Raw genomic sequence first — 72089 nt, forward strand, 5'->3', positions numbered from 1 at the left:
ACACGGCCAATTATGTCTGCAGGGACGTCCGACCAAGTTAACACGGGGATTTGAACTGGCGATCCCCGTGTTGGTAGGCAACGGAATAGACCTCCATGCCACCCAGACACCGCTTTGTATATCTAATATTAATCTATTAATCTAAATCTATGAATTTTGTCTTTATTATTGTGGCACTTTGAGTTTTCCAAATACAAGATTGAGGGAGAATTGCTGGTTGCATCCCTCTGAACGTGGAAATATTGCTATGTTAACAATCCAGTGCAGACACAGGAGATGTAAGATCAGTGCTGATGCTGACAGTGCCTCACAGGAGTGTGTCTTTTGTTAAGTGTACTTTGCCAAGGAGAAAGGGCTTTGGTAAAGCATGGTATGACTACTTGCTGACTCACAGGGAAGTGAAGTATGGATGATAAACATCAGCAATTCAAGTCAAACAGCCGAAGGGCTTGGACAGGTTGGGGTGAGAGGTGGCAGGGGGTTGTCTTACGGAGAACTGGCAGGATAAGGCCCATTTCACAATAATATACATATGGTAAACACAGCCGTAAAATCTGATGAACCTATAGTATCTGCCAGTTCTCACTAAAATAAAAGGGAATTCTCATTCCTTTTCAGGAAAAGTGCTCTGAATTTTGCAGACACCGCAGCCTTTGTCTAAATGAATGTTTCATTGTTTGCTGTTGTCATAGCCTTTATCTGTAGAGTGGTACAAACGTGAGAGGTTTTAACTTGGTTTTTGTACTGTGAATATTTTTCACATATATAACATGCTGGGTGAGGTATGCAAAATGAGGTACTCATGACCTCCCTGTCCTTGAGCGTGATCTCAGTTGGTGGCTGTTGCCACCTTGCATTGCGCTACTATTCAACCAATTGAAGGAGTGTGTCATGGGTAGTCACAAAGCATTACATGTAAGCATGGTCATGGAAATAAATTTACTTTATTATTCTATTGTTTATGAGTTTAACTACTAAATTTTCTAGTCAATGGTGTCAGATTGATTTGCATAGCCCAAAATCACAAGGTAGTCCAGATCAGTGCAATATACAACAGCTCCCTATCCTTAGACCCTGGGCTCAACTAAGGAAAAACTCCACAGGAAAAAACTTATCAGAAATAAAAGGGAGAAGCCTAAGGAAGAGCAACAGAGAAGGGATCCCTCTTCCTGGACAGACAGACATGCAATATGTGTAGAGTAGACAAAAGTAACAGAATTATAATGTACTATCATAGATTGCACACAGAGTGAGGTAATGTAGACTATATAAAGTTAATAAATAGAATTTAGCAAATTAAATCTAAATGCAATGGGTAATAAAAATTGTAAGAGACTGTATGGCATATTTTGGGAATCTGTGACCATCCAAGACAACATCATGCAACCCCACAGATGCAGTCAAGAGCTGGACAGACCCCGCACCATAAAACCAGGTCAGCAGTGACCTGGAGAGAGAATAGACATCGCATGCACACAAGAGGCAGACTTCAATACAACTATCACAGAGAGAGAGAGAAAGAAGAAGAGAGAAGTGATGAGAGTGATGCAGATTAATCATAGCCAAAAGAAATGATGCAAAAGCAATTATGAACAAGAACAAAGCAAACGATAGCTTAAATCTCAAAGGGGAATGGGACTGTGGCTAAGGGAAGACAGGACGCAGCACAAACACGATCCTAGATCATGAAGTCATCAGGCAGTTGAGAGATGAGAGAGAGAGAGAGAGAGAGAGAGAGAGAGAGAGAGAGAGAGAGAGAGAGAGAGAGAGAGAGAGAGAGAGAGAGAGAGAGAGAGAGAGAGAGAGAGAGAGAGAGAGAGAGAGAGAGAGAGAGAGAGAGAGAGAGAAAGAAAAGCTGATCCCATGGTCATCAGTCCATAGAGGAAGAAACTTGGTCCTTAAAAGCGAGACAGACAGAGATAAAAAGAGCAAGAGACAGAGACGGGCACATAACATGGGCATTCGTGTTCTCAGAGATACAAGGTTAGAACGGTGTGATGCTTTCAGAAAATGGTTTAGGAACACTTTTGTCAGCAGGACAAGACCAAGAGATTACTACTAAGACCTAAATTATAAATACACTGAGACTGCAACTCTCCCAAAAGAGGATGTTTTTGACAAGGCTCAGAAGGAAGTCAAATTATTAGGCCGTAAAATGACTATTTGAAAGATATTAGAAAAGATAGGTTTTCAGTTTAGATTTCAAAGAAAAGGTTGGAAAAAAAGAACACTGCAGTAATCTAATCTGGATTAAACAAAAGCATCAGGGTGTCAGCATTAGCCATGGAAAGAATAGACTGAATCTTAGCAATATTTTGTAGGTGGGAAAAGGTGGTCTTGGTTGTTTCTCTAATGTGAAATTCAAAAAATAGGGATTGATCAGAAATAACACCAAGATTTATGGCTGTGGAACTTTGGTAGATTACAAATTTGTCAAGAGATACCATTATTTGATCATAAAGATGTCTTTTCTAGCAGGCCCGATTAACCAGCATCTTATTTTGTTTTGTTTTTTTCAGAAAGAAGTAATAAGACATTAGATGACATAGGATTTTTCACTGCAGACAAGCATGCCTCTAAATTTCTGATATGAGAGTGATTGTCTGACTTTACAGGTACACACAACAGAGTATCACCAGCACAGCAGTGGAGATTTATTCCATTGCTGCGTATAATTTGGCCAAGAGGTGAGATGTAAAGAGAGAAGAACAGAGGACCAAGAAATTAGCCCTGGGGTACGCCAAATTTCACTGCAGAGAATTTATGTCCCTGGGGTACACCAAATTTCACTGCAGAGAATTTATGTAATATTACCATGGAAGACACACTTTATTCTATCAGATAAGACCTGAAACACCTAGGTAATTCTTAAAGTGGTCTAAAAATATACCATGACCAGTGGTGTCAAAAGCTGCACTAAGATCACATAGCAGTGGCACTGATGTGGAATTGGAATTTACAGCAAGCAAATGATCATTCACCACTTTCGTGTGTATAGTTTGAGTGGAGTGACAGGTTCTTAACCCAGATTGAAATAGGTGAATGTGGTTGCTGAGAATGTTGCTGGAAATATAGGCCTAAAGTTGTTTAGCTACAACTCTTTCTAAATTTTTCTAAAAGAATGTTAGGTTGGAGATTGGTCTATATTTATTGAGAAACCCTGAATCAAGGTTTGGTTTCTTTAAGAGAGGTTTAATCATGGCAGTTTTAAAAGTTGTAAGTAGTAAGAAAAATGCCAGAGGTAAGAGAGGAATTAATAATATTTAGCATTAGGGGACCTTGTAAGAGCCAAAGTTCTTCTTGCAATGAATGTTACTGCACATAGCACGACAGCAATATTTTCTGTTTGATTGTGACATATTGTAGATGATAACACTGTAAATTTTATAGTGTAAAAGACAGCATATTATGTAACAATTTTACAGTTTTGCAACATTGTTGAAGGATTTCTGAGTCAGTAACATCTAATTGTATGGCCTTGATTCAGAGTTTTGCCCATTTGCAAATCTGTCCTTTTATGACAACAACCATCACAGACACAGTGTAGAGAATTGAAATTTCCTTACATGCTGTTTTTTTTTCACCATGAAAGAGGTAGATTAGAAACCAATATTTTACTGAATTTATTCAGAAGAAAAGTGAAAACATGTTCTACTTTCACAAAGGCTTTCATTGCGATGTGTTGATCTGATTCATTTCTGATAAAATGATAAGGCTTTATCAACACACCCAATGCTATCAAACTCCACCTGTGACTTTATTGTTGTACCTGTTCAAACTATGCTTATGTTGCCCACTTGGATCGGTCCCCTGAAATGTGTATTGACCGCTGTTTTTGACTGGGTCCACCTCGTTCCCAGCCTCTTATCAGCAAGGGACACCAGACATATATTTCAGTGTGATCAATAGCAATTCATGAAAGTCATCCATCTTATGACGAGAATCCTGGGCTAGATCTTGGCAGAGCAGACAAATCCAGGTTTCTGAGCTTTGATGTGTATGTTTTTATTTGTGTTTCTAAGAGTGAGTGTTGGTCTATATGTGAGTGTGCCAATGATTTATGCAGCGAGGCCCACGCGGGTGGTGTGGAGGTGTGACTGACATTAGAATGAAGGTACTTTTTGCATAATTCAGATGAACCTGTCTCCTTTACTCTCTTGCATTGCTCTCCTCTCTCCCTCTCACCCTCTTTACCATCTTCCTCTCTCACCTGTCTATCCATATTTTTCTTAGATGTGAATCAATTCATGGACCTGGGAGGGAAATCACTCACTCATAGACCTCTAAAGTGTCCGGATCCATTTATTTTTCACCTATGATGAAAATGAATAAAGTTTTCGGATCCTGTTCCCCAATAATTTTGCTTTTAAAAATATATTGAGTAATATAAATAAAAATGGCATATAACATGGTTTTTACATATTTCACCATATTAGTAATTGTTTAAGAATTATTTTCCTCTCGGTCCCTTACTTCATCATCACTCCCTGCTCTACTTTGCTCCTCCCTCCAGTTAAGTCCCTCTCGTTTCACCAATAATCCTATAGTACTCTCCACACCGAAGATTTGGTATCAATTTCACAGACACTTTAAATTTTTTTCTACATCCCTTCAAGGCCCTATCGATAGAAATCACCTATTTTCCCCATCCTTAATGGATGACACATTCTCTCTTTGAAAAAGGAAAGGTTTAAGGACATTCCAAGACCTATTTGTAAATGACACTTTTGCTAGCTTCCCCATCCTAGCCTCTAAGTTCTCCCTACCCCCCATCTCATCTTTTCCGTTATTTTCAGCTTAGGCACTACGTATTTCTCCTTCTGTTTTCCTAACTTTCCTGTTCTCCCTCCCAAACAACCCTGGGATGAGCTTATAATTCTACATCCCCAACAGAAGGCAGCTATTTCCAACATCTATTCAATTATCATGTCACTGTATATGTGTTCTTTGAACAAGACAAAGACTGCTTGGGCATAAGAAATGGGGGTTGAATTGGACAAAGAATGGTGGGATGAGGTGATTGATAGGGTGCGAACTACCACCCCCTGTGCCCATCTCGGGCTTATACAATTCAAAGTTTTGCACAGAGTACAATTCTCCAAATCCAGACTATCCAAAATATATCTGAATGTAAGTGACAATTGTGACAGGTGTCATGCCTCCCCATGTGACCTCTCTCATATGTTTGTTCACTGCCCCAAATTGCAACCCTACTGGCATTCAATCTTTAAAACTCTTTCTGATGTCCTTGAAATTGACCTGCAATAGCCGTCTTTGGCATCCCCATGGATTTGTTTTCTTTAAATCGTAAACAAGCTGACATTGTCACTTTCACAACCCTGTTAGCCCGTCCCAGAATTCTTCTTAACTTGAAGTCTACACTGTCTCCCTCCTTCTCCTCTTGACTTAAAGGTGTGATGTTCTTTCTTAAGTTGGAGAAAATTAAATACTCCTTTAGGGGTTCAAATGATAAATTCACCACGAAATGGCAATCCTTTATATCATTCTTTAATGCCCCGCAGAGGCTTCCTATGGATGAGGGGCCATAATGTGAGATGTTCCTAGGCAACTGAGTCATCTTACTGTCGCTGACTATATGCTGACAATGTGCAGTCCAAGCAATTTGCCAACTTGCCAGTTTTATTTTATTTTACTTATTTGTCTTTCGTCATCTCTTTGTATGAGGAAGTTGGGAGTTGCAGGGAAGTATGTAGGAGCGGTGCAGGATATGTATGAGGGAAGTGTGACAATGGTGAATTGTGCGGATGGAATGACAGATGGGTTCGAGGTAGAGGTGGGATTACATCAAGGATCAGCTCTGAGCCTTTTCTTGTTTGCAATGGTGATGGACAGGTTGATGGACGAGCTCAGGCAGGCGTCTCCGTGGACTATGATGTTCGTGGATGACATTGTAATCTGTAGCGAGAGTAAGGTGCAGGTTGGGGAGAGCCTGGAGAGGTGGAGGTATGCACTGGAGAGAAGAGGAATGAAAGTCAGTAGGAGCAAGGCGGAATACATATGCATGAACGAGAGGGAGGACAGAGGAATGGTGAGGATGCAAGGAGTAGAGGTGATGAAGGCATATGAGTTTGAATACTTGGGGTCAACTGTCCAAAGTAACAGGGAGTGCAGAAGAGAGTGCAGGCAGGGTGGAGTGGGTGGAGAAGAGTGTCAGGAGTCATTTGCGACAGAAGGGTACCAGCAAGAGTCAAAGGGAAGGTTTACAAGATGGTTGTGAGACCAGCTATGTTATATGGTTTGGAGACAGTGGCACTGACGAAAAGATAGGAGGCGGAGCTGGAGGTGGCAGAGTTGAAGATGCTAAGATTTTCACTGGGAGTGACGAAGAAGGACAGAATTAGGAATGATTATATTAGAGGGACTGCTCAAGTTGGATGGTTTGGAGACAAAGCAAGAGAGGCAAGATTAAGATGGCTTGGACATGTGTGGAGGAGAGATGCTGGGTATATTGGGAGAAGGATGCTGAATATGCAGCTGCCAGGGAAGAGGAAAAGAGGAAGGCCAAAGAGGAGGTTTGTGGAGGTGGTGAAGGAGGACATGCAGGTGGCTGGTGTGCCAGAGGAAGATGCAGAAGACAGAAAGAAATTGAAATGGATGATCGGCTGTGGAGACCCCTAAAGGGAGCAGCCGAAAGTAGTAGTAGTAGTAGTATTTATTTGTCTCTCATACTGTCAATGTACTGTTGTTTTGTTGTTGTGCTGTTGTCTTATTGTATTGTAAATCTTATGTTGTTGCTGTTACAGGTTGTGGGAGGGGGGGTGGGTGGGGTTATATTGGTAATGACCTGTAACTACTGCAAAATCTGAATAAAAATATATTCCAAAAAAATATATATATATATTTTCCTGGCAAACATAGTGCAGATGTTGCATCATTTGGCTACGAAAGGGCCTTGATTCAGGGGCTATGAGAGGGGTCACTAGAAGCGGTGTGCATTGCCCCTAGGGGAAATACAACTTATGCTAAGCTAATAATTGCTTGCAGTTTCTAAATGCAGCTTCAAAACAAACCAAAATCTATATCAATCAATCCAGAAATGCTTAAGACAGCAAGCCTAAAAAGTGAAAAGTATCAGTATTGGTGCTGGATATAGTTAAAGGCAATTATTTCACACCCCTGTGCATTTTTACATTGAACTGAAACACAGTTGGATCTGGAATCCTTTAATTGGACATGAAATTTATGTCACACTTTGGAGGTCTAGTCACATACTAATGAGCTAGCCCATCTCTACATGGGAGCAAAGAGACAAAAAAAGCATAACAGAGCGGAATGTGTTTAGTAAGATTAGATCTGAGAGGCTTGAAAATTAATACAAATAAATTATGAAAAACACTGAACTATTCCAAGTACAACTTTTAAATGAAGACCTCAGTCCCCTGGATCAAATCAAACATCGCTAGTGCTAGCACTGCAAGGACTTGCAATGAGATTAACTTCATGGCAAAAGAAAGATTTGCCCCACTTTTTCTCTATGCATATTGTGATTATACACATGTAAAATTTCAAATAAACTTTTAAAGTTAAGAAAATACATTTTCCACTGACGGTATTTGTCAGTTTATTTTTTGTTTGTCTCGCCGCTCTGTTTTGACCCTGGGGCCCGCCCCTTCTTCAATCTTATTGGTTGATGGAATAGAAGTGACACTGATGAGCTGTGAGCGTCAGTAAAAGCTGGAGCTGTTTCATTTTTGGAAAGACGGGGAACTTTTGTGGCCGTAGGCTTGAGAGTGTTGAAAGCTTAACCTTTCCGTAGAAAACAAAACAAAGACAAAGAAAGTGCTTTTTCATAGGTCTCCCAAAACATCAGACCAAGCAAGTTGTGCTTTGTCTGGATGACCCTGCGTGTCCTTTTTAATCTTAGATCCCCTTTCCTCCCTCCCTCCCTCCCCCTCCCTCTCTCTCTTTCTGTCTCTTGCTCTCTCTGTCTCACTACCTTGTTTTTTCTGTGTCTGGGTCTTTTGGAGCTTTGACCTACTGTGGGGAATGAAATAACATTCACCCTTCGAAGAGCCTTGATTGGGTTTTGGAGTAAGTAATCTCTGTTGTGGTCAGCGGATCTGTCCCACATCATGAAAACGCAGTAGCACACTCACACAAACTCAAATGCACACACATCAACTATGGAGGCGACCACTGGACTCTTTTAAATACTATGTGAAAGCAGCGACTATGGCACTAATTAAAAAAGAGCGGTCATTCCTTCATTGTAGTTCTTATCATGTTTTCACAGATTTATGCGTGGTTTATTTAGCCCCGAATGACCTCAATTTTTCATTCAGAATAGAATAGAGGTTAGAACAAATTAATTGGGTGTATTTATTTGAAGCCGTGGTGACTTCTTGGTGCACCCTGAAAAACCACGGCAAGTGCGCTGCCTATGAGGACAGCTCCTCCCGACTGATTAGTGAGCGCCCTCTCCAACCTTCATGCTACCCTGAGCATTCACTGAGCTGTCACTGTTCAACTCAGCGAACACACACACACACACACACACACACACACACACACACACACACACACACACACACACACACACACACACACACACACACACACACACACACACACACACACACACACACACACACACACACAAGATGAAGCTGTAATCCAATCAGTTCAGACCGAGACTTTTTCACATTTTCATTTCGGTCAAACTAAATGTACTTGTTAGCATTGTTTGGTGTGCTAAGTGAATTAATTTTCATTGTAAACAAAGTGAGCAAGTAATTGTATCAGGTTAATTAGGTATCTTTTTTTTTCCTCAATAAGGGAAAAGGGCAAAAGTAACATACTGAATTTCTAATGTTATGGTCTTCTACATCCCATTTTAAACCTATGGTGTGAAATGCATGGGGGGGTATATTTTTGGTTCAGGTTCACTTTCAGGATCTTTTCGAAACAGCGTCCTTGTATGTCCAGCTACACATAGTATCACAATGCCTCACACACATTCTGTATTGCTTTATGCCCCCAGGGTAATGCATTAGCTTGCTTCCTGGTGTTCCCCCAATCCTTAGATTATCACATTGCATCAGCAGAAAATCCCAAATAAACCTTTTAACAGGCTTCTCCTCTCGTAATGCAGCAAATAGGCTTCCAATCCAAGAGGCCAATGGGTATATCTTGGCCCATAAACGCACAATATTGAGACTTCTGAGACGCAAGGTGGAAGATAGAGGCAAATAAATGGCTTTTCTTTGGTGTGGTTGGTAAGATTTGCACCACAGCCATTAGAACAGGATTTGGGCATTGAGTACTGATACATGTACAGTAGGACAGGTGAGAGCACCCCCTCTATAAAGACACCCTTACTGCAAAGCTATATGTAGTTTAAAATCATCACATCCTTAATGTCATATAAACAAAAATATAATGGGTGGGCCTCTTGAACTATGGGGTGTTTTTGCGTCACCCACCCCGCATTAAACCCCAAATATAATTTATGATTAGTTTTTTGACACACAGCATAGTAAATTTCGATTTCCATGATTATGTACTTGGGAGTCATTTTTCTCTCAGTACCAATACATGGCTTTGACCTTTATACATACAGAATATTGTATTATTGTTCCAACTGATTATCGACAATCAACTGACCATGACATGGGGATTCTCAGTTGCTGCACATCACTGTCCTTGATAACAAACCAATTGTACTGTTTGACGCCCATGTGAATCTTGTGGAGGAGAGCCTTCCTTTCAGTGTGATGTACTCTTTTTATTTGCTGCAGGCCATGACTCATATTCTCTCCCACACACTTACACATTTTGCTCTTTTCTCTTTCTGTTGGTCAGTCTGTCTAACTGTCTGCCTTCCTTTGTCTTTCTATCACTCTGTCTGTCTGTCTGTCTGTCTGTCTGTCTGTCTATCTATCTATCTATCTATCTATCTATCTATCTATCTATCTATCTATCTATCTATCTATCTATCTATCTATCTATCTATCTATCTGTCTGTCTGTCTGTCTAGCTGTCATATTCATTTAGAATGATAATAATGTTCAACCACTATGATTTCTAGAGGCGATAAATGTTCACAGCCCGTGTCTGTACCCACTAATAGCTGTATAGCCACTGGCTGTGCTCAAGGACAGATAGAGGGTGGCAAGGGAAGGCCAAGGCCACTCTCAGTAAATACTTAGCCACTTCTGTTGCCACCCGCCATTACAAAAAAAAATATATGCTGGCTTTGTGTTGGTGGTCAGGTCACATGACAATAAATACGTCATGATAAACTTACTGGTCAGCATTCCTACCATTCTTACAAGTGACGTTAGCGTTAAAGGCCCATAGCTAATTTCTAGATGTCTTATTACTCCACCATAAAGCTGTCTGCAACTACCCTAACTGCTGTACAGATACAAGGAGTTCACAAAGATGTCTTGAGCCCCCTGCTTTCAATGTGCCAGGACTTCAGACAAGTTTCTTGTTCTAGCCATAAGATCATTTGCATTAATTTATCAGACTCTATCCTCTTGATTGCAAAACAATTTAATATGTACTTGTAATGCAAAAAGCATACTCAAATTTTAAGAACAATTTGGGTACCACCTCCCAATTAAGATCACTGGTCCCTCGTTGGATAGGGGTCCAACTGCAGACCCACTGGTTTGTGGAATAGAGGTTCCTCACAAAGGAAGTCTGCAGTTGGACCCTCTTGCCTCTTTGGCCAACGCAGTCATACTTTTCTACAGGTGCCACTGGCTGCACTTTTAGATTTGTGATACCAGACAAACTGGAAAAAAACATAATATTCAATACGCATGAAAGAAGCAATTTCAGGCTACAAGCAAAAAACCTTGATGTGCTGTTTTGACTCCGATTTAGTAATCCCTGAGAAAAAGTAAAATAATGAATAAAACCGGTACGTTATCAATACACTGGCATCAACTCTAATGGTCATCTACTCTAGTCACGGTAAAACCAACACGTATACAAATTTTGGCCCTTTGGCGTTTCCGTAGTTAGCATTCCGGAAGTTCGATAAGCTAAGAAAAGGAAAGTAACACATCAACAATGTAAGTAATCGCATTCTCCGTAGGCACGGATATGAACAAATGACAGTTTTCACAACGGACGGGCGATACATAACGCCTCTAATGTGCATGTTTCAGTGGCTGTATTATGACTGCTACGCCTTCATGTGTCAATTAAACTGACATTAGCTACTGAGTCCTAACCTAGGTAACGTTGACGTGAAATGGGCAGGCGAAAGGTAACCGAGCTAAAGTTAGCAGTGGGACTTCTGATGCCACATCGTCAGACTTTTAACAGGACCGCAGTCACGCTGTTGATGTTTGGATGTCTACACAGTGTTGTTTCAACTTTCTAACGATAACGTTTTAAATGTCGTTGTCTTCACTGATGAGCGAGCCCCTCTGATAAGAAAGCTGTGCACACAACGTCTGCACTGCTCATCAAACTGACACAAGCAAACGTCGAAGATAACTGGGTGACAGTTTTGGTAACAGACGAAATAGCTAACCTAGTGAGTGTAGTTTGCTGGCTAACTCAGTAACATTTGTTTGTGTGATGGATCACGCTACTGTAACTAACCTCACTTTTCTTTCAGTGATTTTGATTTCATTTTAACTTGTGTTGCAGGGGTTGATTTTTCGTCATGCCATCGAGAGGCATGTTCCTCGGTTTACAGTTCGTTTGCACAGGCTCACCAACAGACTTGCACAAGACTCCTGCTGCCTGCCATCCTCAAGAGAAGGAGAGTATAGCAAATTGACACTCAAGAGACTTGACTTGCTGTTGGAGCAACTGATTTGAAGGTTAAAGCCATGGCTTTGGAGGAGGAGAAAGAGGAGTTGACAGCTGATGGAACCAAAGAGGTGGACTTATTTACATCAGTGCGATGCCTGGGTTACCTTTCAAGTGTCAACCTGCTTGTTGCAGTTTGTGTGGGGATGTACGTACGCTGGGAGGTGACCGACGAACCTATGATTCTGGTCATCTTCATCTTGGGCCTCTTTGTCTTAGGAATAGCAAGCATCCTCCACTATTATTTTGCAATGGAAAAAGCCAGCCTAAGCTTGTTACATTTGTGGTTTGGTTTCCTGCTTGGCCTCCTGTGCTTCCTTAACAGCGCCACCCTTGATCTAAATGTCAAGGAACAGGTCACCAACTATCTCCTTCTGGCTAGTGTTGCAATGAAGACTGTGTGGGCTCTGACAGAGCGCATCTGTAGTTCTATGCGCTACAAACCAGCATTGCTCACCTCTTCTGAGATTCTAGAGCTATTAGGATTTGGTATTGCTAGCACTAGCATGCTTCTACACAAATCGGTTGCCATAATCGGCTTGGTGGTGGCTCTGGGGGCTCTCATCGTGGACTTGAGGGTGAAATCCCTCTTGGCTTTGCCCAACCTGGTCTGTTTCGCATTGGTTACCGCCTTAGTGTTCTTCAAGGCATTAGGCATCACAGCCAACCCCTATGCTCTGGGCTGCTACCTGGGCAGGCTGCTGTGCAACCCCTTGTTGGATGTGTACTTTAGTGGGCTGGGCCCCAGTGAGCGCTGGCTACCTGTGCTGTCCTCAGGGAGGGTATGGAGGAGGTTGTCCCTGCTGCCCCTGAGCCTGGCTGAACTGGCATTCTTCGTCCTGGCTGCCTTGAAGGTACACTCAGCAATTTGTGAAAATAATGGTTAAAAATAAGACATTTCCATTACCTGAGTCAGGATTTGTCTGTTTTTCTTGATGAAGAGTTAGCAGTAATTTCAGTCATCTCTCAAAAGCATTTGTAGCCATTGAGGGCAACATTTTCTTCTGCTAATGGTATATGGTTTTTGTATATTTTAGGTTGTTTTGAATAAAGCCATTACATTTCAATAAATTTTTCCCCCTAGCTCAGCCACCTAGAGCAATGGTACCTGGTGATTCCTGGTTTCTGTGTGTTTGGCCTTTTCTGGTCGATCTGCCACATGGTTTTGCTGATTACACTGTGGGGCTTCCATACCAAGCTGAATGAGTGCCAGGAGGCCTGGCGGGCCCAGAGGTCCAGTAGCAGGAGTCTGGAAAGGGTTATGGCTTCCAGGGGGATTCGACACTTCTGCCTTATCTCAGAACGCCTTGTTTTCTTCAGTCTACTGTCCACAGCCATACTGGGAGCTGTGTCCTGGCAGGTTAGAAAGATAATACTTGAAAACTGTTATTATTATTACTGATTCATCTTATTTTTTATCTTTATTATTACTATTAATAGTAATAATAATTAATATTACTATTAGTAGTAGTAATAGTAGTAGTAGTAGTTGTTGTAATGTATTTTTTATTTTCTATGTATAGCACTTTTACCACATGAAACCTAAATTATCCCCATTTGGAAATTGGGCCCACATGAAGCATCATGTATATGAGCTCAGTCAAGTATAAGGTGCTGTAGGTTATAATATAATCAAAAATGTCAACGCTATACGTTAATTGCTTTTAGATACGAAATAATTACAATTAAAAATTAGAAAATTAGACTAAAATTAAGGTACAACATCAAAATTAGGAGAAAAAAGTTATGGACTCTTCACAGTGACACATTAATGTGGATATGCTGAAATGATTGCTCATTACTTGTACTGATTGTTAATCTACTTTATGGAGAGGTATAACACTATATGTATTAAGTGAGTTATAAATTCTCAGAGTATCTGGTAGTTGCTCCCTAATATAATACATGTTTGTGTTTTGTATTATATACACTACCGTTCAAAAGTTTGGGATCACCCAAACAGTTTTGTGTTTTCCATGAAAAGTCACACTTATTCACTACCATATGTTGTGAAATGAATAGAAAATAGAGTCAAGACATTGACAAGGTTAGAAATAATGATTTGTATTTGAAATAAGATTTTTTTTACACCAAACTTTGCTTTCGTCAAAGAATCCTCCATTTGCAGCAATTACAGCATTGCAGACCTTTGGCATTCTAGCTGTTAATTTGTTGAGGTAATCTGGAGAAATTGCACCCCACGCTTCCAGAAGCAGCTCCCACAAGTTGGATTGGTTGGATGGGCACTTCTTGCGTACCATACGGTCAAGCTGCTCCCACAACAGCTCAATGGGGTTCAGATCTGGTGACTGCGCTGGCCACTCCATTACCGATAGAATACCAGCTGCCTGCTTCTGCTCTAAATAGTTCTTGCACAATTTGGAGGTGTGTTTAGGGTCATTGTCCTGTTGTAGGATGAAATTGGCTCCAATCAAGCGCTGTCCACTGGGTATGGCATGGCGTTGCAAAATGGAGTGATAGCCTTCCTTATTCAGAATCCCTTTTACCCTGTACAAATCTCCCACCTTACCAGCACCAAAGCAACCCCAGACCATCACATTACCTCCACCATGCTTAACAGATGGCGTCAGGCATTCTTCCAGCATCTTTTCATTTGTTCTGCGTCTCACAAACGTTCTTCTTTGTGATCCAAACACCTCAAACTTGGATTCATCCGTCCACAACACTTTTTTCCAGTCTTCCTCTGTCCAATGTCTGTGTTCTTTTGCCCATCTTAATCTTTTTCTTTTATTGGTCAGTCTCAGATATGGCTTTTTCTTTGCCACTCTGCCCTGAAGCCCAGAATCCCGCAGCCGCCTCTTCACTGTAGATGTTGACACTGGTGTTTTGCGGGTACTATTTAATGAAGATGCCAGTTGGGGACCTGTGAGGCGTCTGTTTCTCAAACTAGAGACTCTAATGTACTTATCTTCTTGCTCAGTTGTGCAACGCGGCCTCCCACTTCTTTTTCTACTCTGGTTAGAGCCTGTTTGTGCTGTCCTCTGAAGGGAGTAGTACACACCGGTGTAGGAAATCTTCAATTTCTTAGCAATTTCTCGCATGGAATAGCCTTCATTTCTAAGAACAAGAATAGACTGTCGAGTTTCAGATGAAAGTTCTCTTTTTCTGGCCAGTTTGAGCGTTTGATTGACCCCACAAATGTGATGCTCCAGAAACTCAATCTGCTCAAAGGAAGGTCAGTTTTGTAGCTTCTGTAACGAGCTAAACTGTTTTCAGATGTGTGAACATGATTGCACAAGGGTTTTCTAATCATCAATTAGCCTTCTGAGCCAATGAGCAAACACATTGTACCATTAGAACACTGGAGTGATAGTTGCTTGAAATGGGCCTCTATACACCTATGTAGATATTGCACCAAAAACCAGACATTTGCAGCTAGAATAGTCATTTACCACATTAGCAATGTATAGAGTGTATTTCCTTAAAGTTAAGACTAGTTTAAAGTTATCTTCATTGAAAAGTACAGTGCTTTTCCTTCAAAAATATGGACATTTCAATGTGATCCCAAACTTTTGAACGGTAGTGTATATGTTTTACTTAGTAAGTTAGTGCATCTAATTGGGGAATGTTTTGGATGTGTTCAGTGGTTCAGAATCCTTAGGTTTACTTAAAATGCATTTTAGACCAGTGCTTTAGCCTTGTGCTTTACAGCGTTAAGACGTCTTAGCACTTTGACTGTAATGATGAGGCTGTGCATAACCATGTCATGCACCCATAATATAAACCCTTGAGAGAGATTTTAGCATCACAGTATGGTTATTAGGTACTGCCTAAGATGAGACATTGCCACTCTCAAGCGTAACCAATTTAATTAGCACTTTAATATCCCTATTTACCTGCACAAAGAGCAGCGATAACTTATTCAGCCTTATTAGACGTTTACCTTGTAAGTCTCAGGGGCCCCGAGTCCTAATTTGAAATCCGCACATCGTCGGTGTCAATCACGTATTAGCTTGAGAAAATGGGTTGTCAGCGCTTGTCAGCAGACAGAAGGTTAGTATTCAGCTTTGGACACGCACGGTAGCTACGGCGTCCTTTTAGCCGTTTATCATGCTGTTGGGATTTGTTTAACTTATGGTCAGCTGCCTAAATTCACTTTACACAATACACCAAAATGAATAGGCTCGACCCTCTCTCTGTCTATATCACAATGTCACTGTTAAGTTTGTCCTCCCTGGGAGAGAACATGTTCAAAGTGACCACAGCAGAAAGCCGATTCTGTATTTTCTCTCCCTCTCTTTCTGGTTTATTTTCAATAACTTCCTTTGATATCAAGGCACGGTTAAATACAACTAAAACATGGAAAATAGGGGCTTGCCATTTTGTTGTCTTTGAAAGTTAAGATGGTGAATACAAAGATATTCTGCAAATGCAGTGCCATTTAACCAGTCGCTTATTCATTTACACACAAAACAGTAGGCTTGTTCAAATAACCCACTATCAAATTCCTATCAAAGTGACTGTTTACGGGGGCTAAATGGCACAGCATTATCATCACAGATCTAAAAAGGTTGCAAAAGCTACTAGAGAATTGGTCTGCTTTTCAAGTTTTGTTTGTATGTATTATCTGGGAAGTGTGTCCTGTGTATTATTAATTTATTTTTCCCAGTGTGTGTACTGCAATAGCATGTACCCTTTGTTAGTTGGTGTACAAGTATATGCAGTTGACCAGCAATTATTTCACCAATAGTATATTTTATTGTGTGTCTGCATGAATGCGTGTATATGTGCGTGTGTTTAATCTGCTATCACATTGAATGCCTTTTTATTACACGTGGTCTAATTGCATTTATCCTGCAGAAAGGATGCCCTGAATTATGCGACTGTCTTGTGAGGTGTCAGCACCAATTCTGCTTATGCCTCTGTTGTACTAGCAAGTGCAAGTGTCTCTTACTGGTCCTGTCATATTGTTTTCACAGCCCTCCAATGGTCTCTTCCTGGGTGCGCTGCTGCTGGTGCTGCCCCTGGAGTCCCTGACCCATGGCTTGTTCCACGAGCTGGGCAGCTGCCTGGGGGGAACTTGTGTTGGCTATGCACTAGTCATACCGACCTCTTATTGCAGGTGCTTTAGACACAGGCAGAAACACACACATGATTTATGCATACATCAGATACACTTCTCACCAGGTCAGGCACATTCTTTAGATGCAGATATTTAAGATGGTGTACATGTTTTGCCAACAATCTTAATTCGTTTTAAGGCACATAGACTGCCTCGCAACATACACACACGTTGTGCACTTTCTTGGCTTTATAGGCTCTGTTGCATACTGCCACACATTCCAGATCCCTCTCCAGTTAACACAGCCAACTGGATGAATAGGCCAATAATTATGCATAAACATCCTGCTAATGTTTGAGCCCTAAAGGGATCACTTCAGGGCTCCCTCAGTCATTAGCTGCAGCCATTGCCGCTTCCCCAGCCCCCGCTATTGGCCGAGTATTTTGAAAAAGCCAGTTAGATTGATGACATTGAACTATGACCTTAACTGTGCTCTATATTCCAGGGTTGCAGGTCAAGTATTTTATGCATAGGCCCCCAGCGCCCCTGTTTAAACTGAAGGAACTGCTAGCCTTTTACTGTTATGCCGTAAGACCCCTATCCCCATTGGTGTTTTTTGACTTCCAGCTGATGGTCCAGCAGCACCAAGAACATTAAGGATGTCTGCGTTTGCAACCGACCCCTGTGCATTGAAACTGTTAGCTGGCAGTTAGCTTTAACATTGAGACGGGATTCCATCTCCATCGCTGAGCACTCCAGGTGGTTTCTGATGCAGACACATTTCCTGTCAGGGCTGCAGGCACTCTGTATGCCAGGTCCGTATGCACAGGGCCCACTGGGAGGACTGAGGGCATGATGAGAATGCGGCATTGTATAATCGGTTGTTTGATGGCTGCACATCATGTTTTCACAATGACAAGAGCCCCACAGGAACATGAAAGCAGGGGAGAGAGAGTAAAGTAGAGGGGAAAGGAGGAGTGAGGGAGATAAGCAGTAGGGGGAGGATAGTGTTGGTAGGTAAGAGGGAGGGAAAAAGGCACAAGGAAAGAGGAGAGGTTGTAAACAGTGAGGGAGTGGTTGTAAAAGCAACATGGGACAGACAGCTAAAAGGAGGGAGGGACTAGGCACTCAGAGCTATGGTGAGAAGGGCAGATTTTTTTTTTTTTTTTAAGGATGAAATAGAGAATGTAATGGAGAGGGATGTGGTCTGAATCCTAAAACAGTCAGCTTTCTCTCCCTGAGCTTGGAGACTCGAACATATTAGATATGGATATGAGAACATCAGGCAGTGAGGCATGCTATATTTGGGCACCCTCAAATATAGACTACCACATACACCATGCTCCTATGAAAGGGTAACTAGCAAATACTGGTTAGGCATGTCTCGGGAACTAGGGAATGCATGGAAACTTTTATAATTTTTATGCCTTCCACGAGTCATACAAATTGAGTATTCAAGTCTGTGCTAAAGCTTCTTACCCTAAGCTATGAACAGAATTGTTAGCTCATCTAAATCTTAATTAATCGACCGTACCTTTTTGTGCTGTTGCGCTGTCAGCTCCAGAAAGGACTGGGGCCTGTATCTCCAGCTAAATACAGGAGAAAATATAGAGAGGATAAGCTAGCCTAACGGAGAAACCCGGTGAAGTATTAACCTTCAGTAATGCCCATCCGACTGCACATATAAGGAACTTGTCCATAGTGGCCATCAACAAATAATTACCATTTGCCAGCCTGCTGGCAGGAACCACACTGGATAATCAATCCCATCTCATACACAACAAATAAACTTTCACCTGTCCTTTTCAAGGGCTGGTTGAAGGTGATATTGTGAGCACATGGGATGATGTGACAGCTGAGTTATGCAGATGTCTACACGAGTGAGGTATGACGTGGCTATCAGCCCTGCCATGAATAACACCAGGTCCAGAGATCAAAAACAAAAACAAAACAAAAATTATGGCAGCATTGAGTTGCTGCTAGCCTTGACTTTGCACGTGTGTGTACGTGTGTGTGTCGCTCTCGTCAGAGCTGCAGATGGATCTCAGTGTTAACATGCACCTCTCACTGTCAGACAGGGTCTCACTTGCCATCAGCATTCTGGAAATAGCAGTCGGAGGGGTCAACTCAGCTGCCTTTGCAATACACAAATGCGCATACACACACAGACCATAATTATTACATTTCACCTCACTTTCACCTGACGTTTTGTTCTGCCTCTCCCTCTCTCTCTCTGCTCTGCTTGGTTCCTTTCCCCCCGCCACTCCTTTTCTGTTTTATTTAAATTTCTTTTTTCCTCTCTCAACTCCCCATATGTTGTTTAAGGCCAACATCTTATTCTTGCGGCAATGATCCGCTACTCCTGCTTCTCCTCCCTTTATCCTCCTCTTCTCCTCATCCCCTCTTCACTCCCAAATGCTGCAGATGGTTACCCAAGCCCCAGTGTGTGTGTGTGTGTGTGTGTGTCTCTCTTTCTCCACAAGTGCAGTCTCCACTCTCATATGTGCAGCAGTGTGATGTTCTTTGCTTTTTTTATTAATCTGCCCTCTCTCTCTCTCTCTCTCTCTCTCTCTCTCTCTCTCTCTCTCTCTCTCTCTCTCTCTCTCTCTCATGTAGCTCTTTCCTCCATCCTCTGAGTTTTCCCTCTCAGATTAGTGGCAACTGTTAAAATTTTGACACCTTTTTATTTTTCCTCATGCACCTCTTACCCTTCCATCCCTCCCCTTGTCCAGTGCTGATGGCCAGCCCAGCCTCCTGTCCCCTGAACAAGTACAGGGGTATAACCTGCGCTCCACAGGAATGCTGAACGGCATGCAACGTCTCTTCTCCCACCACATGGTCCAGACATTTGGCTGCGACTACTCTACCAGCGGTGTCACGTTGGAGGCGGCGCAGACCAAGCTACGGAGTTTCCTGGACCAGCGCACAGCCGACGGGCCGCGTCATGATACCTACCTGGTTTTCTACAGCGGCCACACCCACCCCGGTACTGGCGCTTGGGTTCTGGCTGGTGAGTGTCGCCCCATAGTCAGAATTTAGTTGTTTTGTTTTTTTTAATCTCCTCTAAGGAAAAGCTCTCTTGATATTCTGTCTCCATTTCACAAGAAGAAAGAAATCCACAATGACTTTTAAAATGGTCTCAATATAGTCTTGAAAGGAGTGTTTTTCTTTTTTTAAAGAAGTGAAAAAATCTTCCTTGGGGATGAAATAATCTGACTTTCTGTGGAAACTCTTGTTTCAAATCCAATGTTCTTTTCGACAAATCAATGACATGACCTTGACATAAATGGACTGATCGGCCCTGTGTCAATATGTTCAGACTTTTTTTTTTTTTTTAATGAAAATCCCTGTTACGTGTGAAACCTCATTGCAAACAAGTTCAACCTTTTTGCCCCACTGGCAAAGAAGGTTTGTATAGGACATCTCGGTGACATAGGGGTCTATTCTGTTGCCTTCCAACACGGGGATTGCTGGTTCGAATCCCCGTGTTACCTCCGGCTTGGTCGGGCATCCCTTCAGAGACAGTTGGCTGTGTCTGTGGGTGTGTCCTGGTTGCTGCACTAATGCCTCCTCTGGTCGGTCGGGGCGCCTGTTTGGGGGGGAGGGGAAACTGGAGGGAATAACATGATCCTCCCACACACTACGTCCCCCTAGCAAAACTCCTCACTGTCAGGTGAAAAGAAGTGGCTGGCGACTCCATGTGTATTGGAGGAGGCATGTGGTAGTCTGCAGCCCTCCCCAGATTGGTAGAGGGGGTGGAGCAGTGACCGGACAGACTTGGAGTGGAGTAATTGGCTAGTACAATTGGGAAGAAAAAGGGGGGAAAATCCCCCAAAAAAAGGGGGTTGTATTTGTTTTAAAACAATAAGGCTACGGTCACACATGTGCAAATGCAGGCGAATGACCATCGCCTGCCAAGGCGAAATTCATATCCTGTCGTGCTGAATGTGGGCAGTGCAGGATGTGATGCACATGGAAATCAGTTTGCTGGTTTGTAGTCCATTTGAGTGGTTGTGGTTGTTGGTCAGACATGAGCGGTTGTTGGTTTTACGATGGGAAAATATACACTGAAGTCCAGAGAGAGAGAAATAAATGTTTTCACTTAATTGTCTCACTTGTACATGTTATCATAGTTTCAGGGGCAAATATGAAGGAAGAACATTGGTGTACAAGTTATATTTGTAAACCACGAACAATTGAGAAAAGTTGAGATGCGTATTTTCCAAACACCGCATCTCAGTTGCTTTCAAACCCCAAAACATACTGCGCCAGAAATTGGTCCACCCCAAGGATCGGGTCCCCCGGCACAAACAGAGCAATATAGTGTATGCTGTTAAGTGCCAGGAGGATTGCCATGACTTGTGCATTGGGGAAATCAAACAGACGCTGGCCAAGAAGCTGGCACAACACAGAACAGCTAATGCATCAGGCCAGGACTCCGCAGTCTCCACCCATCTACAGGCCAGTGGCCACTCTTTCAAGGATGAGGATGTGCACATCCTTGATAGGGAGGAATGCTGGTTTGAACGGGGAGTCAAAGAGGGAACGACCATCCCTGAACCGAGGGGGGCTAAGAGTACATCTGTCACCATCTTACAATGCTGTGATTGCAACTATTCCTCAATCCTCTGTGAATAGTACACATGGCCACTGTAACTAGTTAATGGTCAGGGCAATTAGAATATGAAACCGATCGTTGTTTTCGGTCATTATGCCACTGTATTGTTTATAAGGGTGGGGATACCTACAATCAGTCGAGACTGAAGAGGTCACTTAGATGAGTGATGAAACGTTCCTCTCAACAAATGTGTCCAGATGAACTGATTCAACTTTCTGTGATGAATTGACGTTATTAATAAATTTTCCATTTGTTTATGTTCAATGCTCATCTCCTGACTCACTGCCAGCCAGGCAGCCTCTCTCTTGTGGGGCGGTTTGTAGTTTTCATGGGCAATGGCTCACTAAGAAAACAAACTACAGTCAATCACAGCCAAGTGGGGGTTAACCACACAGACTTTGCTATTGGTTGATCTGCGAATTCGCCGGTCAAAGTTCACTGAAGTTGACCTCCACACGAAGCGAAGACACAAATTTCTTTCACCACCGGAAGCGAAATTTATTTGGCCCTTCGCTCACATAGAATGGAAGGGAACAGGAGATATATACCAAATCCAGTTGCACTTGATTCAACTCCTTTGGATAACCATGACCTGGATGAATGAGAACATTCACAGACATGAATGGGAGGTGAATATTCGCCAATGTTAATTTCGCGCATGTGTGACCATAGGCTAAGACTGAAGATGCAACTGAGTGGCTTGTCAACATGGACCCGCTTTACAGGGCTTTCATTCATTCCCGCCTCTTACCCAGTGGCCAGACTGGCTTGCACAAACCAGACAAGTGGGCTCAAAAAGCCAGTTAGTAATAGGGTGGCAATGGAAAAAAATCAAAAAAACCGGAGTTTGGTTGCCATGCAGAAGGATCCAGATGGTCTCCATTTGACAGCAGGTTCACACAAGGCCAACCCCATTTCTCCTCTTCAGAGATTCCTTTACACATCCCAACATGGTACTGTGAAAAGAAGAAATGAATAAATAAGTACATTGTGGCTCCTTTTAAGAGATAATCACTTCCTTACAGAATGGACTGTGATTCCAAGGCTAATTGTCACTTTTTTTCGTTGACAGCCAGGAGATTATTGTAGTCATTTTCTGAGGAGTTGGTCTTTGGCTAAAACTCAGGAAAAATTGACATGTTGTGAGTCATTCCCTCACTCTCAGGCTTCGCACAGTATTATCGTGCCTTGCCTGATTATGCAGTAAATCTACAAAAATAATGTTTTGAGTTCATACTGTTGATCACAGCAATTACATAAAATTGTATTAGTAAATGTCTCTTGAAATATAATGGGGATTTCTGCAAATTTTCATAATGTTGTCTTTCAAGTAAATGTGCATAAAGCTCGTGTTTTACTGTCATCCTGCTCGGTGCGCACAGAGGACTCAACCAGAACACAAATCACTCTTTAGTGGTTCTGCTCCCTGGCCAACAGCTGCATATCTTTCCACCCTTTTCTCCGCAGTGCTTATCCTTACCCAGCGTTTCTGTCATGACCTGATCAATTTAGGGTCTTTTTGTAGTTTAGGTTTACAGGAATAATTTGTTACATTTATTATCAGGACACTGGCTCTGACCTTTGCACTCCTTTCTGTTGGTTGCATGTGATGTGGGGGATCTAGGAATTGAGGCTTATTCTGCTATTGCACTCATTTGTAAGTCACCCGAGAGCTTTTAATGGACAAGATCAGACCGTGGTGGTGCTTGGCAGTAACCGTATGAGTGTTTTATAGCATCTTACTCCGCTTTTAGCAGAATGTGCATCCCTGCCCAATGTCATCTTCCCTGGCTGTGCCGGGAGTACGCATCTGTGTCTGTATACAGCAGGCTCTTGCTGGATTAGTTCAGGGTTCCTGCACAGGCACCGGGAAATATGGAGGGTAAATTTCCCAAATTGGAGTTCTCAGAAAAAGGTTTAAAGAATGCTTTGTGTGTGCGCAGTATGCATTGGACCTCAGACTGAACTTACCATTTTATGTAGTCTTAAACTTATTGACATTTAGGGTGACATTTGGATTAACATTTGGGTTCATATTTGGGATAATTGTCGAGGGGGGGGGGGTCTTCCACCATTCTTGCTCAGCCAGTTATAATACGTCATATTAAACAACAGCAAGTCTTAAAATCCACTGGAGACCTTTCAGTCTGGCAAGAAAAAGTATTGAGTATTGAAATGGAAAATGTGCAGCAACACTGGGTTGGTTTTGACAGATGGTGTGTGCGACAACCTCTGTCATGGGGTGGGAGCTGCCAAGGCCGCCTGAAAAACAAGCTGGCTGGAGCAGTGGCTGGACATCCGTGTGTATTTCTGTGTGTATTTGTGCAGCGGTGGCTGCAGGGTGGCTAACTGGTTTAGTGGTACGGTCTTGAAAACAAAGGCTCACAACAGCTAATCTGTCTATCAACAGTCATGTCACCTTCCCAGGTGTCCTTGACCAAGATATCGAACTGTCCCCTACTCGTTCATCACTTTGGATAAAATCATCGGCACAATGCTTAAAATGTAAATAAAAATGAAACCGTGACGCTAAAAAAAATGCCATATATACATTATTCTCATCTTTATTTTCCGATCACCATTGGCTCAAAAGGATCTGGGATTTACAATGATTTCCCTTTCTCCTCCCCTTTACATCCGCCCCATTCTCTCCTCCTCCCTAATCCTGTCCTTCCACTCGTTCTCTTTACTTTATCTTACCCACCTTATCCTTCTTTTCCACTCCCCTCTTTCTCGCCTGCAGGAGGTGAAAGTCTTCACCTGGCCCAGCTGCTGGAATGGTGGAGGGAGAAGAACGCCGGCCACTGCTCTCGTCTCATCCTCATCCTGGACACAGAGAACGCCCAGCCCTGGGTAAAGGAGGTGCGGAGGGTGGAGGGGATCTATGTAGCTGTGCAGGCGGCTGAACTGTGCCCCTCTGGTGGGGATGCAGAGGCCGGGGACGCCCCCTGCCTGGGCGATTTTACAGCCGAGTGGGTGGAGTTCAACTGCAACCCTGACAGCGACACCCAGTGGTCGGAAAGGGGAAGGGCGGTGACAGCTATCTATGGCGTGTCCAAGCGCTGGAGTGACTACACGCTCCATCTGCCCACGGGAAGCGACGTAGCCAAGCACTGGAAGACCCACTTCCCCAAGGCCACCTATCCCATGGTGCACCTGGCCAACTGGTGCTGCGGCCTCAACCTGTTCTGGCTTTGCAGTGCGTGTCTGCGCTGCTTCAGGAGGTTTAAACTAAAGTGGTTTCCTCCCACCATACTGGACACTGGGCAGGGCATCAAACTGGTCCACTCATAGACGCTCCCAGGAAATTGTAGTTGTGCTTTTCTGACTTTGGAAGTGTTTTGCCTTTTTTGATGGTGGAGTTATCTGAGAGGTCAGAGTTTATGCCAAAAGAAAAAGAATAGTCCTGTACACACACACACACACATTTTACGTATTTACTTGCAGCACAGTTTAGCAGTAGCACTTTTGATTGTTGGTAAGGGTGATGTCATTGGAAAGGAACTGATTCATTTTTATGGTAAAGTCGTAATTAGCTGCTAAGGCTGCAAAACTGTTTCACAGCATAACATTGGGTCAGTTGAGTCCGATCAAATACCATATTGCTGTTGTGGATGTTATTGTTGGCTTGATGGTCAGTTAGTCAGCCACTAGGAAAGTGCTGTATAAAATGCAGTCCATTTAACACTTGGGTTGTTTTATATCAGTACATTCACACGAGGCAATGAAAAGCCAAAATAATTGTAGTTTGCATTCAGATAATTCAACCAACTGCTCCAATGGCTGTATAAAGCATTGTTAAAAAAAATACTGCAAGCACAAAGGCCATAGCGTTTCTTCTTAACCAGTAAACTGTTACAATGCAAGATACCTTATTAATCACCTCTGAATCAAAGATAAGGTAGGAATTACACGGGAGATGCCTTTTTACATAAACCTCTCACACTTTATTGGTTATTGGGATAGTGTGTTATGTTTTACTGCATATGTATACCTAATTTTGCCATTACAGCAGTATTTTTTCTATATAACAATTTAACTTTTACACAGTTATGTTTCTTTTTCAGAGTGCCTTAAAATGTGTCAAAGGTAAAATTTGGGACGCTTTATACGGTGGGTTGGTAATTTTTTTTGTTTTTGTTGTTTTGCTTTTTTCTTCATAGTTTTGTTTTTAAATATTCCTTTGGCGTGTCTCTTATTTAGCTGACACTTTTTATCCAGAGAAACCAACAGTGGCAGAGCAGGGAGAGATTGACTGTGCTTGCCAAATGACTTTAAGTCAGCACAGAGAGGTTGGTTGTTGCTAGCCATTCACCTGCTGACCAGAGGGACAGCGTATCAATGAGGCCACCATGCCAGTCCAGCTGTGGGATGCCTTATACCGTTTCCAAGCTGATGCCTTTATCCCTGCATTGAACAAAGAGATGACACAGCCCAGGCAGCCTTTTGTTCACATGCATTTGAGCTGTTTGTTAAATGAGCCAGTTTAGGTGGTGGTTCTCATGTATTGTTTTTCAGTCGGATCAGGTGCCGACCCTGCCCATTCCTCCAGACACACAAAGACTACATTTCCATCTGTCAGCTGTCTCGCCCAACCATGTCTTCATTGTCAAAGCGACAAACAAGCGGTGTGTTGTCATGCAGCACCATAGGTTCTCGGTTCCTCGAGACCGTGGATTGCTGGATTGGGCGGCCGCGTACCGTGGTACACTGCATGTACGATAAAGATGTCGAGCTGTATTTTCCACATGTAATCATCCCGTCTCTCGCTCTTCCCTCTGCATCACCTGTTTACATCATTCTTCACATATGACTCAGAACAGATGACTTCCATGGTGTTTGGTAATGCAATAAATAAACGGGAGTAATGAACTGTGCAAACAGTCCAGTGTGATATCTGTGTGGAGGGATGATAAAAAAAGAAATACAGATGCAGGAATTGAAATGAAGGATTGAATTAGGCAAGAATCACCAGAAACAAACAAAAGAATCAGAAAACTGCAAGGCAAATGGAAGAAATGGATGGAAAGGAGAGGCGAGGACCTGCCAGCCGCTCTCGTTAACATGGCATGGTTTACAGACAATGAGCAAATGCAGACTCCACTCTCTGTCGAGATGCTAGTGCTGCTTGGCAAATATTAGGATTGGGAAGTGAGGTAAAAAAAAAAGTCATGAGACACACACAACCTTTCGCTTCCTCTCTGTTGGCTTGGACATGTCGGAGGTTGAGGTTTTACTGCCCCTAGTTGGGGGTTATTTGACTAAGCTCAGAGAGCAGGGCCTTGGCGTGGTTCACACCTGGAGGATGCCCTGTTGCACTCAGCACGGGCTTCTGGGTGACGCCACAGCGAAAAATGGCAAGAGACGGTCCGTGTCATCTTTCATCCATAATGCTCACTACACATGCCAACGGGCAAAGCAGCAGAGTGGGGGCTTAAACTTGTGCGACCTTTCCTCATTCCGACCTAACCGTACTGTGCTCAGGCAAACATCCATCCATCAGATATGTATGTATGAGCAATCTGCACAGTTAGTAAAAAGAAATGATTGTAAAACATATAGGTTACTTGAGTACGGGGACAAGGATGTACCCTGGACCGTGTATCTCTGCGGGAGCTCATTTCATTGGCTGTGGCTCGAGTAGGCTGCCGTTATAGCTAAGGTCAGGGATGCATGTATAAAGCGGGAATCATTTATGAGAATATTAGATTACGGGCCGGATTCATCTCCTAAACTGGATTAGGTAATAAAAGAGCCAGCAGCCTCTGAGGTCCATGTCGAAGTGCTGAGTCAGAGCCTGTCACTCTCTCGCCCACTCCGTCACTCTGTATCAAACAGACACACTATAGGCATAAATGCAGTTATACACAAGGAACACACAGCCTTGCATGCACTATTTTTTTTTCTGCATCTGCCCCCCACCCCGCCCCGCTTGGGCTCCTCTTACCCAAGCGGGTTATTGCCGCCTGTCATGGGATGTTATATACAGGCAGAGTGATGTGCCTGAGTGCTGCCTCCAGTTTATTTGAGAGATCATGCTTTTGTTGCTCGCCTTGCATTTCACCAATGAAATGGAAGAGCAAAAAAAAAAACCATGCACTCTCTTATTCCATCCATCTATCATTAATTCCAATCCCCGACTCAGTGGCGTTTCTGGCCCTTCTGGCGCCCTAGATGAGATCTCCACCCCCAACTCCCCAAAAAGCACCATCTTCAAGGGAAATAACACTTTTTTAAATTTTGCTATTATAAACACAAAATAAATAACGTAACAGCAGGTGTGCAAAAAGGTGACTCAACATATTGTGCCCACGGTTCGAATCACCGTGTTACCTCCGGCTTGGTCGGGCGTCTCTACAGACACAATTGGCCGTGTCTGTGGCAGGGAAGCCGGATGCGGGTATCTGTCCTGGTCGCCGCACTAGCGCCTTCTCTGGTCGGTCGGGGCGCCTGTTCAGGGGGGAAGGGGGAACTGGGGGGAATAGCGTGATCCTCCCACGTGCTACGTCCCCCTGGTGAAACTCCTCACTGTCAGGTGAAAAGAAGCGGCTGGCAACTCCACATGTATGGGAGGAGGCATGTGGTAGTCAGCAGCCCTCCCTGGATTGGCAGAGGGGATGGAGCAGTGACCGGGATGGCTCGGAAGACTGGGGTAATTGGCCATGTACAACAATTGGGAGAAAAGGGGGGGTAATCCAAAAAATAAAAATAAACGTGCAGTTGTAAAAATAGTTTTAATAAATATAAAATGTAAAAATTTTTACTAATGTGCAATTAAATATTTAACAACGGGTGCATCTCTCATCAGCCATCCATCCATCCATTCATTATCCAAACCACTTATCCTAATTAGGGTTGCGGGATGCTGGAGCCTATCCCAAAGACCCTAGTCATGTCACTCATAACAAATAAGTCTTAATTGTTTATTAAGTCTTAAGTGTTTTTCGTTTTATTTTTATAATCAAATACATATATATTGAATTGCCCCCAAAATATATATATTTTAAGGGGGGGGGGTGCCCACTACCTGCAGGTGGCGCCCTAGGCGACCACCTAGGTTGCCTCCTGTCCCAACTACAGCAGGTAGGAGGGGAGCAGGAATCTCTGCATGCTGTTCTTTTTGTTAGGAATTTGACTTCTACGCTTTGTACGATTCCTCATGGTGTTCATCAGGTTGGTGAGTTTTATTTCCAAGCAAAGAGTTTAGAGGAACTGCCTCGATATGAAATTATCAGGGTTCGGTGCTATACTAACGATTGATAGATTCACAGGAATTGAAACGCTTGTTGTCCATTCTTCCAGCCCTTCTTTTCTCCGTCAGTTGGTCTTTGCGGTCTTTCCCTGCGGCTGTCGTTTTGCTACACCTCAGTGACACCAGGCAGACCTCCATTAGAAAGTGAATGTACTGTGGTCAGACAGAAATGCTGAACGTCCCCTTTTTATTTCTTCTTCTACGTACTTCTGTTGAAATGGACGTTAGAGTGAGTAATGGGATGAAGGATTATTTATTCAGTGGAGCATGAGCGCCCCCTTGGTTTTCGTCTTCTTTCTGCTTTTCAAGGCCCATTTGCTGTAACACACACACGCACAGTAGGTCTGAATCTGACACTGAAATGTCAAAGACATTATTACAAGGGCTGAGGATGCATTTAGTGGTTAATTAACCATGTGATGCTACTGTTCAGATGATCGTTTGGGAGGGGTCTGCCAAAATCTCCCTGTCCTTGGACCACCTTTTCAACACAGGCAATGGCCTTTGGAGCTTAGCCAGGACTAATTTAGAGTCAATATGACCATTTAAATTCTGTCCGACTGCACGTGATGCGTACGTATGTCCACCTCTGGGACAGTAGCCATCTTCGCATTTGTCATTTACTTGATATTGTCCTGCCGGGGTGTTTGGAAAGCTGGTGGAGCCGTATTGGACCTGCTCTTACAAGATGGATGTTTATTTGTGGGTCATATAGTTGGGATGGATTTTTTTTTTTACTCTGATTTCTAATGATAGGAAGTGAGTTGGATCATAATAGTCATCCCATGTTTGGATAATCTAGAATTTGGGAGCGATTAAAAAAAAAATCACACACAAAAACCTTTCAATTACATGAAAATACTCAACACTCGAGACAACAGGGTGATCTCAATTAATCATTCCATTGTCGTGGGTAAGTGCGTCATTAAACATGTACGGATTTTCATGACCCAGACATTTATTTGTGAATAGGATAAAGATGATAAAGACCGCAGCTCCTCTGGGCAGAAGACACAGAGGGAATTGGGTAATCCAGGCTCTGTAGCCTCAGCTTTTACAACCATGCCCTCTAGTCAAAATGAAAGTCAAGATTTTTGAGCAGCGAGGCATATTTTTGTAATTTATGGCAGGACATCCAGGCCTTCTCCCTCCTTGTCACATACGTACTTTCATCTTCGCAGTTTGGCTTCATCATGAAAGATGGCAAATATTGAAGTCATCCTTCTTAGCCCAAGTATGTCAGCCCTTGTGGACAGCCAAATATACTTAGTATGGGCCAGATGATGCTGATACGCTTCATTCATTTAAAAGTGTAAATCAGAGGCTAACAAGACTGTCAGCAGCATGGGATTGAAGGTGCAGTAATTAGGTTCGCTGTCACAGTTGGGTTGTGATGGGAGAGGGCTATGCAGAGCCAGGCTAGTGAAACAGATGAGTTTCCTATTCTGATCTCACATCTGGGAACCCAGACATTTTCTAAGCTGCAGAAGAAGGTGTCTTCTATACACGGGGAATGTCAACTCTTTAATGTCACAGGGAAGTTGTGGTTGTAATGCTGGAATCCTTTTTACATATTAAATGCCAGTTCTGAAATTTTCACTTAATTTGCCGTTTGCTTCTCTGCAAAGAATTAGATCCTGTACATTTGACCAGAATTCCACATCCCGAGGACCAGTCTGCAATGCCGGAAGTCAGCACGCCCCGGTCCCCGCCTTTGCCTGCCGTCCAGCCTGCATTGCACCCTACCCCAATGCTCATCCCGGCAGGTGATGGGTCCACGGGGTGAACCCACCACCCGCGGACTGAAGCGGGAGATTGACAGGCGGATTGGTGCAGCATCAGCAGTAATGCAGACGTTGTACTGGACAGTTATTGTAAGAGGGAGCTGAGCCAGAAGGCAAAGCTCTCAATTTACCAGTCAATCTTCGTTCCAGCCCTCACCTATGGTCATGAGTTTTGGGTAGTGACCGAAAGGGTGAGATCGCAGATACAAGCAGCTGAAATGAGTTTCCTCCGTGGGGTGTCTGGGCTCAGCCTTAGAGATAGGGTGAGGAGCTCAGACATCCGGAGGGAGCTCGGCATAGAGCTGCTACTCCTTCGTGTCAAAAGGAGCCAATTGAGGTGGTTTGGGCATCTGATTAGGATGCCTCCTGGGTGCCTTCCTTTGGAGGTTTTACGGGCACGGCTAACTGGGGGGAGACCCCGGGGTAGACCCAGAACTCGCTGGAGGGACTACATGTCCAATCTGGCCTGGGAACGCCTTGGGATCCCCCAGGAGGAGCTGAAGGGCGTTGCTGGGGAGAGGGATATCTGGAGTGCCCTACTTAGCTTGCTGCCACCACAACCCAACTCCGGAGAAGCGGCTGATGATGAATGAATGAAAAAAAAAGTTTGACCACCGTAGAGTAAAAAACACGAGTGATAAAAAAGTTCTCATTATTACCACAACATACAACAAAAATCCAATATTTTGAAGCTTTTGGTACCTTAAAAGTGTACTTAGTTGGTTTTTCACTGTAGTCTACGCTATACAGTAGCTTGCTAAATCAATGGTTCCCAACCAGGAACCTGTTTCCCAACCAGGAACCTGCACACCACGACAGACAGCGCTGGTGTACATCAGAATGGAAATGACTTGAGTCGGCCAAAATTAAAGTGCAACCTTCTGGGTCACATGTGGCTGTTTCAGATGTCCTTTTGAAACTACAGATGGATTATATATAACAAAGCTGACACGTAAACAAACAGAATTAGAAAACTAGCTTGGCTCCCAGTGCCACTTTTCTACAGAATCGCCACCTTGCCTTGAAAACCATTCTATGGCCACCTAAGCCTGTTCCCGCAGATCCTCTGTCTGTCCTCTTCGTTTTAGAAAGTGGGTTACTGACACACACAAGGGCAGGATGGTGTGGTGGAGGTGGTCTCCCCTCAACCATGACATAACAATGCACTCAGCCACTGACTGGGGACATACCTGTTTACTGCACTGTTACATGCAGCCAGCTGGCTTTAAATGTGGCTGAGACATTGAGATTGCTCTACGGCTAGATTGGACAGGGACATGGTGGTAGGGTAATGACATGATAGCTGTATGCAAGAGGATATTTTGCTCCCCTGCAAATTTATGGCAGCTTCTGTGAACTCTTGTGTGAACATATCTCCTCGGAGTTTGTGTACTGGTTTGCATGAATGCGGCTGATTCACTTCCAAACCATAAAATTAAAGAGATATCCAGGAATTATATGGTGACCTTTCTAAAAGAAAAGGGATTCAAATGAGGATTTGAGTGGAATTTCATCTTGGAATGATAAGGGGATCCTTTCCACATTTTTGGAGAGAGGCGCAGCCGTGGCCAGAGATACCAGCTCAAATCAGACTTGAAATTATCCAGTGATCTGATTTATTCACCACATTTTTGGCTAAGGCCTCATTATTGGTGGTGCACATTAACTCATACTTGGGTCTCTGGATTTGTGCCGCATGTGCGTTTGTGTGTGCGCGCACACGTGTATTTGCATAAATATTTACGTGTGCGTGTATGGGAGTCCACACATGTGTACATATATGCATGTGTGTAGCATATCCATTTGCATCCCTGTGGGTGGTGTGTGTGTGTGTGTGTGTGTGTGTGTGTGTGTGTGTGTGTGTGTGTGCGCGCGCATGTGATGTCAGCACAACCCCAGGAGGCCTAGCAAGGGCTCGTTTGATTGCAGCCTCACAGCTGGCGTGCAATGTTAGCCAGCCAGAGAGACAGACAGACAGAATGAATAGATAAATAGCACGGAAAGAGAGGTCTTGTGGCTTTAGCGTGCCTTCCAAGTCAAGGCGAGAGAGAGAGCGAGAGCGAGAGCGAGAGCGAGAGCGAGAGAGAGAAAGAAGAACCAGAGGGGAATAAGTGACAATGAATTGTGATAAGAGAAAAAGAGAGCTAAGGAAGGCGGTGGAAATGGGAGGACGGATGGGATAACAGATAGATGGAAGCTAGGGAAGCTGGGGGAGAAGGGGTCCGCAGGTGTAGCTGTGAATGTCAAGACAAGCTCCACCTGTCCATCAGCTGATCAAATGGGCATACAAACTCTTGTTCATGGGCTCTCACTCTGGGTCAAATGCATGGTGATATGAGATATGATGAACACTCAACCCTCTGTGTGCGTGCGCGCACGCACACACACATACACGCACACACACACATGCATACATATTAGAAGAAAAATGCTTGAAAACAAATTTGTCCACACAGATGGTATGGCAGGGCAGGGCTTTACTGTAGGATGTACAGGCGAGCAGATCCCCTGCTTAGCTTAACTGCCGTGGTCAGAGGCTCATGCTGCTGGGCAATTGGGCAATGGAATGGAAAAGCCTAATTTAGAATCACATGACTGAATGTCCCTGAATAGAAAAGAGTGTGAGAGAAACGGAGATACAGAAGCAGAATCAAAATTACAGATATAGCAAGTGTATGTGTGTGTGTCAGTATGTGTGTTATGTGTGTGTGGCTATAATGACCAAAAAATGTAAAAAAATAAAATAAAATAAAAAAAGCTGGGAGACAGAGAAACAAACAAAGAGACAAGCAACTGAGAGTAACACACACACACACACACACACACACACACACACACACACACACACACACACACACACACAACTCCCATGAGTATGGCTGTCATCCGTCACTATGCGCAGCACGGGAACATTCCAGACTCATCTATTTTGGCTTGACTGTGACTGCTGAGAGAGAGATTTACTGGGCGAGAGAGGGAGAGGGAGAGAGAGAGAGAGTGAGAGAGAGAGATGGGGAACAGGGTGGGGTGAGAAGGGGGATAAGCGGGAAATGCTGAAAAGCTTAGGCTGGAGAGCCAGAAACAGAAATGGAATGACATTGACGAAGAAGAGAGAGAGAAAGAAAGAAAGAGGGAGATGAGAAGACCATGTATTGTTCAGAGACTGAGAAGCTGTTATTCCATGACTAATCCAGCTGTTCTCTTTGGACATCAAATGTGTGTGTGCGTGTGCATGTGTGTGTGCATGTGTGTGTGTATGTTGCGTGCATCCAGGTGAGATTAGATATGCCAATAAGCAGGGGTGTCTCGGATGACAGCGGTTTGTTAATTGAATGAGTAGTGGGATACAGTCAGCTTTAAACATCGATATGGTTGATGTGTTGTAGTTCATTGTTTACCAGCCACATCTGCAGTCAAACTAACCACTTTCCAACGGATCACTCCATTTCTAAACCACCTGGAACGTAAAACCAAAGGGACCATCAGTCCCACATCAATAATGCTTTACCATTATCTCTGCATGCATCATTTTACTATCCCCAGTACAAGTGGGTGAACTGGGGGTTCGAGAGAGTCTTCTCTCAGATGGGCCATATCCTCAACTGTCATGTACTACTAACAGTAATAATTATGAGTCATAATGGTACATGTCAGTTTCCATTATTTATTGCTTACTGTGTCAATGGTAGATTTGCTGCGTTTGGTTGGAGGTTAGAGCACCGTGTTAATTTTTATTGTTATGTCATGCGCTTACATAATAAGTTATATGATTGACATAGAGGCAGACATGGGGTTTGACTTTCTATTAACGCATTTTACAGTGTTTACTGTGTTGTTACTCAAGTGCATTGGTGCTGCGACTGGTTTATTTTTCCACTTAGATGAATTATATACATGCCAGTCAGTCAGCCAGTCAACCAGGACATGCCATGCTGCCCTCCGTTGCTTTAAAAGTGCAGTCTGTTGAGGGGTGTCTGTCCAAATGTGAATGGAATATGGACTTCAGGGTCGGTTTTATTTGGCCAAGTATGTGCAGGCCTACACATACAAGGAATTTGACTCCGGTTCCTCCTGTCATGGTTGTGTTTGTTTCCAAGGCTCACCTGTTCCCCATCACCTGATCGGCTTACCATGTCTGTCCCTGCCCCTGCTTTGCTCACCTGTCCCCCGTTCGGCTTGCCATTTCGGTTCCTGCCCCTGCTTTGCTCCCCCCAGTGACGGTATCGTGACACCTCCACATGTACTCACACAGAACAGACATACAGCTAAAACAAAGATAACAAGATAAACATAAATATTTAACTACTATGTACAGATGTAGTGGTTGTGTTTATTACATAGTACTTGTGTATGTATGTGTAGGCCTACACATACTTGGCCAAATAAAACTGGTTCTCAACAGACTGCACATTTAAAGCAATGGAGAGCAGCATGGCATGCAACCCAGCCACTGAGGATGCACAAGCCAGTGCATCCTTAGTGCCGGTCCCAAGCCCGGACAAATGGGGAGGGTTGCGTCAGGAAGGGCATCCGGCGTAAAATCTTTGCCAAATCAAATATGCGGATCATAAATAAGACTTACATACCGGATCGGTCGAGGCCCGGGTTACCAACGACCGCCACCGGTACTGTTAACCAGCAGGGTGTCGGTGGAAACTATGCTACTGTTGGGCGAAGGAGAAGGAGAGGAGGAAAGCATGTCCAGAGGCAGCTAGAGAGGAGGAAGGGTAGGCATGTGGAGGTGAGAGTTGGAACTTTGAATGTTGGCACTATGACTGGTAAAGGGAGAGAGCTGGCTGACATGATGGAAAGAAGAAAGGTAGGCATACTGTGTGTGCAAGAGACCAGGTGGAAGGGGAGTAAGGCCAGGAGTATCGGAGGTGGGTTCAAACTCTTCTACCATGGTGTGAATGGGAGGAGAAATGGGGTAGGGGTAATTCTGAAGGAAGAGTATGTCAAGAGCGTGCTGGAGGTGAAGAGAGTGTCAGACAGAGTGATGAGTATGAAGCTGGAAATTGAAGGTTTATTGCTGAATGTTATCAGCGCATATGCCCCGCAAGTTGGGTGTGAGATGGATGAAAAAGAAGAATTCTGGAATGAGTTGGACGACATGGTGGAGAGGGTACCCAAGGAGGAGAGAGTGGTGATTGGAGCGGACTTCAATGGACATGTTGGTGAAGGGAACAGAGGTGATGAGGAGGTGATGGGAAAGTATGGAGTCAAGAAGAGAAATGTGGAAGGACAGATGGTGGTCGATTTTGCGAAAAGGATGGAAATGGCTGTGGTGAATACATATTTCAAGAAGAGGGAGGAACACAGGGTGGCGTACAAGAGTGGAGGAAAGTGCACACAGGTGGACTATATCTTATGTAGAAGGCACCATCTAAAAGGGATTGGAGACTGCAAGGTGGTGACAGGGGAGAGCGTAGCCAGGCAGCATCGGATGGTGGTCTGTAGGATGACTTTGGAGACCAAGAAGAGGAAGCGAGTGAAGACACAGCCGAAGATCAAATGGTGGAAGTTGAAGAAGGAAGACTGTTGTGTGGAGTTCAGGCAGGAGTTAAGACAGGCACTGGGTGGTAGTGAAGAGTTGCCAGATGGCTGGAAATCCACTGCAGAAATAGTGAGGGAGACAGCTAGGAAGGTACTTGGTGTGTCATCAGGACAGAGGAAGGAAGACAAGGAGACTTGGTGGTGGAATGAGGAAGTACAGCAAATTATACAGAGGAAAAGGTTGGCAAAGAAGAAGTGGGATAGTCAGAGAGATGAAGAAAGTAGACAGGAGTACAAGGAGATGCAGCGTAAAGCAAAGAGAGAGGTGGCAAAGGCAAAGGAAAAGGCGTATGGTGAGTTGTATGACAGATTAGACACTAAGGAAGGAGAAAAGGACTTGTACCGATTGGCTAGACAGAGGGACCAAGCTGCAAAGGATGTGCAGCAAGTTAGGGCGATCAAGGATAGAGATGGAAATGTGCTGACAAGCGAGGAGAGTGTGCTAAGAAGGTGGAAGGAATACTTTGAGGGGCTGATGAATGAAGAAAATGAGAGAGAGAGAAGGTTGGATGATGTAGGGATAGTGAATCAGGAAGTTCAGCGGATTAGCAAGGAGGAAGTGAGGGCAGCTATGAAGAGGATGAAGAATGGAAAGGCAGTTGGTCCTGATGACATACCTGTGGAGGCATGGAGATGTTTAGGAGAGATGGCAGTGGAGTTTCTAACTAGATTGTTTAACACAATCCTGGAAAGTGAGAGGATGCCTGAGGAGTGGAGAAGAAGCATACTGGTACCGATTTTCAAGAACAAGGGCGATGTGCAGAACTGTAACAACTACAGAGGTATAAAGTTGATCAGCCACAGCATGAAGATTTGGGAAAGAGTAATAGAAGCTAGGTTAAGAGGAGAGGTGACGATCAGCGAGCAGCAGTATGGTTTCATGCCACGAAAGAGCACCACAGATGCGATGTTTGCTTTGAGAATGTTGATTGAGAAGTATAGAGAAGGCCAGAAAGAGTTGCATTGTGTCTTTGTAGATTTAGAGAAAGCTTATGACAGAGTACCGAGAGAGGAGGTGTGGTATTGTATGAGGAAGTCAGGAGTTGCAGAGAAGTATGTAGGAGTGGTGCAGGATACGTATGAGGGAAGTGTGACAATGGTGAGGTGTGCGGTTGGAATGACGGATGGGTTCAAGGTGGAGGTGGGATTACATCAAGGATCGGCTCTTAGCCCTTTCTTGTTTGCAATGGTGATGGACAGGTTGACGGACAAGATCAGGCAGGAGTCTCCATGGACGATGATGTTCGCGGATGACATTGTGATCTGTAGTGAGAGTAGGGTGCAGGTTGAGGAGAGCCTGGAGAGGTGGAGGTATGCACTAGAGAGAAGAGGAATGAAAGTCAGTAGGAGCAAGACGGAATACCTATGCGTGAATGAGAGAGAGGACAGTGGAATGGTCAGGATGCAAGGAGTGGAGGTGACAAAGACATCTGAGTTTAAATACTTGGGGTCAACTGTCCAAAGTAACGGGGAGTGCAGTAGAGAGGTGAAAAAGAGAGTGCAGGCAGGTTGGAGTGGGTGGAGAAGTGTGTCAGGAGTGATTTGCGACAGAAGGGTACCAGCAAGAGTTAAAGGGAAAGTTTACAAGATGGTTGTGAGACCAGCTATGTTATATGGTTTGGAGACAGTGGCACTGACGAAAAGACAGGAGGCGGAGCTGGAGGTGGCAGAGTTGAAGATGCTAAGATTTTCACTGGGAGTAACGAAGGACAGGATTAGGAACGATTATATTAGAGGGACCGCTCAGGTTGGACAGTTTGGAGACAAAGCAAGAGAGGCAAGATTGAGATGGCTTGGACATGTGTGGAGGAGAGATGCTGAGTATATTGGGTGAAGGATGCTGAATATGGAGCTGCCAGGGAAGAGGAGAAGAGGAAGGCCAAAGAGGAGGTTTATGGATGTGGTGAGGGAGGACATGCAGGTGGCTGGTGTGACAGAGGAAGACGCAGAAGACAGGAAGAAATGGAAACGGATGATCCGCTGTGGCGACCCCTAACGGGAGCAGCCGAAAGTAGTAGTAGCAGTAGCAGAGCAGCATGGCATGCACTGGTTGACTGGCTGGCTGACTGGCATGTATATAATTCATCTAAGTGGAAAAATAAACCAGTCGCAGCACCAATGCACTTGAGTAACAACACAATAAACACTGTAAAAGTGCATTAATAGAAAGTAAAATGTGTACCAAAGAACCGTTGTTTGTCTGGTAGATTCTCATTACCTAGGGCTTTGAATACCGAAGGGGTAGAAAGCAAAACAACAAACCCTCCTGAAATCTGTTCCATTTTATAAAGGGTTATTGTCAACTCACAACACGCTAGTGTTGTAGAAATGCTTCTCCTGGCTCTCAAGTGCTTTATGGGGTCTCTGCTGTGATGAGAACATTATTGCAATTTTTTTTTTTGAGAGGTCTCTTTGTTGACCCTTTCTCTCCGTTAAGCTACGTCCGACCTTCCTTCCCTTCACCTATAATTGCTTGTTCCCTTGTTGCTAAGCGGGTGTTTCAGGTTGAGCCGTTTTAACGGCCAGTCGTTGATCACATTTGGTTTAATTACCTCCACAGGGCGGGAGGAGCAGCAGAAATCACGACCTGATGCATATTCAATAAATTGACAGAAACAGTAAATGGAAAGGATACTCGGCGATGTGCGCTCATCTGTTCATTGCGGGTTTATGTAGGTATGACCTTCAGATGATTCCCAGCCGCGTGCAACGCTAAAATGAAGAGACTCTTCAGATGGCGGGTTATCAGGGAGTCAAGGCTCATGCATGCCGACCACCTCCCCATATCCTATGCACGTCTTTGTAACAGACCCATATTATGAAATAGGGGAAAAAGGCCATAAATGATTCAAGACATACCATGAATAAATTCCAGGGGTCTTTGTTTTCTCACCTCTCTCAATGCATTTGGGGTAATTCAGCACATGCGAGAGTAATGTGAAGCAGGAAGTGCAGTCCCAAATTAAAAATGGCAGACTCTGATAGACCACCGACTGGGATGATCAGATGTCTTCCGCCTCTTCTAACATTCAAAGGAAAACAAAAAGCGAGGTACAGCCTTGGAGAAACAAACATCCCAGAGATGTTGCTTTCTAAAGGAATGGCAAGCTACTTTTTATTTATATGAAGGCTAAAGAGTTCCTCACGAAATGAAGGGAATCCATGATTGAAAACCGCTGTTCCATCCATCCATTATCCAAGCCGCTTATCCTGAGTAGGGTCACGGGATACTGGAGACTATCCCTGCAGCCATTGGGCGGCAGGCGGCGAGATACCCTGGACAGGCCACCAGTCCATCACAGGGCCCACACACACACACACACATATATTCACACCTAGGGACAATTTAGTACAGCCGATTCACTTGACCTACATGTCTTTGGACTGTGGGAGGAAACCAGAACACCCGGAGAAAACCCACGCAGACAAGAGGAGAACATGCAAACTCCACACAGAGGACGACCTGGGATGACCCCCAAGGTTGGACAACCCCGGGGTTCAAACCTCAGACCTTCTTGCTGTGAGGCGACCGTGCTAACCACTGCGCCACCATGCCGCCCACCGCTGTTCACATTTGATATTGTTACTTTTCCTTTATCTTTCATAACAAGGTGCAGACCTTTCACTTGCGTGTCACGTCAGGTAAGGTGTTAAGTGTTGTTTATCATTTGTGTTTATCAGTAAAGGCTAAATGAGAGTTGAGTCTTGACCTGCAGAGACATGGCCGCTTAGGCTCCACATGCTTTCTTCATTTACTCATCAATGGGGTTTACTGGCGGCTGAGAGATTGAAGTTTGGACATCGGGGACTGACTTTTATTCCTGCAGGGGTCCTTTGTATTCCTTGCTGTCTGCTGAGAAAAAGCTTTCTATTGATTCCCACTAACTAGAGAAGGGGATTTGGAAGCTGAGGCATACATGGGTATTGAAAAGACAAACAAGGTCCTGGCCAAGTTTGTCCATTTCCATGGAGAGCATGGAACTCTTTAAGTTTGGTATTAACAAAATCTGTGATCGACATGCTTTTTTTTTTTTTTTTTTTGCTCGTTACCACTCAGCTTTGTTTCTGCAAGTAGTGGCCACCTCTCCTGTATGTTTATGTACATTTAAGTGTGCATGCTGTCTGTACATAATGGGCCTTGCCTGTGTGTGTGTGTGTGTGTGTGTGTGTGTGTGTGTGTGTGTGTGTGTGAGCATGCTGCTATTACTTTAATTGTGTGCAGTTACTGTGAGAACTTGGTGCTGCATCACAGGGAACAATTGTCTGAATGACTTAAGCTTTCACAGTGCTAATTTAAAGAGCTCACACTCACATTGATGGCGCAACTTTGGTGAGGCTGTAAGAAATTACTTCCGCCTGCCACCCAATGACTGCTGGAATAGGCTCCAGCATCCCCGCGACCCTGAGAGCAGGATAAGCAGTTCAGATAATGGATGGATGGATGGATGGATTTTTTTTGACAAGGATATCCAGAAGACTACCAATAGTCTGTTTGCTTTGGTCGGAATCAGTAGATGAGTTGCTACTTTATTGCATTTTCCCTTTGGTGGGTTTGGTTTTACACGCCAAACTTCCAAGTGAACCAAAATATATCAACAAAAGCCATGTGGGCACTGTCACTCCATCCATTGGTCAAAAATCTTGTGGGGTTGGTGGGCAGAGAAAAGAGAGTTTGTTTTTCTTCCAGGATAGCTACCAATTGGCATTAGTTCATAATTGTGGCCATCATTTGGACCATATACCAAGCCAAAATATGTGAACAGAATGGCACATTTGAACGCACTTCAAGGCAACGTCTAGACAACAATGTGTTGCTTCACGTTACACCTCTTCCTAACATACAGCGAGCAAATGAGCTCTAGCAGCTGGAGTGCGAAAATTTGTCAAGATATACCACGAGTGATCTCACAGCACGAGGAAGGAATGGGATTTTTTTTTTGGCAGCAGTTGTGATTTCTCCCTCTGCAAATGAATAAATGTCTAAGTTATTTATTCATAACCAATGTAATTTTCTTAAGTTTTTATCTTTTCCTCAGTCATTTTTTTTCATTCATTCATCTTCAGACGCTTCTCCAGGGTAGGGTTGCATTGGCAGCAAGCCAAGTTGGGCACTCCAGGCGTCCCTCTCCCCAGCAACGTCCTCCAGCTCCTCCTGGGGGATCCCAAGGTGTTCCCAGGCCAGAATGGACATGTAGTCCTTCCAGCGAGTTTTGGGTCTACCTCGGGGTCTCCTCCCTGTTGGCCGTGCCTCGAAAACCTCCAAAGGAAGGCACCCAGGAGGCCATCCAAAGGAATTGAATCGAGTGCAACTGGACTTGGTATATATCCGTGAAGACGTTTCGCCTCTCATCCAAGAGGCTTCATCAGTTCGTGCCTTTCTGACTACACCAAGCAAGTCGGCCTGGCTGGTGATGAAACTCAGATATTTATCCTCTTTAGAGTCGTTATCAGAGCTAATGATGTCCATGGCTCTTTGTGTTCCAATCTTTAGCAATGTTTAGCAACGCCCATCGTTATCGGAGGTATTGATATGCGTGGCTCTTTTGTGTTCTGATGTTTAGGAACACAATCCTAATGAGATGCCTGAACCACCTCAACTGGCTCCTTTCGATGCGAAAGAGCAGCGGCTCTACTCCAAACTCCCTCCGGATGTCTGAGTTCCTCACCCTATCTCTGAGGCTGAGCCCAGACACCCTACGGAGGAAACTCATTTCAGCCGCTTGTAGCCGCGATCTCACCCTTTCAGTCACTACCCAAAGCTCATGACCATAGGTGAGGGTTGGAACGAAGACTGACTAGTAAATTGAGAGGTTTGCCCTCTGGCTTAGCTCCCTCTTCACCACAACGGTCCGGTACAACATCCACATTACTGCTGATGCTGCACAACCCGCCTGTCAATCTCCCGCTCCATCCTACCCTCACTCGTGAACAAGACACCGAGATACTTGAACTCCTTCACTTGAGGCAACAACTCATCCCCAACCCAGAGGGAGCAATCCACCATTTTCTGGTAGGGAACCATGGCCTCAGACTTAGAGGTGCTGACTCTCATCCCGGCCATTTCACACTCAGCTGCAAACTGCCCTTGTGCGCGCTGGAGGTCACGTTCTGATGAAGCTTACAAAACCACATCATCTGTGAAGAGCAGAGATGCAATTCTGAGGTTCCCAAAATGGACACACTCCTCACCTTGGCTGCGCCTTGAGATCCTGTCCATGAATATCACAAACAGAAGCAGAGACAAGAGACAACCTAGGCGGAGTCCAACACTCACCGAAAACGTGTTTGACTTTGTGCCGAGAATGCGGACACACCTCTCACTTTGATTATACAAGGACCGGATGGCTTGTAGTAAGTGCCCCAGTACCCCATACTCCCGCAGTACTCCCCACAGAGTGCCCCGGGATACATGGTCATAAGCATTCTCCCAGTCCACAAAACACATCATTTACTTTCTTTAATTTCCTTTAATTAATTAATGGCTGGTGTTACTGCTGACTGGAGGGGAAACGGAAATATCAAGGATGTCAGCATTGATTTTGATGAATGAAAATAGGCTGGAGGTGGAGCAAGTGTGTGAAACTCCACAAGAATAGAGCCAGGGCAAGTGATATTTCAAACAAGCAACATGTCACTTCCCTGCTCGCTGACACATAGAGAAGGTTAGGATATCTTCATTGGGAAAAACTGAAAAAAATCTGATGTTCGCTCGTTCGCATCGTGTCCAGTTTGGAACCAGTGATACGCGAAGAAGACGTACAACGGGAGCTAGTTTAATCCAAAAAATATGCAACGCTTCCTGCATTTGGGTCGGATTTAGGTTGGATCACTTTCATACCACAAAAGAACCATACCAGAGTTCGCCAGACTGAGACCACCTCTTCAACAAAGTCTCAGTTTGGTTGTTTTGGTCTGCACCTTAGTGCGATTGCTGTGTTCACACCTGCCCAAACGAACTGCACCAAGGGGGTAACCACTCCATGGTTCAATTAAAACGGACTACACAGCTCAGGTGTGAAAGCACCCTAAAATATACTGTGCAGTCGGGCAGGGTGCAAATTATACAATGACAACGGGGGGCTAAATGGAAACCAGTACAGCTTCAGTGAACTGAAGTCTTAAAATTCTTACAGTATCTTGCTTGTTTAACGTAACGTCTGCAGTCTGTGGATGATAATAAATCAAATCCATTACACCAGCTCATACAGCATGTATCACACAACAACTTTGTAGTCAGGGGTCACCAACAAGATTATTCAAGGGCAAAACTGCCAGCAAGTCAGACCCGCACACACAACAGCAGACCACCATTTCTACGGCCTACATTTCATAGGCTACGGGAGTAAACCCCTACAGAAACTCAACGTCTACGGTGCTGTTGTTTTTTTTTTTCTTGCCCTTTTGTATCTGTTTAAGTGGGAGAGTACTACTGGCGTCGTGTGTGGCTGCCGCTTCTCCCTCTTGTAGCCCCCCCTTCTCATCCACCCCTGTATGTCGGTGTTAAGTTTACCTGTTGTCTTGTTTCACCCTGTTTATTTTAAAGCGACTCCGAGTGTTAGAAAAGCGCTATATAAGATTGATTTATTAATATTATTATTATTTCCTTTCAAACAAAGACCCACACAATGCTGTACCAAAACCAAAGACACTATCAACATGCCAAAGAGGTAGGCAGATGTATTACTACCATACAGCATCTAGGCTTGTGCCTGACTAACACTAAATGCATAGACCACCCAATAATCTAAATTTATCAGCTGTTTTCTTAAGTCAAATCAATTTCATTTGTACAGCTCAATATCACAAATTAAATATGCCTCAGGGGGCTTTACAGAAACACAACAACCTGTCCTTAGACCCTCGAATCAGATAATGAACAACTCCCTAAAAAAAAAAAACTTTAACAGGGAACATAAATAGGAAGAAACCTCAGGGAGAGCAACAGAGGAAGGATCGCTCTCCCAAGACAGACAACTGTGAAAACAGTCTAATAGAAAAAAATAAATCAATATTCCACATCATCTGAGTCAACGTCATTATCATCATTCTTTACTAACGATAGCCAACACTTTATTAAAAGTCCTAGCATTCGTTCAGAACAGTAGGGTATGATTGAAGAGCATCCCGTCAGTTTCTGAAAGTACTATTTGCCCAAATATCCGGTATGATGGCATACATCTTTAAGGGCAGTCTCCTTTGTAACTCACTTCTTTGCTACTAGGTCCTGTCTGCTCGCTGTCCTCTTGACCCCCTCCTGCCTATTGTCTGTCATTCTGACCTTCCTCTGCTTCCTTAATATAACAAAACATAAATAAAACTCACCATCATCCACTCTATCCTACGGAGTATTAAGCCTGATGACAACCACAGAAAATACAGGCTGCATTATCATCTCTATGTCCTAATTCTTACAAGTTTCAACTTACTCTTTTTTTAAGCACAAAAAAGTGCCAGATATCTCTTCTCCTCTTGCTCGTGTTGACTCTGTGAATGAAATCCAATGAGTTCAATAAAGTAGTGACACATTTGAACAAATACAACTAATCAGCCTTCAGCACACATAGTAGATTTTAATAATGTTAAATTATCCAACCAGTTAAAACTCCTTCATTGCTGTGTGAAAATAATGGAGCGGCCGATTATAAAAGTTAATATCAAAAAGGCAAAAGACTAAACCACCACAGCCACATAAGACCATTAAAACATAATAATAAACTCTACAATGAGGTCAAAACATATCTCTGCAATGACTAGATCCTTGCTAGAACTTGCTTGTGTTGTATTAACTCTCAGATGTACATCGCTTTGGATAAAAGCGTCTGCTAAATGAAATCGAAAATTGTAAACTAATCCTCCATTGTCTCACTGCTCATGACTGAGCACCAGTGTTAGCTAATATTAGATAATATGCCTTTTTATACTGGCAATTAAATGCCAAGCCATAGACACAGCTAGCTAGCTATTTAGCCAACAATAAAAACGATAGGGTGCGCTAAGCCAAACGTTAGCTTTAGCTAGCTAATGTTAGTTAGCTTAACTGTAACTTAAGGCAAAAGTTAGAAACTAGCAAACGTTATCTTTCTTCCGTTGACAATCAAATTCAGAAACTTAGAAGGTGAAAAGGTTAAGTGTATTAAACTAGCTAGGTGGCTAGCCATTTACATTAACCTACAGTGTTTCCACTGGCTTGTGTTGATGCGAGCCATTGCAATGATGGGAGCGATGAGCCAGGCAGAGGAGGCAGATGTTTCACTAAAATCAAGGTTAAGAAATGGTATGGTCCACTTTAGGAGCGTCCTATTATAAGATTCTTCCAGGCATGAATATGGGAAATATATTGTAATATTTACAATTACAGATGAGAAAGACACGCAAATGTTTTGACCCCCCCCTCCCCCTCCACTTTTTACCTTTTTTGGGGAGGTCCACATCTTAATTAGTGGGGGTCAGATCAGCCCCCCCCCCCCCGTAATTCGAACCGTGCAGTCGTGCTAAGGTAGAATTCTGCAAAGTAATTATTTAATGTTGAGCAGAGCACGTTATTAATTGAACCATTGTCAGTAACACTGCAGACCCATTGTTTATTGGGCTTTAGTTCAAGACTAGATCTTATTTAAGTTTGATCTCTGCTAATGGCCGACAAATATATTTGGTTGTAAGAGAAATCTTTTCTGAAAATGTTTTTTAAAAAGTAATATCTCACTGAGCAAATTGTCACCAGCCATTCCTACTAGCATTCTATATATGGTCAATCACTCGCTAATTCAGCTGCTATTATATTCCTGCACTCTGTGTGTGTGTGTGTGTGCGAACAAGCCTACATCTCTGTGTTTCTGTGTAGGTTTATTTGTCTATGTGCTTTTGCCTTCGACGGGAAACACATGACCCAGAAAGCAATAAAAGCAGTGTGAGGTATTATGCTGTCCAGTGCTCCATCCCATAATTCATTTCCATCAACACTTGTAGTAACACTTTTACTCGGGGCTGGAATTGCTTTTTGCCTTTTGGGCCAGTGTAAAATCCCAAAGTGCATTGGGTTAAGGTGTTGTTTTGTGCGTGTATGTGTTTTCTGACACATATAGGGAAGTGTGTGCGGTGGTCCTGTGGCCTCATGTGACAAAAATGTGCAGAAAATCTGGGCTCCCCCCTAACGGCAGTTAATGACAGTGTGATAGAATGACCTCATCGTAGACTGCAATGCCACATTTTTTATCTCTATTTTTCCCCCTCTCCCTATCTACCTCCACCTCTCTCCCTCTGCCACCCACATTTTACTGTGTGCATCATTAAAAATACTGAATTATCACGGCCTTGATGTGATGAATTAGGTGCTCTGGCAATTCTAGTATAGGGCAATTTTCACTCCAATCAACAGCCTGGTCTAGCCAAATATTTATCTCTCTCTTTTCAGAATAACAAATGAACTCTTTGCTCCTTTTAGCAATAGAAAACCCACAGTATTTAAGTTTCTATGAAAGCAGAGAAATATTAAAACACCAGACCGTTTGGTGCTTAAAAAAAAAAAGTCAGCCAAGCGAATTTGCATGTGGAGCACATTGTCATGATTAGTTGCGAGGCAATTGGTGGCTTTTATTCAACGATGTACTGATTGACCAGCCTTGACATTCTCAGAGATGTCGGACGGAGCTCTCAACAGTACGAAGCACTGCTTGACAAATCACAGCCAATCATCCTGAGTTATGCAAAGAACCCTCGTGTGCGTGCGTGTGTGTGTGTGAGAAATATTTTTGCTGTGTGCATTTGCATTGATTTTCACATAAGTGGACCAGTAAAAGTTGTCTCAGCATGATTCTTGGTCATATCCATGCAATGTTTTTTGACCACAGCTAAGGGGAGTAATAAATTGGTTGATTAAACCGAAACTGACTGACAATTGACAATTTCTCTTTTCACACACACACACATATTCATTTATGGATCATTCACTATATCCTTACCAACCTCACCATTGGGACGAAGCTGCCATTATCTTGCTCTTCAGCTATCCTCTTCAGACAACCAACCAACCCATGGTGAATTGATTTTTCAGCAGGAATGTGATGAAACACATGTGCTCAGCAAACCCCTCTAGATTAGAGTAGAATGTTATAATAGGCGATATACATAAATGAAGTCTGACTGCTGAGTTGACTGGTTGATTGATAGAAAATTGATGACAGTAACATTAAGACAACCCAAAACATCACAAGAAGACCCTTATTTTGCACTGGTCCGCTGAATAGATTCTCAACCACCCTGACATGGAATTATAAAGTAAACTGATGCCGGCACCCATAGTTTCCTCTTTGTTTGGACAGACGGAGGCAGGCAGCAGACATCATCTTTGTCTCCAGTCTGCGAGGAGAGCAACGGCCTTCGCTGCAGAGGCTGCGGAGAGACAGCAATCCCGGGTCACAGGCAACAGATTGCCTATTTGTTGCATCAGTGTTTCGGCAAAGCGTGTGGGCACGGGGAGGAGAGGTGGGTGGGAAGAGCAGATCCCGGGCCCTTGAGCAATACCACAGTCTCCGACCCTCTCGGGAACCCTTATTGACATTCTTTTCTTGTTTACAAAGTAGTCTAGTGGATAATAATTGCCGGCAGTCAAACGATAAATCCTTTATTCATTCACACAACTCTGGATTGACTACTTAAAATTCATACAAATACAGCACGATGATGAGCTGCTAATGCTGGAAGAGCCCTGGCCGCAGGTACAGACGGCTCACCTCGCTGGCCAGCTGCCAGCCTTCAGCCACAGAAAAACTCATACAGATGACTTCATCATTTTTGCCTAGTGACCTTTCTGGCATCTCTTCCCTTCTCCACTCCTCCCCTTTTCCTCCCTTCCCTCTCCTCCCACACACACACACACACACATACACCCTGTACAGCCATTCCGTGAAGTCTTTTGAGGCTTCTGCTGACTCTCCCTCTCTTTCTTTTCTCTCTGCAGTCATTTTTCATCCCTCTCTCACTCTGTATCTCTCTCCCTCTTTCTCCATCTCCTCTCCTCCCCGTCCACCACACGTCCTCTTGTCCTCTCCGCCACACTCCATCCTCCTCCCAAGGGTATTATTCACAGTGTGGGTGAACACAGCTTCAAGGTTAAGTGCCGGCGCGTGTGTGCTCTGTTGCCATGCTGAGTCGCGCTCAGAGACGACAAGGACATTTGCACCAACAGGGGCCATTTGGCAGCTGTGCCCATCACATCCCGTCACTAAAAACAATGGGTCTTTGGCCCCCAGAGCAAGTGAATACAAGCACAAGCAATCAATAGGTTTCAATACGGTCCCATTGGCAACTGTGAATGAAACTCAATTTGACTTTGCAATCTTGTGCATCTATTAGACAATTGGATACTGATGGTGAATTAGCTAGGCTTCTCCTCTCGAAATACACACACAAGGTCGGATTTAGTTTGAATTTTACAATACTGTGAACTGTTGTTTTTATTTGGACATTACCAGTTTGACAAATAATGTTTCCCCAATGGTTGATTGCTGGCTCATCTAGGAGGAATATTATCCTCCACCTCATCATTTGTACTTAATACCCTCTTTGTGATAAAGACAAGCTTTTTACATCACCAGTCACCTGTGGTTGCATCGTCATTCAGATGCCCTCCTGGCCATGGCTGGGATCAGCCATGAGTCACGTTTCCGGGGGAAAACTGGAATAGAGGTCAATTCTGTTTCTGGTAGAGCATATGTGTGTGTGTGTGTGTGTGTGTGTATGTGTGTGCACATGTGCATGTTTGCAATGTTATGTAAGCCTGATTACTCACCCTGTGGAGTGGTCCCAATCAGATACTGGAAAGACCTGAACACCTGATCCTGTTTAATTGCATTAGCTCTTTTCATGGCAGGGGTGCACACACACACACACACACACACACACACACACACACACACACACACACACACACACACACACACAAAATCCAAATACAACCACAAATCACTAAGCACTGACATAGAACAGATGGGTAATCAAAGCTACTTGAGCAGATGACTTTGTATCTCTTATTCCATCCCATTTTACACACACACACACACACACACACACACACACACACACACACACACAAACACACACAGATAACAGCCGTCCTCTTGTCTTTTCTGCAAAACACCGTCAGTTTGTTCCAATTTCCCCCAGTCTAAATGTTGCCTTGGCCCTTTCCTACCTCCCTTCTCCTTCCGCCTCCATCTGTTTCCATCCTACAAGCCCTCTTATCGCTCATACCCCACCATCCCTCCGATCTCTCTCTCTCTCTCTCTCTTTCCACCCCAGGGACGGGGTTGGGGGTGGGTTTTGAGGTGTGATGAGAGCAAATCATCCATGTTTACAGGCCACACAGCGCCAAGTCCCAGGCATTAGTTACAGGTCCTGAGGCTGACATCCACGTCAGGGAACCAGCCATGGAGAGATTTAGTGGCATGTTGAGGTGGTGACAGGAGGCCACTGGGGCATCATAGGAGCCTATGATCACTGGGTCCATGGCAGCTGAACCAGCAAGGGGAGCGGAGTGCTTTAACCCTGGAGAGGGGCCTGCACATGCACGCTCCAGGGAAGTGACACGTGCGAACACAGGTGTAACGAGTCAGTGCCGGGCCCCAATGCAAGATGGTCAAAGCGGGCCCCGGCCTGCCCATCACATCAGATGTAACATAACGTCATGTCAGTAGCAAATGAAAGAAGTGAAACCGCGCAGGTTTAAAAAGACCAGCAACAACGAAATGCACCACACAGTTGATGCCTAAATGAAATGGTTACTAGGGAAACGGATCACCATGCTATAGAAGAGGAGTCATCATAGCAAGGGTATGGTAGTGATAGATAAGCCTTCTTAACAAAATCTGGTGTCAGAGCACCATAACAAATGAAAACATCATTGGTGACAGCAAACCTTGACAGATATGAAAACATTATCAGTGATGGCCTCGTCATCATCATCGGCAGTCACTCGGGGTCGAGTATGACCAGCCTTCCTCTGTGTCTTCAGGTGGGTGTAGAGGCCAATCCTGGAGGTCTTTGTTGGATCACACTTCATCTTGAACCTCACCCTTGACCAATCTGCCTTTGGTGACCCCACCAGGACCCCAGCTTCAGACAGCATAGCTCTTGGGATCACTGGTACATGCAAGCTTCTCCACCACGGCAAGGTGGCAATCCAGGAGTGACAGCCTACCTGCACATTGACAACATTATTCATGTCTGTGCATAGGCCTTGTAAACACAAAATACAAGTGTGTAAGTTGATTATTAGCCAAATAAGTAATAAATAAGTTCTACTTACATCATAGGTGCACTCTCCATGCTTTTTGTTGTGCGAAGTCTTGAGACTTAGCCAGCTAGTTAATGCTTCCGTGTGGGTTTTTCTACACAGTAGTACGCATGTCCATAATTATGCGTGGGCACACTTTGCACATTTTTGAACATACCCAATACCATAGACTCAGTGCTTGAGATCTTTGATATGATAGTGGCGAGATAAAGAGGGGTCCGTGCATGCTGGTTCTAAACTGTTGAGGGCCCCAATGCAGCTGCATTGTCTGCATACAGTAGTAGTAGTAGTTTTGCCTCTGGGCGCGAATGGGAACCAGTTACACCTATTTCATACAAAAGTAAATACAGATAAACATATGTGATGTAGGTACCTGCATATTGACACAAACGCAGCACCTTCCTGTACAGCCTATGGTATGGCGCCATTGAGCTCATTTATTCAGTGTTAATGTTAGACAAGACACTTCATGCATTGATTAGTACCATCTCTCAATGTAAGTGCTTATTTTTACAGTATCTTGCTGGAAAATGAACACTTTAAAGGGACATGGTGGCTCAATTTCCACTTAAGCTTACATTCAATATCTTTCAATGACATTTTTTCATTGGACCTTAAGTGCATTTTTAAACTGAAACTACCATTACAGAACAACCTCCACTGTGTTGGCTGAAGGACAGACTGTGAAAATGTACCAAAATGCACTGCTGTGCAATTTTAGCTGAATATGAATGTTGCCAACATGTTTTTTTGATGTGGAAATTTCCAGGCAGATACTGAGGACTTGAGCTGGCATCATCGAGAGCTCAACTGTTAGCCAACAGCCACCTGTCTTTGGCTGAGATTCATGCAAATCACTTCCACTGAGGTTCTCTTACAATCTCTCCACACTGAGGACAACCTTGAAACAAACATGTGTGTTAATGTGATGGGTTCACACAAGGCTACCTAGTCAGCTGAGGACACAAAGGCAGAGTTATTACTTTCATATTTAGGTAGGAGGAAAAGGAGGAAGAAGTGAAGGATGAGATGAGTTACAGACTTGTACTCCACCTCCCATCCGCACTCATCTCCAATTTCATCTCCAAATTATCTCGCCTGGCCTCGGCGTGCAATAACTGTATATCACAGCAGAAGAAGAAACGATTTTGCAATTTCCAAAGGGCAAGGAAGCTATCGCTGTGAATTACAAGGTATGAGATCTAAGTGAACCAAAGACTAATTAAAAAGCATCAATTATTAGTTGTGGGAGTCCTGGGGTCATTGCCACCCGTCCAGGGGTTAATAGAGGAAGGGATACTCGTCCCATTGCCATCACTTTCGAGTGACAATGACCCTCATCGTCTCTGAATACTCAATGAGGGTTTTTTTTTTAATAAGTTCCACTTTGATACATCGACAAAATGGAAATGGATCACCTGAATTATATTTACCAGCTCTGTCATTGGTTGGCATGGACTGTCTGGTCTATGGGTGTCCTCTGGAGGAGCTCGATCTGTGAGCGGCACCCTTTTGATGCGGAGAGCTGCTTTTCAAGACACAATCTCCATGTCAAGGGCTGTTGTCATAGCGACTCATTGACTGGCTGAGTAGGAGGTGGACTCATTGGATGTGATTTTTAACAGCTCACGAATGAGTAAGTGAGGCAACGTGAGAATAGAGACTCATGACTTCGCTGATTATATGCCACAACAGTCAGTTTCTGGAAATAGTTCATCAGCTGGGTTTTATTTTGTCAGTGAACTAATTTCTCTGACTGACACATATTCTCTTGGGTTCTCTGGCTGAGAGACGACGGAGTCTCCTCAACCTGATTTTCATAATGTGATTATCCTTGTTGGTTTATGCACAAGACGCAAGACGTACTCCTTTCTGTATTGGGCTGGGGAATGCAATCAACTGGATGTGGCATTTTGTAAACTTTGTTTCAACCCTCTGTTATTTCCTTCCATGTAAGCCGTCTTCATAGCCGTGTTTGCCTATGGATAAAAAGACTTTAGAAGTAAGCTCGTAGCATGATACTCATAACGGTTATTAGAAATAAAAATTACATTTGAAAAACAGGTGATGTGAACTAGAAAGAATTTTTTGCAGATGCAGGGTAAATATTGATAAAACAAAAAGCAGTGTATTAATGCAGGCAGGCAGGCAGAGAGATAGGCAAGCAGGCAGGCAGGCAGAGAAACAGACAGACAGGCAGGCAGACAGAGATGGGCAGGCAGGCAGGCAGACATGCAGGCAGGCAGACACAGGCAGGCAGGCAAACAAAGAAAGACAGACAGATAGGCAGGCAGGCAGACAGACAGACAGACCGACATACAGGCAGGCAGGAAGACATGCAGGCAGACAGACAGACAGAGAGACAGACAGACATGCAGGCAGGCAGACAGACAGACAGGCAGGCAGGCAGGCAAACAGACAGGCAGGCAGGCAGACAGACAGAGATGGATGGATCATTTACCAATTAAGATGATTTTTTGGAGCAACACATTCCTTGGTTGACAAAATCTCGCTTGTTTAGATCAGCCTTTTAATCTCAAAATGCATTGAATTCAACTATAAGTGATGCTCCAGTCCAAATAAAGATATGTGAGTCATATGCTTCATTAGAATAATAATTCATTAACTAACGTAAAATAGGTATGCAACCTCAGTATGAAACTAGTAGGTTCTCAATTCTGAGAAAACCTCAGTACAAAACAGTATGAAACTACTTATAAAGTTACTAGAGCTTCTTTGAATGTTAAATAAATCCATTTTTGAGTCTGCCACTTTATAAGGAATTTATAAGATTACAAGCCTAATACTCTTGGACATGAAATACAACTAAATTCATGTTAAATTATCCTGTTACACTGCTTTTACAACCTAAAGAAAACATATTTCTCACTTCATTATAGACAATAATATTTCTTGGAGGCATGCTTAAGAAGTTTTTTTTTTTTTTTTTAGAATCTCCACCATTTCACCACATATTAACCACTGTCTTCAAAAACAGTGGTTTATGGAATCAATTTCCCCACTAACGTTCATCAATTGACATCTGATTGACAATTGGGGATCCTCCTGACCTGTCTGTCAACATTGACAGGCAACTAATCATGCTTATAATCTTTTTTTTTTCTTTTTTTTTTCTTTTTTAGATTATTTTGGCTTTGGAGAGATAGCCTTGACCTGCTTTACACACTCCTCTTAACATGGAAGCAGAGGAGCTAGTTGTTGAATTCTGATGGCCCTGCTACAGCGACACCTTGCCCAGTTGATGGTAACCTAACATCACAAACTCAGAATTGAGAACCAACTTGTGTCTATATCAGCTCTGGACAATGCATAGAAAAACTGGTGATCCTGAGATGGTAGGTTCCTATGAACTGGAAAACAAGGGCACTACCAAGGGTCAAGCTTGTGGTGGCTAATGTTAGATAGCTGGCTTGGTGTGCAGTGGAAGTTAACTTTGCTACAGGTCCATATTAAAGAAAGCCAACACCTGGATAGTTCAAACTCTAAAAATACAGCTTAATTTAATATATTCCTCATGTATTGGTGATAATTTATGAAGGTTAGTAAACCATGCTTTCTATTTGCATGTGAAACTTCTCAGAAAGACATCCATCCATTATCCAAACCGCTTATCCTGCTCTCAGGGTCACGGGGATGCTGGAGCCTATCCCAGCAGTCATTGGGCTATTCAATGGATTGGATTCATTCATTAGTCATTGAAGAAAGACAACCTATAACCTAAATTTTAAATTCAGAAGATAAATGTCTATGGGTACATTTCTTATAAAGCATTAACCTACGTTTTTAAATACGGGTGGTGAATTACTATGACACTGACTGGACTGGACTGCGGGAGTTTGACAAGACTGAAGAAGTGCCTCAAGATGTCACCATGGAGGGGACAGTTCAACCATGGGGCAACTTATGCTGATTTCTAAGGAGTGAGTAAAGAATGAATTAACACATTAGTGAAAAGAATTAAACTTGGGGAGCGATTTGAAAATACTTTTATTTTAGGCAGCAATACTGACTGACATTTCCTTTCCACTTTTGTCCTGATGTAAATCTTTAACAATCATAATCAAGAGCAACCGGCTTTGCTTGTCATATAGGTCAACTATATTGTAACCGCAATGTTTCAGGACTCAAGTCCAAGAAGACAAAGAGGTAAGCTAGATCTCTGTCGACCCCTGTAGGAAGTCTTTATTAAATTGACTTGATAAATATACACTAACATTACAATCCTTTCTGACAGACTGAAGACGTGAGTCAAATTTACAATGTATTTGAGAGTTAAGTTAAATTCTGGTTGCTTTGTCAGTTTCTACTACTATAACTGGAATAATTTGCACCAACCTGGTTTTTGGCTCACCCTGGAAAAAAAATGCATGGCAAAGCTTCTTTAGACAGAGTAATCTCTGAGCTATGTCCAAAATAGCTCCCTATTTGCTCCATATTAACCTTCCTCCATTCTGAATGTCCGAAGTTTGAAATTCATTCGCTATTTCATGTCAAAAAATGTTCCCACAATGCAACTGAAAATGTAGTGTCCAGCACTTTATGCTAAAACAACACAATGTAATGCTTCGTACACTCTTTTCACTGTCAATTACCGCGTAATGGAATGAGAAGCTGCAAAATGATGATTCAATATTGTCTGAAATCTCCATTTATTACTCCCTACAGTACCCTATTGGGTGTTTCATATGGAGGGAATAGTTCATGAGTGAAAGAGGAAACAATTCAGGGCACAGTCTTTCATATCTACCTTCCGAGGATGTAAGATATTTTCCTAAATATTGGCCCAATATGTCAGAATACTGATGTGGAACCCAATGTAGGAGTGGGAGGTGGTTTCTAGCAGCCATTCTTTCAACCTGGAGAATTCTTTTCCATGGATAGCACTGAGGTAACGCTCAAAAAAGAGCGGTTATAGGGCGCAGCTGTGGACTGTCTAATAAGCTGACTGATGACATCGGACAAGGTGAACATGCCGCTGTCTGACAACTCGCTTCCTCTGTCTGCTTGAGTTGGAAAACAAAACCCTTAACCTTCACACAAGGTAGAAAAGTTTAATGTCTGTGTGTGTTTAGGTTGTTCAGATTCATGCCTTTCAGTACATAGAGTACACTTGTGACCAAAGAAAAACAGCCCAGTTCTCCGATCTTGAGTGAATTTTGTGGAGACCTTGGTTCGGGGACAACACTCTGTTCTACACGAAACACATGGGACCTCGTGGAGCATCAGATGGGATTTAGGACTTTGGACCGAGTGAGACATTTACAATGTACTCATTCAGTCTACACTTCTTCGTCTTCTTTCGGCATCATCAGCTATGATGTTGGCGGCCAAAAAACATGCTCAACAACGTGTTGTTACGCATATTTTGGGTTTTCGGTAATAAATAGACAGTGGGTTAGCATTGCCTTCTGCCCACAGTATAGGAGACCAGATACTACAAACCCCAATTCCAATGAAGTTGGGACGTTGTGTAAAACGTAAATAAAAACAGAATACAATGATTTGCAAATCCTTTTCGACCTATATTCAATTGAATACACTACAAAGACAACATATTTAATGTTCAAACTGATAAACTTTGTTTTTTTGCAAATATTCACTCATTTTGAATTTGATGCCTGCAACACGTTCCAAAAAAGCTGAGACAGGGGCATGTTTACCACTGTGTTACATCACCTTTCCTTTTAACAACACTCAGTAAGCGTTTGGGAACGGAGGACACTAATTGTTGAAGCTTTGAAGGTGGAATTCTTTTCCATTCTTGCTTGATGTACGACTTCAGTTGCTCAACAGTCCGGGGTCTCTGTTGTTGTATTTTGCGCTTCCTAATGCACCACACATTTTCAATGGGAGACAGGTCTGGACTGCAGGCAGGCCAGTCTAGTACCCGCACTCTTTTACTACGAAGCCACGCTGTTGTAACACGTGCAGAATGTGGCTTGGCATTGTCTTGCTGAAATAAGCAGGGACGTCCCTGAAAAAGACATCGCTTGGATGGCAGCATATGTTGCTCCAAAACCTGTATGTACCTTTCAGCATTAATGGTGCCTTCACAGATGTGCAAGTTACCCATGCCATGGGCACTAACACACCCCCATACCATCACAGATGCTGGCTTTTGAACTTTGCGCTGATAACAATCTGGATGGTCCTTTTCCTCTTTAGCCCGGAGGACACGACGCCCAAGATTTCCAAAAACAATTTGAAATGTGGACTCGTCACGACCACAGCACACTTTTCCACTTTGCGTCAGTCCATCTCAGATGAGCTCGGGCCAGAGAAGCCGGCGGTGTTTCTGGGTGGTGTTGATATATGGCTTTTGCTTTGCATGGTCGAGTTTTAACTTGCACTTGTAGATGTAGCGACGAACTGTGTTAACTGACAATGGTTTTCCGGAGTGTTCCTGAGCCCACATGGTAATATCCTTTACAGAATGATGTCGGTTTTTAATGCAGTGCTGCCTGAGGGATCGAAGGTCACGAGCATTCAATGTTGGTTTTCGGCCTTGCCGCTTACGTGCAGAGATTTCTCCGGATTCTCTGAATCTTTCGATGATATTATGGACTGTAGATGAGGAAATCCCTAGATTCCTTGCAATTGTACGTTGAGAAACGTTGTTCTTAAACTGTTGGACTATTTGCTCACGCAGTTGTTCACAAAGTAGTGAACCTCGCCCCATCCTTGCTTGTGAACGACTGAGCATTTCGGGGATGCTCCTTTTATACCGAATCATGACACTCACCTGTTTCCAATTAACCCGTTCACCTGTGGAATGTTCCAAACAGGTGTTTTTTGAGCATTCCTCACTTTCCCAGTCTTTTGTTGCCCCTGTCCCAGCTTCTTTGGAACGTGTTGCAGGCATCAAATTCAAACTGAGTGAATATTTGCAAAAAACAATAAAGTTTATCAGTTTGAACATTAAATATCTTGTCTTTGTAGTGTATTCAATTGAATATAGGTCGAAAAGGATTTGCAAATCATTGTATTGTGGTGATACACATTTGAGGGTAGATTCACCGGGGGCTGCTGCTCCTTTAAGGCAGACATTCAGAGTGCTGACGTAGGCACTGCTTAGGGTTTCCGGGGTGAGCCATGTTTGCAGCAGCCTAGCGGTTAGCTGGTTGCCACGAGAGATTGTGCTGTATCAGTGTTGTTTTGTGTGGCGAGTAAACAGGATTGACTCGACTCAATCTCTCCGTCTCCTCATTCTTGCAGTCCCACAGTATTCTGTTTTTATTCACGTTTTACACAACGTCCCAACTTCATCGGAATTAGTAGTTCCCAGCATGCCTCCTGTTGTCCTGAAGCTACCATTGGCCTGACAGTTTGACTTGTCCGCCAGCTACAGGTACTACACTGATGCTGCCCAGTGTAGAGCAGGTCTATTTAAAGAAGACCTTCAAACGCCTTGTTACAGTGCCGTTATTGGGCCTTTGCAGCTTTTTACAGGTCCACTAGTGCCACCCAATGGCCCACTGTGCCCTGGTAGCAACCGCCGCTGTTGGTCCGTGACTGCTTATTCGTCAGGTAAGCCTCAGTATACACTACTGCCTGACAAAAGCGAGAGATTAGCAACTGCACTGCAGAAAATGGATATGTTTTGGGTAGGAGGACAATCGATTAAAGCTAATAACTGGCTAATGTTAGATGCCAACAATAGCTTGAAGATGCTTGCAAGGTGAGCAAACAACATTAGGAAGAAGTCAATGCTAACCTAGTCATTTGGACTACCATAAGATAATGGAAATAGATCTATGTCGTTGTATTTCAATTTAACGCCACTCGCTGAGGGAAATTTCCCTACTCAGGGAAACGAAATGAAGATTACTAAATTTGTAGCTTTACTAAACTACTACTACTACTACTTTCGGCTGCTCCCATTAGGGGTCGCCACTGTCCTTTGCATCTTCCTCTGTCACACCAGCCACCTGCATGTCTTTCCTCACCACATCCATAAACCTCCTCTTTGGCCTTCCTCTTTTCCTCTTCCCTGGCAGCTCCATATTCAGCATCCTGCTCCCAATATACCCAGCATCTCTCCTCCACACATATCCAAGGCATCTCAATCTTGCCTCTTGCTTTGTCTCCATACCGTCCAACCTGAGCTGTCCCTCTGATATACTCATTCCAAACCCTGTCCTTCTTCGTCACTCCCAATGAGATCTTAGCATCTTCAACTCTGCCACCTCCAGCTCCGCCTCCTGTCTTTTCGTCAGTACCACTGTCTCCAAACCATATAACACAGATGGTCTCACAACCAACTTGTAAACCGTCCCTTTAACTCTTGCTGGTACCCTTCTGTCACAAAAACTCCTGACACTCTTCTCCACCCACTCCATCCTGCCTGCACTCTCTTCTTCACCTCTCTTCTGCACCCCCTGTTACTTTGGACAGTTGACCCCAAGTATTTAAACTCGTACACCTTCATCACCTCTACTCCTTGCATCCTCACCATTTCGTTGTCCTCCCTCTCGTTCATGCATATGTATTTCGTCTTGCTCCTACTGACTTTCATTCCTCTTCTCTCCAGTGCATACCTCCACCTCTCAGGCTCTCCTCCACCTGCACCCTACACTTGCTACAGATCACAATGTCATCCGCAAACATCATAGCCCACGGAGACTCCTGCCTAATCTTGTCCATCAACCTGTCCATCATCATTGCAAACAAGCTAGGGCTCAGAGCCGATCCTTGACGTAATCCCACCTCCACCTTGAACCCATCTGTCTTTCCAACCGCGCACCCCACCATTGTCACACTTCCCTCATACATATCCTGCACCACTCCCACATACTTCTCTGCAACTCCCGACTTCCTCATACAATACCACACCTCCTGTCTTGGCACCCTGTCATATACTTTCTCTAAATCCACAGACATGTAATGTAACTCCTTCTGGCCTTCTCTATACTTCTCAATTAACATTGTAGCTTAATAAACTGACAAGGCCTAATGTTAGCCAGGTGGACCGGTAGGATTTCCATGTTTACATTGAAGGTTTTTTTTTTATGGCAAGAGCCTTGGCTTGGTATGTATACTCAAAATAGGCTATTGAGTTGTCATTTAGTGTTTCATTTTTCTGCTTGTCTGTTGGAACTTGCTATAAAGGCAAGCGGTGCTATGCACACAGTTGTACTCAGGGCCTCGCACCCCTCCCTTAAACTAGATGAAATATACAAGCTACATTTTCTCAGGTGATGGGTGAATTAGCTCCAATTTACTCCTGATTATTTCTAATGGGTTTGAGCTTTACTGCTGAAAAAAAAACAATGTTAACATCTAGTTCAGGGTATTGACCTATTGTGCTAATTACACTACACTATTGTGTAGTGCTGATAGCTGAATTATTATTATGGTGCGTTATTATCATAATGTAAAGTATAACGTTATTACATATCCTGTGAAAATAATTTTTGTGTATTTGTATGTGCAAGCCCAATGAATATTTTAACTCCAGTCTAAATGGATCGTAGGTGTCACATTAAGGTTAATTTCGTAAAGCTAGGTACCTGAATAATACAAAGTATTACTTCTGATTATTGAACCACACCAACACACGTTCCAAAGCAATAGTACAGTAGGGCAACCAAACAGTTTTGCGATGTAACAGCTACTAAAAGGCCCAGTGCAATATTGATATACACTCACCGGCCACTTTATTAGGCACACCCGTCCAACTGCTCGTTAACGCAAATTTCTAATCAGCCAATCACATGGCAGCAACTCAATGCATTTAGGCATGTAGACATGGTCAAGACGATCTGCTGCAGTTCAAACCGAGCATCAGAATGGGGAAGAAAGGTGATTTAAGTGACTTTGAACGTGGCATGGTTGTTGGTGCCAGACGGGCTGGTCTGAGTATTTCAGAAACTGCTGATCTACTGGGATTTTCACGCACAACCATCTCTAGGGTTTACAGAGAATGGTCCGAAAAAGAGAAAATATCCAGTGAGCGGCAGTTCTGTGGGCGAAAATGCCTTGTTGATGCCAGAGGTCAGAGGAGACTGGCCAGACTGGTTCGAGCTGATAGAAAGGCAACAGTAACTCAAATAACCACTCATTACAACCGAGGTATGCAGAAGAGCATCTCTGAACGCACAACACGTCGAACCTTGAGGCAGATGGGCTACAGCAGCAGAAGACCACACCGGGTGCCACTCCTGTCAGCTAAGAACAGGAAACGGAGGCTACAATCGCACAGGCTCACCAAAATTGGACAATAGAAGATTGGAAAAACGTTGCCTGGTCTGATGAGTCTCGATTTCTGCTGCGACATTCGGATGGTAGGGTCAGAATTTGGCGTCAACAACATGAAAGCATGGATCCATCCTGCCTTGTATCAACGGTTCAGGCTGGTCGTGGTGGTGTAATGGTGTGGGGGATATTTTCTTGGCACACTTTGGGCCCCTTAGTACCAATTGAGCATCGTGTCAACGCCACAGCCTACCTGAGTATTGTTGCTGACCATGTCCATCCCTTTATGACCACAGTGTTCCCATCTTCTGATGGCTACTTCCAGCAGGATAACGCGCCATGTCATAAAGCTCGAATCATCTCAGACTGGTTTCTTGAACATGACAATGAGTTCACTGTACTCAAATTGCCTCCACAGTCACCACATCTCAATCCAATAGAGCACCTTTGGGATGTGGTGGACTGGGAGATTCGCATCATGGATGTGCAGCCAACAAATCTGCAGCAACTGCGTGATGCGATCATGTCAATATGGACCAAACTCTCTGAGGAATGTTTCCAGTACCTTGTTGAATCTATGCCACGAAGGATTAAGGCAGTTCTGAAGGCAAAAGGGGGTCCAACCCGGTACTAGCAAGGTGTACCTAATAAAGTGGCCAGTGAGTGTATGTTTTCCATGGTGAAAGGTGGTCTTGGTCAACCACCTTCTGCTGATATCCCTGACTGGCTAGAGGTCCAGCTGATCGCCAGGTTATTGATGATACTATCTTTGTTCTGCTGGTTCAAGTTGTATAAAAACAATAAATAAAGCATTCTGCAACAGTTGAGGTCATTTACAGACATGAAAACTTGGGAAAATAAGAACAAACTTGAATGTAGAGTGCAAGAAAGGAAACTTTTCAAAGGGAGCATAGGAGAGACACAACCTTAGCTACATCTGTGATCTGTATCTTGGCTTCCCTATATCCATTCACAATCATTATTCTCACAACTCTGAAGAGATCGCCGTCTATGAGCGTGTGACAAGGTGAGGGAACATTGTGATCCTCTCCTCCTCTGAAGAAAAGGGTTTTGCCACCTTCTTCCCTGAACAGGAGGGGTACTTTTGTAAGAAATAATTGAGGTCAGCCTGAACTGTGCACTTTAGTCAAAAATTTAAACATTCCCTCATTCGATTAAACAACCGAAGCAACAGTCCGTCTCAGCTCACAAGTCCTAGCCAACTGCACTAAAACAGAGACTCGCAAAGAGTTCTCCGAGAATTACTTATGCAAGCCTGGTGGATCATTAGGCCTACCCGATACAAAAACTTAGCAAGGTCCAAGTCAAATCCACAGTGCAGCTTTCCCATCACAATAGAAAATAAATGCCTTTTCATCATCATCTGAAATAAAAGAATATATGGTAACGACTTACACGAACTACACACAACGAATTCATTACACAGCTATAGTCAATCTGTAGATATGCCATAACTGATCCAGTATGAATCATAAAGGATTTATTCACATGTTATGATTCCACCTCGCAGGCTGATAATTCTCATGTTAGGCCTACTGACTGGTTTCTTGCCTCCGCTAATGTCTTCTGTTGCTGTATGCTTGATGATTATACCATACCACATCTGGAGAGCTGAATCAAGATGAGAAGTAGGCCTAACACATGACTTATCAGCCTACAAGGTGGAATCATGACATGAATAAAACCTTTATGACTCATACTGGATCGGTTATGGCATCTCTATAGAATGCCTTTAGCTGTGTAATGAATGTTTCGCGTAATGTAGTTCATGTAAATCATTACCGAATACACCACAGTAATAGAAGTTTTTTTTTCTAAAAAGATCAATTTATAAAAAAAAAAAAGTCCAAATTAACCCAGAAAAAAGGTTTAAAATTACCTGCCCTTCAGTCTTGTGGCCAAAGAACGAGTCCAGTCGGCTTCTTGACACCTATATAAAAAATTTTCTCTCGTGATCCCGCTCACAGTTAATGAGATCAAGCTTTGCAGTTAGTACCAGCCTTTTCTCTGCATTGGAAGTTATCTGCGATACATCTTTGCTGCTGTCCTGGGATCAGGCTCAGCCCTCCAGTCTAAAAATAGACATAATGGAACAAATATAAGCGTTTATCATGTTATTAACTTTCAACAAGATGTATTAAAAATGCACAAAATGGTTCAGAGGGACTTGGGTAAGGAGCTTGGAAATAAAGCTTCCACAGGGTTTTCTGGTAAGTGGTGACTGCTTGAGCATTCATTCAAAATAACTTCAAAATTCCTATCTTGTCTTTCACTGTTGCTCTCAGCTACTGTCCTGGATCTGCTTTCCTGTCTCTAAGTGTTTCCATTTCTCCCCTCGGATCTCACAGTGTCTCTTAAGACCTGGTACATCATTTCATGTGGTATGGAGCTCTATACAAAACAAGTATTAGGTTTAATTTAACAGCAACTGCACAAAAATAAGTAGCTGAACCATATTCAGCCACTCAAAACAATTATGTCTCATTTTCTCCATGAACACAACATTTACATGTAACGTAACATTCACATGTAAATGTTCTACACTTATATATACAGTATTTACATGTAGGGCCTATCTTGTTTCTGTAATGTAACATATTTCCAAGTAAAAAAGGATATTGGGGTGGGACTCTGGGTGGGACAAAACATAGGGAGGGATTTGATTTGATGCTTCAGGATTTGATTAGATTGTGCAAAAGTGGCTTTGCCATGACAAACATGGAGAATAACAGTGTCACAGAACAGGATGTTGACTGGAGTCTACATGCTATCGTGGAGGACTACTCACCTCTAACATCACCACCGCCAACGTTCGAGCAAGTCAATTTTATTTGTATAGCCCGTAATCACAAATTACACATTTTTCTCAGGGGGCTTTACAGCAATACAACATCCTGTCCTTAGACCCTCACATCGAATAAGGAACAACTTCCTAAAAAAAAACTTTAACAGGGAGAAAAAATGGGAAGAAACCTCAGGAAGAGTAACAGAGGAGGGATCTCTCTCCCAAGAAGGACAGATGTGCAATGGATGTTATGTGTACAGAATGAAACACAATTTACAGAATGCAAAATTGAAAGAGGATAACAGAATTATAATGGAATTATAAGATACATATGAAGAATGTGATGATGAGGATAACAAACAGTGTCCAGATGCCACCAGAACAGCAGAGGACATGAGCCATGCAACCAGCATCACCATGTAGACCTGGCAGGAGGACAGACTACACGTGCACACAGGGGAGACTCACATCATGCCCTTCACATACATGGGAGAAGAGACAATAGACATTCGTCATACATCCGAATGAGAGAAGGATGCAACACTGAAACAGGATAACAACATTATATGGATTTATAAGCTATATAAAGAATGTGATGAGGAGGATGCCAAGCAGTGTCCAGGTGGCGACCACTGTCACCATGGAGACCTGTGAGGAGGACAGACTACACCTGCACACAGGGCAGATTCGCAGCACACTATTCACACACACATGAGAAGAGACAAGAAAAGACATTAGTCACACATCCGAGTGGGAGAAAGATACAACATCGAAACAGGATAACAACATTATATGGATTTATTCATCCATCCATTATCCGAGCCGCTTATCCCAATCGGGGTCACGGGATGCCGGAGCCTATCCCAGCAGTCATTGGGCGGCAGGCGGGGAGACACCCTGGACAGACCAGCAGTCTATCACAGGGTTGACACATTCACACCTAGGGAAAATGTTTTAGTATGGCTGATTCACCTGACCTACATGTCTTTGGACTGTAGGAGAAAACCGGAGCACCCAGAGGAAACTCACGCAGACATGGGGAGAACATGTAAACGCCACACAGAGGACGACCTGGGATGACCCCCGAGGTTGTCCAACCTCGGGGTTCGAACCCAGGATCTTCTTGCTGTGAAGTGACCGCGCTAACCACTGCACCACTGTGCCGCCCTATATGGATTTATAGGATATATAAATAGAAAATGTGATGAGGAGGATGCCAAGCAGTGTCCAGATGGCGACCACCATCACCACAGAGACCCGGGAGGAGGACAGACTACATGTGCACATGGGGGAGACTCACATCACACCATTCACATACACGGGAGAAGAGGCAGGAGAAGACATCATTGGGAAAGTGAGAAAAGACATGGGGGAGAAAAAAGAACAGTTGCAATATTCAATCTTGTCAGCAGAACAGTGCTTCGTTAATTCCTTGAGACAGAAAATGACCTATCATGCAGTACAGGTCGTGAAGTATTTAATTTAAATGCAGCTAATTGTAGGCTAAGGCAAAAACGTGAGTTTTAAGTTTGGATTTAAAGGACTCAACAGACTGATGGCAGCAGGCAGGGTATTGCACAAGAACTGGGTCTGATAGGAAAAGGTCCTATTGGCCTGCTGACTTGTTTTTAACTTGGGCAATGTTGTTATGCTTGCCTGCCCACTTGACCTTGGTGATGCAAACACAAAAACTTGCTTTTATAGAGGAGGTTGAAGCATTTAGGCCTTGATGTGAAATGAGGAAAATGGAATTTTTTTGGGGGGGGGGTTCCCCCGCCTTTTCTCCCCAATTATACTTGCCAATTACCCCACTCTTCTGAGCCATCCCAGCTGCTGCTTCACCCCCCCTGCCGTGGGCTGCAGACTACCACATGCCTCCTCCAATACATGTGGAGTCGCCAGCCATTTCTTTTCACCTGACAGTGAGGAGTTTCGCCAGGGTGACGTAGCGCGTGGGGGGAATCACGCTATTCCCCCCAGTTCACCCTTCCCCCCCAAACAGGCGCCCCGACAACCAAAGGAGGCACTAGTGCAGCAACCAGGACACATACCCACACCCGCCTTCCCACCCGCAGACTGCAACTGTGTCTGTAGGGACACCCGGCCAAGCCATAAGTAACACTAGGATTCGAACCAGCGATCCCCGTGTCAGTAGGCAATGGAATAGATCGCCATACTACCCGGATGCCCCATTTTTTTGGGGGGGGGGGGGGGCACGTTGTTGAATAGGTGCATGGTGTGAGTGAACAAGGTAAAAAAGACAATTTTCATTTCATGTTGTTTTTAGATATTTCTTACACATGCATTTCCACATGAACGTGCACAAGTTGAACTAACCTGGTTAATGTGAGATGAGGTTAGTAGTTAGTAGCTTAGACAGGCTTACCTTGTCCTCCGACTGCACCATCCCAATGATCTGTGGTAGTGGATATCACTTCGCAACATTAGTACATTATATACAAATGATTGTACATGCAGTCATCCTAGCACTTTTGTTGTCAAGTTTTCTGATGACACTACTATCTTAGGAGTTATGGACACAGACACTGGCATTTTTGGCTTTAGTTTAGGGGTTGAAAAGTACAATGGTGTGATGACCATTATCCCAGTGTAAACACAAAGAAAACAGAAGAAATGATTTTTTATCCAGGAGGATGTCTTGGATCAAAAATCTAACACTAACACCTGTCGATGTGCATATTTATTTTCTACATTTGCACTTCTAAGATTGTTGATTGTATTGTTACGTTATGTAAAGCACATTGTGTTGCCTGTGTATGAAATGTGCCATACAAATAACCTTTTGACAGGCTCGAAAAATTATCGCTGACCACTCTCATGTCCTGCATTCAGAATAGGAACTGCTCCCATCAGATAGATGCTACAGGGTTCCAGTTAAATACAGGAAAAGATACCTGAACAGTTATAAAAACTCATCCCTCTATCAGTGAATCTCTTAAACTAAGGACATAAGGAAGGTGTGAAATGAAGGGCTGTGTTGCACATATATCTGAATGCAATTTATGTCTGCACTTGTGTGTGCTATGCACTTCATGTCTATTACTGCACTAAAATGTAGGTATTTTTATGAGGCGGCCTTTAGGTCCAAGACAAATTTCCCTCAAGACAAATAAAGTAACTTGAATCTTAAAACCGCCCACATACCTACAACTGACCTTGAGACTTCTTTTTATTACACTTTCATTTGAATGTAGTCAGAAGGTGCAAGTTAAATGCAATTGTAAAGAGTGGCACATTTTCACTCTTAACACTGATTTACTGTCACATCTGAATTTTGTTAACCACAGAGAGGGACAAGCATGAAAATGCAAATATATCAGAATTATTGAATTTATGACTGTAACAGAAAACACGCTGCAATTTTTTTGGTTGCATTTTCATTTTCAAATATGAAGGAATATGTCAACCTTAATGTGGCACATGACTTTAAAAATGAAATGTCAAATGGCTATTTCATTAGTTCTTTAATATTGTCAGCAAACATTCACTGTAAACTATGATAATGACAATTTAAATGCGAAGTTGGGTTGCTACAATTAAGCTAAAATTTTGTACAAAATAATGCGGAACATTTTGTTCAAAAGATAATTTAAGAAGTCTTACCTCTTCCTAACAGCTAACTCTGGCGAATGGAGCGTGAAAAATCGACCAGATATACCATGAGGGATGTCACAGCATGAAGAGAGGGTGAATTTTTTTTTTTTTTTTTGCCGCCACTTGTGATTTCTCTCTCTCTAAATGAGTGTCTAAGTTATTCATTCATAACTAACGTAACTTTCTTAAGTTTGAATCACAACTTGCATTGAATTTGAACTATACAGTACAGCGGGAATTGAGTTTATAATGTACAGTAGCTGAGTTAACTTAAGAGTAGCTGAGAAGGGGTAGAAAAAAATAAGCGTATACTTCCCTCCTACCCCTTTTCCAACATGTAACAAATAATCTGATGCATATGGAGGTCTGTTCGCTGAGTTTGATGTGTGGATTTGTTGATCACTTCAAATTATTGGCAACAGATTATCTGTATGTTATATCCTGCTTATTTACATGTTCAAAATAAATCATCATCATTCATTCATTCAATCATTTCCTCAGTCATTTAATTACCTTAAATTAATTAATGGCTGGGGTTACTGCTGACTGGAGGGGAAACGGAAACGTCAAGGATGTCAGCATCAATTTTAACCAAGCAGAGTCAAATCAGTTTTGTTTGTATAGCCCATTATCACAAACACATTACAAATTTGCTTCAGTGGGCTTTACAGCAATACAACATCCTGTCCTTTGACCGTCACATTGGTTAAGGAACAACTCCCTACAAAAAAAAAACCTTTTAACAGGGAGAAAAAATAGGAAGAAACCTAAGGGAAAGCAACAGAGGTGCGATCTCTCTCCCAAGATGGACACATGTGCATTGGCTGTTGTGTTTATACAATTTACAGAATGCAACATTGAAAGAGGATAACAGAATTATAATGGAATTATAAAATACATGAAGAATGTGATGAAGAAGATGCCAAGCAGTGTCCAGATGCCACTGGAACAGTCCAGGACCTGAGCCACGCGACCAGCATCACCATGTAGACCTGACAAGAGGACAGACTACACATGCACACAGGGGAGACTCACATCACGCCATTCACATATACAGGAGAAGAGACAAGAAAAGACATTAGTCACACATCAGAGTGAGAGAGAGATACAACATTGAAACAGGATAACAACATGATAAGTTATAGAATATATAAAGAATGTGATGAGGACGATGCCAAGCAGTGTCCAGGTAGTGACCACCGTCACCATGGAGACCTGGGAGGAGGACAGACCACCTGCACACAAGGGAGACTCACATCACACCATTCACACACTCAGAGGAGAAAGGAGAAGACATTGTTCAGAGAGCAAGAAAGGACCGTTGAGAGAAGAGCTTTCAAAAGTCAATAATCTACACTCTATAATCTTGTCAGCAGAACAGTGATTGGTAGAAACCGACCTGCCATGCAGTACAGGTTGTGAAGCACTCAACTGAAAGGCAGCTAAATGTAAGCTAGGGCAAAAAGATAAGTTTTAAATTTGGATTTAAAGGACTCAACAGACTCTGATTGTCTGACGGCAACAGGCGGGTTATTCCACAAGAATGGGGCCTGATAGGAAAAGGCCCTGTCACCAGCTGACTTCTTTTTGACTTTGGGTACACACAGGAGCCCTGTATTTTGGGAGTGGAGAGCTTGAGATGGAATATACGGTTTAAGATCAAACAAGTAAGATGGGGCAAGCTCATTTAGGATTTTATAAGTCAGCAGAAGCCCCTTGAAATCTGATCCAACATGGACAGGAGGCCAATGAAGGTAGGCAAATATTGGTGTAATATGGTCAATATTTCTAGTTTTTGTTAGGATTCTAGCTGCAGCATCTTAAACAATCTGAATACTTTTAGTACTAGCATGTGGCAGACCTGAAAAAAGAACAATTACAGTAATCAAGTCTGGATGAAACAAATGCATGTATTAGAGACTGCATCAGCCATAGACGGGAAAGACTGAATTTTAGCTATGTGATGCAAGTGAAAAAAGGCAGTCTTGGTGAATTCTTTAATGTGCTCATCAAAGGAAAGGCTGGAATCATGACACCAAAACTTTTGGCTGCCACACTTTGGAAAATCACAGAGTTGTTGATTGTTACTTAATCAAATTGGTGTCTGTGTCTAGCAGGGCCAATGACCAGCATCTCAGTTTTATCAGAGTTTAAAAGCAGGAAATTTAGTGATATCCAAATTTTCACAGCTGCCAAACAGGCCTCTAAATTAGTCTTGTGAGTATGATCATCAGCCCTTATAGATCCTTTTACAGTTGGTAAACAGTGATCACGTGATTGCCTCTTTTGCTGCCAAAATGCGCACCCATACTATGCGTGATGTAGTTCATAAAAGGGTCTTATACCATTTTACAGTTAGTAAAGTGATCACGTGATTGTTTCTTTTGCTGCCAAAATGCGCGCAGATACTATGCGTGACGTAGGTCATAAAAGGGTCTGTAGGCACATACAGCCGAGTATCATCTGCAATGCAATGGAAATTTATTCCATGACTGTGTATAATTTGGCCAAGAGGTGAAATATAAAGAGAGAAAAGTAGAGCTTCAAGAACCGAGCCCTGAGATATGCCATATTTAACATCTGAGAATTTTAATGTAATATTATTGTAGCAGACACAATGTGTTCTTCCAAATAAGCAGGACTTAAACCAAGAGAGAGCTAAGCCAGAGACACCAGAATTACAATTAATTCTGTCTAATAGTATACAGTGATCAGCAGTGTCAAAGGCTGCACTGAGGTCCAGTGGTGGAAGCACAGAAGTGGAGTCAGAGTCCATAGCTGGTAGAAGATCGTTCAGAGCAGTTTGAGAGGTGTGACAGGCCCTGAAAGCTGTTTGAAAAGGTTCATATAGACCGTTTTTTTTTTTTTTCCTATACGGGTCGAAAGTTGTTGATATACAACTCTCTCTAGTACTTTAGAAAATAATGGAAGATTAGAGACTGGTCAATAGTTATTAAGAGACCCTGAATCGAGGTGTGTTTTTTTAAGGTCGCTGCTCCACCCCCTCTGCCAATCCGGGAAGGGCTGCAGAGTACCACCATGTTTCCTCCAATACATGTGGAGTCACCAGCTGCTTCTTTTCCCCTGACAGTAAGGAGTTTTGCCAGGGGGACGTAGCATGTGGGAGGATCACGCTATTCCCCCCAGTTCCCCCTCTCCCCCGAATAGGTGCCCCGGCCGACCAGAGGAGGCACTAGTGCAGCGACCAGGACAAATACCCACATCTGGCTTCCCACCCGCAGAAACAGCCAATTGTGTCTGTAGAGACACCCAACCAAGCCGGAGGTAACACAGGGATTTGAACCGGCGATTCCCGTGTTGATGGGCAATGGAATAGACCGCTATGCTACCCGGACGCCCGACCACATAACATTTTTGATTACGAACATAGGCAAACCGTTCTTTGCACTTGTCTAGAATAAGTTTGAAGCAAGAATCCAAACTCCCACCAGACGGGAATACAAGGGGGATTCCTGCTGAACCAGTATATATCAACATGTGCAGGATTAAACTGTAAAGTATCTGATTGGTTCGTTTGCTTAATGACATGTTGTTTAGTATGTAAGCCTGTTCCACAGTTCATTCCAGAGGAACAAATATCAAATCCAGCAATGAATTTCACAGATGCATCCTCTCCGCTGTGTCCATACAAGTAGGAATGCTAGAATTATTTTACTTTTTTGGTTCCCCAGTAATGATTTTTCACATCATCATTGTTTTTCTTGACATTATGAGTGTTTGTCATTTTATGTGATGTCTGTAATTTGTTTGTAACAGATCTTTGGTCAAATGCTTGGTACCTATTAAAAAATGTCCTTGTGAAGTTGCCGATCTGTAACGTCACCTGTAAGCTTTAAATCAAGCTCTTGGTTCTATCGGCATGTGGTTTGTCATCCACGGCTTTTCTGATTTCAATTGTGCAGTATAGCTTTTCTATTATTGTGACCTTCCCTCGTCAAAGTATCCCCGTTTCGTCTTGATGTTTCTCCATGTCTCAATTTTCTTTTATTTTGAGGAAAATTGTTGTCCTTACCTCTGCTAGAATAACACCATCGATCAGATTGTTTGCATCTTCTGAGCACATTATTTTTCTTAGCATGCATCTCCTTATCATGCATCTCATCCATCAGTTTGTTATTTTCTGCTTTAGAAGCATTGCCTTAATTTTTTAGCAAATGTTTCAGACTTTGATTGTACATTTCTTCCTATGCTAAGCAGAGTATGTTTGATGAGAACTTTTGAAAGGACTCTCTTGTGGTTTGAAAACTTGTTTCAGAGACACCCCTTTCAGCCTCCGCATTACCTTCTGTGAACTTTAACAGCTGCCTTCACCGCTTGACGAAAAGCCACAGCCCTGCCTTAATGCCTCCTTTAATACTTGCTTTAATTGCAAGGGCTCCAGATGCGGCTAAGCCTGCAGTTGCCACACTAGCAACAGCAATGGCAGCATCAATTGTAATATCGACAGCTGCATCCTTCAGACTTTCCAGAGGAACATCTTTACATCCTTTAATTGCATATGTTACTGACCTGAACAAATTGTAAACGATTGATACTAATGGGATGAATCCAATAACAGTAGCTGCATTCTCTTCATTATTATTATAGCATTTAGAGTACATTGTGACAAGATGTTCATCTTCCCTAGTATCATTTACATTTAGCCAGGTCCATAGCACAGCATACCATTCTTCCCGTATTTGTATTATCACATCTGAGTAATTTAAGGCCAACACATGGGCTTTACCGCAAGTGACTATAAAATTCGATCTGGTCTTTCCCTCATTTGATAACTCTCAAAGCTAAATCAAAAGAAAGTTGAATCAGTTATTGTCAATAAACGTTGTATCCAGATGAACTGATTCAACTTTCTTTGATTTTCTTACCTGAATTATTGAGCATGCATAAAGACATCTCAAAGCTAAACTTTTCTTCTAGTGAGACAGTACCAAACTTTTCTGAGTTCAGCACTCAGAGAAAGATGATTTTCTGTGTTTAGGATATGACTGCCCTCTTCAAACCATGGTTGCCTTTCTGAAAGATCTCCACTGAACGAACATATGAAGTTTGACTTTGCCATACTCGAGCTGTATAAGTGATGGAAGTATTGCTCATTTTTCACAAAAATTGTGTTATA

At 43.3% G+C, this 72089-nt stretch overlaps 1 protein-coding gene across 1 annotated transcript; it reads left to right on the top strand.

Moving 5' to 3' along the window:
• The first annotated feature begins 11008 nt into the window (after positions 1–11008).
• tmem168a (transmembrane protein 168a) lies at positions 11009–26309 on the top strand. Its single transcript, XM_056277326.1, has 6 exons — positions 11009–11045; positions 11632–12650; positions 12881–13156; positions 16737–16879; positions 19552–19829; positions 24181–26309. The coding sequence occupies exons 2-6, from the start codon at positions 11817–11819 to the stop codon at positions 24729–24731; spliced, it is 2082 nt and encodes a 693-aa protein (XP_056133301.1). The 5' UTR covers positions 11009–11045; positions 11632–11816; the 3' UTR covers positions 24732–26309.
• The last annotated feature ends 45780 nt before the right edge of the window (positions 26310–72089 follow it).

The sequence above is a fragment of the Lampris incognitus genome, chromosome 3 (genome assembly GCF_029633865.1).
Source record: "Lampris incognitus isolate fLamInc1 chromosome 3, fLamInc1.hap2, whole genome shotgun sequence".
NCBI lineage: Eukaryota > Metazoa > Chordata > Actinopteri > Lampriformes > Lampridae > Lampris > Lampris incognitus.

What these genes read in the sequence shown, in the direction of transcription:
- tmem168a (XM_056277326.1), top strand. Translation starts at nt 11,817, where the DNA reads ATGGCTTTGGAGGAGGAGAAAGAGGAGTTGACAGCTGATGGAACCAAA. An exon ending in ATACCGACCTCTTATTGCAG is followed by an intron (nt 16,880 to 19,551) that starts GTGCTTTAGACA and finishes CCCCTTGTCCAG; the next exon opens with TGCTGATGGCCAGCCCAGCC. An exon ending in TGGCGCTTGGGTTCTGGCTG is followed by an intron (nt 19,830 to 24,180) that starts GTGAGTGTCGCC and finishes TCTCGCCTGCAG; the next exon opens with GAGGTGAAAGTCTTCACCTG.